General features: G+C 38.2%; 1 protein-coding gene across 1 annotated transcript; it reads left to right on the forward strand.

The window, feature by feature from the left end:
- Positions 1-16968: 16968 nt before the first annotated feature.
- PCDH20 (protocadherin 20) lies at positions 16969-22908 on the forward strand. The gene is made up of 2 exons (XM_070799974.1): positions 16969-17405; positions 18421-22908. The coding sequence occupies exons 1-2, from the start codon at positions 17274-17276 to the stop codon at positions 21142-21144; spliced, it is 2856 nt and encodes a 951-aa protein (XP_070656075.1). The 5' UTR covers positions 16969-17273; the 3' UTR covers positions 21145-22908.
- The last annotated feature ends 49181 nt before the right edge of the window (positions 22909-72089 follow it).

Here is a 72089-nt window from a genome sequence, read left to right on the forward strand (position 1 = left end):
AGACAAGCAATGACAAACTTAGATAACAAATTAAAAAGCCTAGACATTACTTTGCCTACAAAGATCTGTATAGTCAAAACTATGATTTTTCCAGTAGTCATGTACAGATGTGAGAGCTGGACAGTAAAAAAGACTGAGAGATGAATAACTGATGCATTGAATTGTGGTGCTGGAGAGGACTCTTGAGAGTCCCTTGGATAGCAGAGATCGAAGTAGTCAATCCTAAAGGAAATCAACCCTGAATATTCATTGGAAGGGCTGATGCTGAAGCTGAAACTCCAATACTTTGGCCACCTTACTTGAAGAGCTGAGTCATTGGGAAAGACCCTGATGCTGGGAAAGATTGAAGTTAGGAGGAGAACGAGTCACCAGAGGATGAGGTGGTTGGATGGCATCACTGACTCAATAGACATGAGTTTAAGCAAACTCTGGAAAATGGTTAAGGACAGGGAAGCATGGCTTGCCATAGTCCATGAGATTGCAGAGTCAGACAAGACTAAGATCCTGAACAAAACAACATACTAGTATTAAGGCTGATATATTTCATGGGCTTCCCTGGGGCTTCAGTGGTAAAGAATCCACCTGCAATGCAGGACATGCTGGTTCGATTCCTGGGTCAGGATGATCCCCTAGAGAATGAAATGGCAAGTCACTTTAATATTCTTGCCTGGGAAATCCCATGGACAAAGGAACCTGTCTGGCTACAGTCCATGGAGATGCAAAATGTCAGACATAACTTAATGACTAAATAGCAGCAAGTTATATTTCATACTAGGAAATATTAAATTTTTCCATCCCATTTTTCAAAAGTGTTTTTTTTTTTTTTTTTAAATGTGGATCACTTTTAAAGTCTGTTGAATTTGTTACAATATTGCTTCTGTTTCATGTTTTGACTTTTTGGCCATGAGGCATGTGGGATGTTAGTTCCACACCCAGGGATTGAGCAGTATGAAAAGGCAGGAGGAGAAGGGAGGAGAGAGGATGAGATGGTTGAATGGCATCACCGACTCGATGAACTTGAGTTTGAGCAAGCTCTGGGAGTTGGTGATGGACAGGGATACCTGGTGTACTTCACTCCATGGGGTCAAAAAGAGTCAGACATGACTGAACTGAACCCTTGCATTGGAAGTGTGGAGTTTTAACCACTGGACCAGGCAGGAAGTTTCCTGTACCCTATTTTAAATACATATTCAATGTTTAATAACTTCTACTAAATAATCATGAAAATTTACAAAGATGTGGATAAAGGAAGCTTCATTGAACATGTATATATGAAATATTGAAATACTTAAAATGTTTATATCCACCAGAAAAATTGTGTGAGTGAATTCTGTCTTGTCCGAAAATTATACAGGACAATAAGTAAAGATATACAATATACTCATAAAGCATTATAAAATATAAATAAAATGATTTGAAAAATCTAGTAGCAATCTGCACATCCAGGTCAAGAAGCAACCATTCTAACTGGACATGGAACAGCAGACTGGTTCCAAATTGGAAAAGGAGAATGTCAAGGCTGTATATTGTCACCCTGTTTATTTAACTTATATGCAGTGTACCTCATGTGAAATACAGGGCTGGATGAAGCACAAGCTGGAATCAAGATTGCAAGAAGAAATATCAATAACCACAGATATGCAGATGATACCATCCTTATGGAGAAAGTAAAGAAATTAAAGAGCCTCTTGATGAAAGTAAAAGAAGAGAGTGAAAAACCTGGTTTAAAAGTGAACATTCAAAAAACTAAGAGCATGGCATCTGGTCCCATCACTTCATGGCAAATAGATGGGGAAACAATAGAAACAGTGACCGACTTGATTTTCTTGGGCTCCAAAATCACTGCAGATGGTAACTGCAGCCATGAAATTAAAAGATGCTTGGTCCTTGGAAAAAAGCTATGACCAACCTAGACAGCATATTTAAAAGCATAGATATTATGTTGTCAACAAAGGTCTGTCTAGTCAAAGCTACAGTTTTTCCAGTACTCAGGTATGGATATGAGAATTGGACTATAAAGAAAACTGAGCACAGAAAAATTGATGCTTTTGAATTGTGATGTTGGAGAAGACTCTTGAGAGTCCCTTGGACTGCAAGGAGATTCAACCAGTCCATCCTAAAGGAAGTCATCCCTGAATATTAATTGGAAGGAGTGATGCTGAAGCTGAAACTCCAGTACTTTGGCCACCTGATGTGAAGAACTGACTCACTGGAAAAGACCTGATAATGGGAAAGATTGAAGGCAGGATGAGAAAGGGATGACAGAGGATGAGATGGTTGGATAGCATCACTGACTTGATGGACATGAGTTTGAGCAAGCTAGCGGAGTTGGTGATGGACAGGGAGGTCTACTGTGCTGCAGTCCACGGGGTTGCAAAGAGTTGGACACAACTGAGCTACTGAACCTAACTGAACTGAATTCAGTAAAACCCATAGGAATAAAAACTGATATAGATAAAAGTGCCAAAAAGATGGAATACATTAAACACTGGACTGTGAAGGATAAGCATGTTGTGGAAAACTTAGTAGAAAATATAGGAATTTTTAATTACAGAAAAGTGTATTTTGAAAAAGCAATAATTATGCAGTATGCTGGAAACAAAAACAGCTATGGGGTTTATGGGGTAACAGCTAGTAGCTGTTACTATTTTTGTTACCACTCTAATTAGCTCTCAGAGGACTTTTGAAAGGTAGGTAGCTGATTTCTCAAGCAACAGTGTTCAGTAATGCTATGTGATTTCTTCAAACTTTACCTCTGCTCTGATCCAGGAGTAGTTAGCCTTCTATATGTTAAAATGAAAACAAAGCTCTGTGCCTCAGTTCTGCCTTTCTCCAAAAAATGCCAACAGTAGTTATTGGCTTCATAATGTACATGGACTGCCTTTTATTTGTGACTACAAGTATGGATATTTCTGTTTTATGCTAGATGCATTGTCATATGTTAGATCTAAAACAGACCATTTTTAAGAAAGAACAAGTATTCATAGAAGGGAACTTTCACCCAGGAGAAAGGCATACTCAGGTCCAGATAACTTCTCCTTATTGTGGTTGTTCAGTTGCTCAGTCATGTCTGACTCTTTGCAACCTCATAGATTGCAGCACACCACACCAGGCTTCCCTGTCCTTCACCATCTCCCCGAGTTTGCTCAAACCCGTGTTCATTGAATCAATTATACCATCCAACCATCTCATCTTCTGTTGACCACTTCTCCTCCTGCCTTCAATCTTTCCCAGCATTAGGGTCTTTTCCAATGAGTTGGCTCTTCCCATCAAGTGGCCAAAGCATTGGAGCTTCAGTTTCAGCATCAGTCCTTCCAATTAATATTCAGGACTGATTGCCTTTAGGGTTGACTGGCTTGATCTCCTTGCTGTCCAAAGGACTCTCAAGAGTCTTCTCTAGAACCACAGGTTGAAAGCATCAATTCTTCAGCACGAAGCCTTATTTATGGTCCACCTCTCACATCCAGTAGTACATGACCACTGGAATAACTGTAGCTTTGACTTATACGGGCCTTTTTTGGCAAAGTGATGTCTCTGCTTTTTAATCTGCTGTCTAGGTTTGTCATAGCTTTTCTTCCAAGGAGCAACTGTCTTTTAATTTCATGGCTGTATTCACTGTCCTCAGTGATTTTGGAGCCCAATAAAATAAAGTTTGTCACTCTTTACATTTATTTCCCCATTTATGAAGTGATGGGACTAGATCTTCCTTTCTCATGATCTTCCTTTTTTGAATGCTGTTATGTTTTGTTTTTAATTGAAGGATAATTGCTTTTACAGAATTTTGTTGCTTTCTGTCAAACCTCAATATGAATCAGCCATAGGTATACAGATATCCCAGAGAAGGCAATGGCAACCCACTCCAGTACTCTTGCCTCTAAAATCCCATGGGCGGAGGAATCTGGTAGGCTGCAGCCCATGGGGTCATGAAGGCACTTACTGAGCGACTTCATTTTCACTTTCATGTATTGGAGAAGGAAATGGCAACCCACTCCAGTGTTCTTGCCTGGAGAATCCCAGGGATGGCGGAGCCTGGTGGGCTGCCATCTATGGGGTCGCACAGAGTCGGACATGACTGAAATGACTTAGCAGCAGCAGCAGCATACATATATCCCCTCCCTTTAGAACTTCCCTCCCATCTCCCTCCCCATCTAGGTTTATACAGAGCCCCTGTTTGAGTTTCCTTAGCTGTACAGCAAATTCCCACTGGATATTTTACATATGGTAATGTAAGTTTCCATGTTACTCTTTCCTTATATCTCACCCTCTCCTTCCATTTCCCCGTGTCGACAAGTCTATTATCTATGTCTGTTTCTCCATCACTGCCCTGTAAGTAAATTATTCAGTACCATTTGCCTAGATTCTATATATATGCATTAGAATATGATATTTATCTTCCTCTTTTTGACTTACTTCACTCTGTATTATAGCTTCTAGGTTATTCACCTCAGTAGAAATGACTCAAAGGCATTCCTTTTCATGGATTAGTAATATTCTATTGTGTATATGTACCACAACTTCTTTATCCATTCATCTGTCAATGGACATCTAGGTTGCCTCCATGTTCTAGGTATTGTAAATAGTGCTGCAATGAACAATGGCATACATGTGTCTTTTTCAATTTTGGTTTCCTCAGGGTATATGCCTAGGAGTGCGATTGCTGTGTCATACAGTTTTAAGCCAGCTTTTTCACTCTCCTCTCTCAACTTCATCAAGAGACTCTTTAGTTTCTCTTTACTTTCTGCCATTAAGGTAGTGTCATCTGCATATCTGAGGTTATTGATTTATCTCTCTACAATCTTAATCCTACCTTGTGCTTCATTGAGCCTGGCATTTGGCATGATCTAATCTAAGAATAGCAAGGAGAGATAAGAAAGCTTTCCTCAGTGATCAATGCAAAGAAATAGAGAGAAACAACAGAATGGGAAAGACTAGAGATCTCTTCAAGAAAACTAGAGATAACAAGGGAATATTTCATGCAAAGATGGGCTCAATAAAGGACAAAAATGGTATGGTCCTAACAGAAGCAGAATATATTAATAAGAGGTGGCAAGAATACACAGAAGAACTGTACAAAAAAGATGTTCATGACCAAGATAATCACGATGGTGTGACCACTCATCTAGAGCCAGATACCTTGGAATGTGAAGTCAAGTGGGCCTTAGAAAGCATCACTATGAACAAAGCTAGTGGAGGTGATGGAATTCCAGTTGAGCTATTTCAAATCCTGAAAGATGATGCTGTGAAAGTGCTGCACTCAATATGCCAGCAAATTTGGAAAACTCAGCAGTGGCCAGGGCTGGAAAAGGTCAGTTTTCATTTCAATCTCAAAGAAAGGCAATCCCAAAGAAAGCTCAAAGTACCACACAATTGCACTCATCTCACACGCTAGTAAAGTAATGCTCAAAATTCTCCAAGCCAGGCTTCAGCAATACGTGAACCGTGAACTTCCAGGATGTTCAAGCTGATTTCAGAAGAGGCAGAGGAACCAGAGATCAAATTCCCAACATCCACTGGATCATGGGAAAAGCAAGAGAGATCCAAAAAAAAACACATCTATTTCTGCTTTATTGACTCTGCCAAAGCCTTTGACTGTGTGGATCACAATAAACTGTGGGAAATTCTGACAGAGATGGAAATACCAGGCCACTTGACCTGCCTCTTAAGAAACCTATATGCAGGTTAGGAAGCAACAGTTTGAACTGGACATAGAACAACAGACTGCTTCCAAATAGGAAAAGGAGTACGTCAAGGCTGTGATATTTTCACCCTACTTATTTAACTTCTATGCAGAGTATATCATGAGAAATGCTGGGCTGGAAGAAGCACAGGCTGGAATCAAGATTGCCAGGAGAAATATCAAGAACCTCAGATATGCAGATGACACCACCCTTATGGAAGAAAGTGAAGAGGAACTAAAAAGCCTCTTGATGAAAGTGAAAGAGGAGAGTGACAAAGTTGGCTTAAAGCGCAACATTCATAAAACGAAGATCATGGTATCTGGTCCCATCACTTCATGGGAAATAGATAGGGAAACAGTGGGAACAGTGTCAGACTTTGTTTTTGGGGGCTCCAAAATCACGGCAGATGGTGACTGCAGCCGTGAAATTAAAAGATGCTTACTCCTTGGAAGGAAAGTTATGACCAACCTAGATAGCACATTAAAAAGCAGAGACATTACTTTGCCAGCAAAGGTCCATGTAGTCAAGGCTATGGTTTTTCCACTGGTCATGTATGGATGTGAGAATTGGACTGTGAAGAAAGCTGAGCGCCGAAGAATTGATGCTTTTGAACTGTGATGTTGGAGAAGACTCTTGAGAGTTCCTTAGACTGCAAGGAGATCCAACCCATCCATTCTAAAAGAGATCAGTCCTGGGTGTTCATTGGAAGGACTAATGCTAAAGCTGAAACTCCAATACTTTGGCCACCTCATGCGAAGAGTTGACTCATTGGAAAAGACCCAGATTCTGGGAGGGATTGGGGGCAGGAGGAGAAGGGAACGACAGAAGATGAGATGGCTGGACGGCATCACTGACTAGATGGACATGTGTTTGAGTGAAATCCGGGAGTTGGTGATGGACAGAGAGGACTGGCATGCTGTGATTCATGGGGTTGCAAAGAGTCAGACATGACTAAGCGACTGAACTGAACTGAATCTGCATATAAGTTAAATAAGCAGAGTGACAATAAACAGCCTTGACATATTCCTTTCCCAGTTTGGAACCAGGCCATTGTTCCATGTTCAGTTCTAACTGTAGCTTCTTGACTTGCATACAGGTTTCTCATGAGGCAGGTAAGATGACCTGGTGTTCTCAACTCTAAGAATTTTCTATGGATTGCTGTGATCCACACAGGAAATTATTTAGCATAGTCAAGGAAGCAGAACTTCTCCTAATAGCAGAAAATGTCTGTGTTTGTAGAACAGGGTTAAATGGGTGAATAGAATCATAAGGAAAGGGCTCCCCAGTGAGTGATTGGAAGGAAACAAAAGACCTTTGGAGGAACCTGTGTTAAAAAGTTAGAAGAGAAAATTCGGCAAAGACAAAATAGGCTCGGAATAAAAGGTTGAAAATACATTTCAGTTTGGGGCATCCCAGATGGCACAGTGGTCAAAAATCCACCTGTCAATGTATCATATAAAAGAGAAGCAAATTGAGTCTGATTTGGGAAGAAGCCCTGGAGTAGGCAATGTCAATCCACTCCAGTATTTTTGCCTGGAAGACTCCATGGACAGAGGACCCTCGCAGGCTGGTTGTGACTGAAAACTCATGCACATTTCAGTTTCACAGAATCAGGGAAAGTGTAAAATGAATGTGTAAAGTCAGGAAAAGTAGACCATAATTATGTGACAGCAACACAAAAATAAAAGTCTGGCACCTTCTATGTTGTTTCTGCCATCATTCTGTGCCTGGTAATTTGTAAGGAATATATTGTTTACTTGCCAAAACATATTGGAGGAGAAATATAAAGGTGGTTCAAGATTTGTAATATTTTTTGATTAATGGTGTGTGATAAGTGTAAACATGTCCTTTTGTTAAAAAATGTCACTGCTGCTTCAATTATGGTACTAAGGAGGTTAACTGTAGCCTTTGCTGTAAGACCTTGGAGAGCCTTGACATTAATGTTGATTCAAAGGACCCATATTTAGTCTACAAAAGCTGCTTGTAGTTATTACATAAATATGTAGAGATGGCACCTGGAATCAATCTTGATCCAGAAATCTCACAGAAATGCTAAAATATTCACACAGGTATCAAGGGTACCTGAGATTTCTCAGCTTTGTGACTAGCGGATATTGTGTGTAAAATGTCTTTTACGATCATTATTAAATAGTTTAACAAGCTCTAGCAGGACTTTAGCAGACTCAGGGCTTTTGAAAAAGAGGTTTTGGAATATGGAAGTAGCGCTAACTGTGTTTAATGCTTTTTTTCCCCCCAATAAAGCATATCATATATATGCACATTTAGAATGAGGAAAATTGCTCCTACAGAAAATATATATCATGCTTATGATACACTTAGAAAATTCTTAATGCTTTTATTTAGAGGCTTCCCAGGTGGCACAGTGGTAAAGAATCTGCTTGCCAGTGCGCAGGACGCAGGAGGCTTGGGTTTGATCCCTGGGTGGGGAAGTTCCCCTGGAGAAGAAAATGGCAGCAAACTTCAGTATTCTTGCCTTGAGAACCCCATGGACAGAGGAGCCTGGTGGGCTACAGTCCATGGGGTCACAAAGAGTCGGACACGACTGAAGCAACTGAGTATGAGTATAATAAAACTCTGTGGGAGAGGGAGAGGGTGGGAAGATTTGGGAGAATGGCATTGAAACATGTAAAATATCATGTATGAAACGAGATGCCAGTCCAGGTTCAATGCACGATACTGGATGCTTGGGGCTGGTGCACTGGGATGACCTGGAGGGATGGTATGGGGAGGGAGGAGGGAGGAGGGTTCAGGAGGGGGAGCACATGTATACCTGTGATGGATTCATTTTGATGTTTGGCAAAACTAATACAATTATGTAAAGTTTAAAAATAAAATAAAATTTAAAAAAAAGTGCTTCTCAAGTGAATTTCTCAGTTTCTAGCATTCTTTCTTATTCTGTCTATATAGGGGTTAAATTGCTCAAAGTCTAAATTATGGGTAATAAAAATATTATTCCATTCATTTTAACTCATTTGCATTTCTTTGAGTTATTTTAAATTCTAAAAAATCATATAAATATTTAAAATAAAGTTGGTAATGCAATTTTGTCACTAAAAGCCAGTTACTCTTAGTGATGTTCTACTTTAATCTAGTTAATGAAGAAATTATTTATCCATAAAGAGGAGCAATCCACAAAAAACTATAATTATTATTATTGATTCTATATAAAGTTGATACCAACTTGATCAGTTTTAAATATTATTTATGATTAAGAATTGGTGGGCCTTTAAGATGTTTATAATATTTTTTTTTTTCTCTCAAGAAGCACACTACTTTCACTAAATAAATGTTTTGGTGCCATATAATTCCAAGCCATTAATGAAAGTTTATTTACAAAATGTTTCTTTTCTTGATAGTCTAAATAAGAAAATAAAAAATATTTGTTATTTCATAAATTGGACTTATATATTTTTTTATTGAAGTTCATAATTATGCAATTTTTTCACAAGTTTTGTATTTTGGGAGTGATTCTGTTCCTGTCAGATTCTGCCCATTGTTGATAACACTCACATATTCAACACACAACATACGTGCTTACCTTAGTGAATATTAGATTAACACCAATATACAGAAAGAAGATTTATGAAATTAAAATAAAATACCAAATTTTCCTTATTTAATTTTAACTTGGCCTAATTCCTGGCTATATGACCTTAAGCAACCTACTACCCTCTGAGAATTTCAGATTTCTTCTCTTAAAAATGGGATTATTAACTTTCAGTTTTCTTGTGAAGATTAGAGATTTTCTTCTCTTAAAAATGGGATTATTAACTTTCAGTTTTCTTGTGAAGATTAGAGATAATGTTCACCATGCACCTGCAAAACTTAGGTGCTCAATGATTGGTACCTGTCAGCAGTAAATGAAATTGAGATCAGCAGCTATACCTTCCTCCTACAAAGATACCCAGGAGGAAGCTAGTGGTTGTAGGGATACTACTATGAACATGTTGACTTTTTACATCATTGACAGAAACTTTGATTAATCCTACAGCACTAATTCAGTGTATGCCAAGATCAGAACAGTTATGCAGTTTTTAGCAATCCCACCTTAAATTCAAAGACTCAGATAAAAAAGAAATTTTCAAAAGCCAGGCAGAAGATCTGTCAATCTGTGTAAAATATTACAGGAGGACAAGTTTTCATTAAGCTTTTCCCAATGTAACACTTCAATCTGTGAGAGTGAAGAGAAGGTACCTGAAGGATATAGGACACAAGATCAGCGTCCTAAAATGAAATTTCAAATGATTTCTCTCCTTCAATAGATTTGTTTTGTCCTTGACCTAATTTCTATGCTAATTTATAGGGTTTAAAATTGCTTCATTCTTGGCAAAGCCCATACTTCTCCCTTCTTTCAACTCTCCCAGGGGCTGACTCTAGGGAACAAGGCTAGATGATACACATACATCATCAGTAAACTGCATTTAGTTAACTGTTCATTATTCAGCAACTGCTGATCCACTTTGTGGATTTTGCATGTCCTTCATTTAGTCTTCTCCTCAATCCTGCTACCTTTCTTTTGATGATTTCACTGCTCATTATCACCTCTACCAGAAGCAAGAAGGAAGAATGTGAAATTTAAATGAATCGAAAATGACTTTGAAATTTATTTTAAGGATAAGGAGAGAAAGTTGAGAATGTGATCTAAAATTAGATCTGGAGTTTTCTGATGACTTCATCCAGCTATACTTATCCCTTTTAAAGTGCTCCTAATGGAGTTCTGGAAATAAAAAGACAGTTCAATTCTACTACATTCCTTCCTCTTGGAAAACAGAGGAAAAGAAGAGATATGTGAAATCTACTTATACAAAGTTTCTAAAACAAAAAGGAAAGTACTATTCAGAATCAGTTCAGTTCAAGTCAGTTCAGTCACTCTGTCATGTCCAACTCTTTGCAATCCCATGGATCACAGCACGCCAGGCCTCCCTGTCCATCACCAACTATTCAGAATAGACCAATGCTTAACAAAAGTCACCTTTATAAGTTGCACAGTACAGTGGTAAATGTTTTAGAATACAATTTTGTATTACAGTAAATTAGCTTATGTGTGCCCCTTTCATACAAATAATGCAAGATAAATACATATTTATTTCCTAACTATCCAGTTTTCTTAGCTGAAGAACCAATGTGTTTACTTTCTATTAGCCTTACAATTAATTCTTAGTTGTGTAGGGAAAAACACAACAGGATTTTTTCAAAGTTTGCTTTACTTGAACAATAATTTACTGAAATTAGTGATGATGATTATTTAGACGGTAAGTCCATGTCTGACTCTTGCGACTTCATGGACTGTAGCCCACTGGGCTTCTCTGTCCATGGAATCCTCCAGGCAAGAATACTGGATATGGGTTGCCATTTCCTTCTTCAGGGGATCTTCCCGACCCAGGAATCGAACCTGGGTCCCCTGCACTACAGGCAGATTCTTTACCGACTGAGCTATGAGAGAAGCTATTATTGTTTCTTTAAAATGTTTGTAAAATTTTAAAATTAATAAAATATAAAACAAAATAACCAGTTCTTATGGCAATGTTTAACAGTAGGATTTGGGAAATAATAGATAGTAAAAAAAAAAAAAAAAGTAAAGGTCTTTTACTAAGCTATCCTCTAATATTGGGGAGATAATCCTGAGGCCAAAATCTACTACTATTTTAAGAAATAGTGTTTTGAGGATTCTCATTAGCTAGGGACCATCTTTCTTGCTCTCAACTAATACATAAAATGAGGACTAACTAGGAGATTCATAGTTATTCAGACCCTCTCAAGTATACACATGCTTTCAAGTATACACATATTCATCAGTAAAAAAAAAAAAATCATAATATATGTTGTTTACAAGTTGTGAGAAGATCTAAGCTAGCACCCCACTCCAGCACTCTTACCTGGAAAATCCCATGGACAGAGGAGCCTGGTAGGCTGCAGTCCATGGGGTCGCTAAGAGTCGGACACGACTGAGTGACTTCACTTTCACTTTTCACTTTCATGCATTGGAGAAGGAAATGGCAACTCACTCCAGTGTTCTTGCCTGGAGAATCCCAGGGACGGGCGAGCCTGGTGGGCTGCTGTCTATGGGGTCACACAGAGTCGGACATGACTGAAGCGACTTAGCAGCAGCAGCAGCCAAACACTGAGAAGTTCGTGTGTGTGTGTGTGTGTGTGTGTGTGTGTGTGTGTGCGTGCGCGTGCTCATGCATGCTCAGTCGTGTCTGATTCTTTGCAAACCCATGCCAGGCTGCAGCCCATCAGACTCCTCTGTCTGTGGAGTTTTTCCAGCCAAGAATGCTGGAGTGGGTTGCCATTTCCAACTCCAGGTATCTTCCCAACCCAGGGACTGAACCTATATCTCTTGCATCTCCTGCATTGGCTGGTAGATTCTTTACCACAACACCACCTGGGAAGCACATGTACATGTTTAGGAAACAATATTTGACTAAAGAGGTTTTTACTTCAGAAAGGTCTCAGATAGAAAATCTATGTCTACAATAGTGTTTTTCTCATTGTTGATGAGTGATAAATGCTTGTTGACTCAGCCCCAGGGATCGAACTGATGTCTCCTTCATTAGCAGGCAGATGTTTACTACTGAGCCACCAGGAAAGAATGCTGGAGTGGGTGAGCATGCCCTTCTCTAAGGGATCTTCCTGACTTGGAGATTGAACCCAGGTCTTCTGTATTGCAGGGAGATTCTTTACCATATATTTACAATGATTATATAATATATTTACATGTTATTAAATGTCCCACATATACTGTAATATTCACATTTATTACATATCTACGTGAACATTATACATATACAACATATTTTAAGACATCTAAAGTGACTGCTAAAATCTGTATACGAGACAGCAAAAGAGGCACAGATGTATAGAACAGTCTTTTGGACTCTATGGGAGAGGGAAGGGGGGATGATTTGGGAGAAAGGAATTGAAACATGTATAATATCATGTAAGAAACAAATCACCAGTCCAGGTTTGATGCAGGATACAGGAAGCTTGGGGCTGATGCACTGGGATGACCCAGAGGGATGGTATGGGGAGGGAGGTGGGAGGGGGGTTCAGGATTGGGAACACGTGTACACCTGTGGTGGATTCATGTTGATATATGGCAAAACCAACACAATATTGTAAAGTAATTAGCCTCTAATTAAAATAAACAAATTTAAATTTAAAAAAATAAAAAATAAAATCATATATTAACACACAAAAAACAAAATAATCTTTTTTTTCTTTTTTATTGAAGTATAGTTGATTTACAATGTTGTGTTAGTTTCTGGTATAAGTGATTCAGTTACACACACACACACATATATATACATATTCTTTTCATATTCTTTTCCATATTGATTTATTACAGGATATTGGATATAGTTCCCTGTCCTATACAATAAGACCTTATTGTTTGTCCGTTCTCTACATAATAGTTTGCATCTGCTAGTCCCAAACTCCCAATCCAACCCTTCGCAGAACTCCGTACTCCTTGGCAACCCCAAGTCTCTTCTCTGTGCCTGTGAGTCTGTTTCTGTTTGGTAAGTTAATTTCTGTTGCATTTTAGATTCCACATATAAGTGATATCATTTAGTATCTGTCTTTCTGACTTACTTCACTTAGCATGATAATCTTTCGGTCCATCCATGTAGCTGCAAAGGACATAATTTCTTACTTTTTGTGGCTTAGTAATATTCCATGTCTTCTTTATTCAGTCATCTGTCAATGGATATTTAGGTTGTTTCCTTGTCTTCACTTCTGTGAACAGTGCTTCTATAAATATAAGGGTGCTTGTGTCTTTTCAAATCACAGTTTGGATATATGCCCAAAAGTGGGATTGCTGGATTATACAGCAACTCTGTTTTTAGTGTTTTGAAACCTCCATATAGTTCTTCACAGTAATTATACCAATTTGCATTCCCACCACAGTGGAGGTGAATTCCATTTTCTTCAAGAATATTATTACTTATTTGTACATTTTTAAATAATTATCATCCTGAATAGTGTGAGTTGGTACCTCAATGTAGTCTTTATTTGCATAAAGTAGTCTTCAAATAAGGTCATATGCCTAATTTGTATTTATTTATAATCTTGAATAACCAGAATGTGGTTCAAAATAAGTTTAATTGTCTGTATATGCATTAATCACATGAAATGTTATGGATAGCATACTGTCATTTAAATACTTTAAATGATATTATCAGAGTTAACTGAAAAATACAAACAAAAACTACCTGGAAAACATAACACTTCACAATTTTAGGAGTTTTAGGGTATGTTTGTTAAATGTACGAAGTTTTATAGACACTTGCAAGGTCACAGAAAATAAAGAGATGAAACCTCAAGGAGAGAATGCTTGCAATAAATGAAAATTATTATTAACCTTCTGCATTATGCTGTGATAAAATAAAGATCAAACTAACCTATGTATCATTATGTAATTTCTATCAAAGACATATATCTGGTAAGCTAGTTCTATCATATATGTGTATGTAGTGTGTATGGGTATTTTTATATGAAATTGAAGCAGAGAGATCTGATGGCTTGCCTAAAGTCACACAGTAACTTCATAACAACCTAGAGAAGGTATCCAAATCCCCTGGTCAGCTCAGTGTCATCTATTTCATCAAGTTGTTTTCTTTGTCTATAGAAAAAATAAGCTTGGGAGGCTTATAATCTAGCTGTTCTTCTAAACTGATTTTTACAGAACACCTGGGAAGCAGGCCCAGAGCAAATGAGACATCTGAGAAGTTCATAAGTATTATTTTCAAGGGGTTAATAGCATAGAAGCTCTCTAAGTCTTCCTTAGAAAGAAATATGTGACACCAGATACCAGGTCACAGAGCTGGCTCATAAGGAACAGGAGTTTGGGGACACTTTCACAGTGCCAAGTTAAGAAGATACAAGAGAAGAAAAAAAGGAATTTGCTCTTTTCTTTTTATTTCTAAGCTCGTTTACAGTTTAAACCTGCATGAAATCTCTACTTAGATCTTCAGAGGAAAGATAATAAGTAGCTCAGTTAATAGTTTGGGATGTGTCATGTAAGATGCTACCCCAAATTGTGCTGGCCTTGATGACAAACTTCCATGAAGAAACTTTGCAATAATCACAACAACTTAAAGCAAAGGTGGTTATTACTGTCTCAGACATTATCTCCAGAATGTTTAATTTCTGTGTTTTGACTTATAATTTATATGGTCATGCTTTATAGAAACACTAGAGAAAATTATTGTTGATTGTAGTGTCCTTCTAGACAAAGGATAAACTAAAGAAAACAAATCCCAAATTTTCACCAAAATAGAAGGTCTTAACCTGTTGGGGAGGGGATAACCTGTAAGGAAATATAGTCTACCACTGTTGCTATCTGTACAGATGTAGAATTAATTCAGATTGTATGTCTAAGCTGTATGTATCCTGACTTTGGATGGATTGCCTAATTCTGGTCATGTGCCTCAAACTTCCAGAAGCTGTGAGTATTGTGTGATGACATAAATTAAACACATTTCAGAAGCAGCTTTCTTCTGATTTTTGAAGTTGGTTATGTTTCAACTTCAGATTCCAAAGTAATTATTTACCAATCATGTGGTAAAAGTTCAGCTGTAGGGCAGAACAAGCAGCTCAGGAAGCAAGGAGAGGCAAAGCATACTTCTCTGACTGTTTTGTTTACCAACTGTGTGATGGCCTTGCACCTACCTGTACATGTTCATGTGTGTTTACCACTTCATCAGCATTACAATTTCACTTCAAAGAGCTTAAAGGAGCTAATTTTATAAGCCAGACTTGTATTATAAGAAGTTTTGTTTGTGAACTCCATGTATAGCTACACTAACGCAATAAGAAGCTGTTACACACACCAGGTTTTCTGATGTAGTGTGGCATCAATATTTAGGACTTTTGTGTCTCTAGGATTGGTAGAGATGAGGAGAAAATAGGAGGTGTTAGAAGCAAAACAATTAGCTCTGCTAAGCAATTTATATTCTATTCAGCATACAGTAGAAGAAGAAAAAAATTAAAGTGGACCCTATGGAAAACATAGGATGTCAGATCTTTCTCCAAACCAAGAGAAAGACTTTTCTATTCCAGGCTCAGTGGTTAGTTACTCATCGGGAGGGCTTTATGTTTAAGACAGTACGCAGGATATATGAAAACCTAGTGGTGAAGTGAAATGTCTACTCTGGGAAAGGCCAATGGTCTTTCCCATTAGGCACCCTGCAGATCAAAGAGTGTTTCACAGATTTAATACACTGTGGTTTCTCAGTGTATTAAGATACATACAGCCCTGATTGTATAAATTAGAATTTTGTCATATGTCTAGTGCCAGAGTCAAAGGGGCTATCCAGGCATTTTGCACCACACTCCTGCAGTATTCCTTTCCCAGTAAGCATTCCAAGAAAAAAAAAAAAAAAAAACCAATAACCTGAAGTAGCCTTTATTTCTAAAAAGCCTAGACTTCAGTAAAGAAAAGGAAGAAAGATAGTCATGTCCAACTCTTGCGACGACCTTATAGACTATAGCCTGACAGGCTCCTCTGTCCACAGGATTCTCCAGGCAAGAATACTGGAGTGGGTTGCCATTTCCTCCTCTAGGGGATATTCCCAACCTAGGAATCGAACCCAGATTTCCAGCATTGCAGGCAGATTCTTTACCAACTGAGCTATGCGGGAAGCCCCAGGCTTCAGTAAGTGCGCTGTAAAAAAACAAAAAACAAACAAACAACAACAACAAAAAAACACCTCTTTTCCTTAGAGAAATATGGTAAAATTGCTTGCAGGTAGAACCACTTGTGCTACCAAGCAATAGTTTCCACCCTCCTCTTTGGCTCTTTACCTCAGCCAGAAGCCGCGACTCTCTTAAAAACCACAAGGCAGATACCCAAGGACGCTTGCGCCTACGACATGGAAAGTGCCGCCACCAACAGCGAAGCTTCAAAATTAAAGCATATTGAAATGTTCACCGAGTTCCCACATTTGCTTCTTAGCTTGAGACCGCCTTACAAAGAGCTTGAAATCCCTTCCCTCCGCAGAGAAAGTGGGGTTTCTTCCTCCTTGCAAATATTGCTGAATCCAAGTCTCCGATGAACTGGTGGCAAAGCTGGCATTTGGGGATCGCGCCTATGGTTGCTTTGTAGCGCGGACTTGCTATTCGGATATAAATGCATACTTATTCTCCATTCGGATATGAATGCATACTTATTTACTCGCTATGCTCTATTCGGATATAAATGCAGAGTTATTTATTTAATCTAATTTTCTCTCTCACATTTTCAACCTGTGGACTTGGGTCCTGACTGGTGCTGTGAGGAGAGAGGCCGGGGCCATGCTCCTGGAGCCGGACCAGGTAGAGCCTAGCCGCGGTCTTCCGAGGCAAGTCCCAGCTCCGGCTCCTCAGGCCGGGTCTGGACGTGCCCACGTGCGGAGCAGGAAATCAGGACCGTGCCCCAGCGCCCCCACGACTTTCTGGCCTCCAGGAACTGCTGTCCTTGATTGACAAGCCGGGGACTATTGGCTGAAGTTCCCCCCGCGATTTGCATGCCCAGAGAGGGAGTGTCCTCTGCCGCCCTCCTGCGCCACCGCGCAGCCCGCAGCCTCCCGGGGAATGCGCGGCGGCGGGGATGCGTGCGGCTCACAGGCCGGGGCAGTAAGCTGGAGTCGGGCGACCTGGCGCCCGCGCCCGGATATGGGGAGTCTCAGTCGTCCTAGCAGCAGCGCCAGCCACGGAAACCTGCCGGTAAGGGTTGAGATCCAGGAGTCCCGCGGCCCTGACAGGGTGCAGCACCGTGGTGCCGTTCCTACTCCTTTACGTTTTTCAAATCTTTTTACCTTATTCCAAACTTCACGGGAAGGTTGAGGGGAGGGAAAGGGAGTTTGGGATAATGTCTCTTCATGTTAGCAAGGAATAGGCAAGTCCTTGGGTAATAAGAAGTTTCTGAAGCACGAATGGAAGAAGACGAGGTGAAAGGGGTTAGGGTGTGCTCATATGGCTTTAAGATAGAGGGGTTTCTTTGGCCGGCATCTGGCTTTGACTGTCTACTGCAACTGACGAATTGTTTTTGCATTTCGTTTTCCGCGTTTGCTACTCTTTACCTAGGAAGGAGGATTAGTGAGAGCTTATCATTGGGTGGAAATTCAGATCTTTTCGATTTGATTTTAGGTACGTGTTAAAACGAAGATCAATTCTTCAGACCTAAAGGGTTTATTTAGTGGAGTAGGGAGTCCGAGGGGCTAGAGTGTCTATGTTTTTATTGTTGTGGTTGTTGTTGTTATCGGTCTCATAGCAAGGGATGTAAGACATTTCGCGTTCCTGGGACCTTAGCTGTAGAAACATTTCAGTGGGAAAAAATAAAGAGCCCACTTCTCGGTCCTCTCCACTACCAGCCCCCTCCCTCCCCGTGACCTACCCTGCCGCGCGGTGCAGTCCCTCCACCATACTGCCCGGGGCGCTTGATGGTTTGGGATTCTGAACCTTTACTGAGTGAGGGTGATGGGGAACCGGGCGAGAGCCGGGGTGGGTGGGGTGCGGTGCAGAAAGTAAACAGAAAATAAGTTTTGGAGACAGCGTTGCCGCGCAGATCTCTCCCTTGCAGCAAGTTTCCTCTTAACCCTGTTTTGACTGGAGCCTTTGCCTTTGAGAATGGGGATGGAGCCGGAAGAAGCCCGGGGCACGCGTTCTGACTCCAATTCCGCGTGTATGTAACAAGCCTTCTCTCCCCCCACTCCCTCGCCCCCCACCCCGCCCCATTCAGCATCTGCTTCTGTTCTTCCTCTTCGTGGGACCGTTCAACTGTCTGGCGAGTTACAGCCGGGCCACAGAGATTCTGTACAGCCTGAACGAGGGGCTGCCGGCAGGGGTGCTCATCGGCAGCCTGGCGGAGGACCTGCGGCTGCTGCCCGGCGCAGGGGGGCAGGACCTGCTGTCTCAGTCGCCTCAGCACAGCGTCGCCGAGAGGAACCCTCCTCTCTCCTTCAGCCTGGCCTCCCAGGGGCTGAGTGGCCAGTACGTGACCCTAGACAACCGCTCAGGGGAGCTCCACACTTCTGCCCAGGAGATCGACCGGGAGGCCTTGTGTCTTGAAGGAGGCGGAGGGATTGCCTGGGGGGGCAGCATTTCCATCTCCTCTTCGCCTTCTGCTGACTCTTGTCTTTTGCTTCTGGATGTCCTAGTCCTGCCTCAGGAATACTTTAGGTTTGTGAAGGTAAAAATCGCTATCCGGGACATCAATGACAATGCCCCGCGGTTCCCTATTTCCCAAATATCAGTTTGGGTCCCAGAAAATGCACCTGTAAACACCCGGCTGGCCATAGAGCATCCCGCAGTGGACCCAGATATGGGCACTAATGGTGTTCAGACCTACCGGTTGCTGGACTACCATCGTATGTTCACCCTGGACGTGGAGGAGAATGAGAATGGGGAGCGCACCCCCTATCTAATTGTCATGGGACTGTTGGACAGAGAGACCCAGGACCAGTATGTGAGCATCATCATAGCTGAGGATGGTGGGTCTCCACCACTGATAGGCAGTGCCACCCTCACCATTGGAATAAGTGACATTAATGACAATTGCCCACTCTTCACAGACTCACAAATCAACATCACTGTGTATGGGAATGCTACTGTGGGCACACCAATTGCAGCTGTTCAGGCTGTGGACAGAGACTTGGGAAACAATGCTCAGATCACCTACTCTTACAGTCAGAAAGTTCCACAAGCATCCAAGGATTTATTCCATTTGAATGAAAACACCGGGGTCATTAAACTTTTCAGTAAGATTGGAGGAAGTGTTCTGCAAACACACAAGCTCACCATCCTTGCTAATGGGCCAGGCTGCATCCCTGCTGTGATCACTGCCCTGGTGACTATTATCAAAGTCATTTTCAGGCCACCTGAAATCGTCCCTCGTTATATAGCAAATCAAATAGATGGTATTATTTACCTGAAAGAATTGGAACCTGTTAACACTCCAATTGCATTCTTTACCATAAGAGATCCAGAAGGTAAATACAAGGTCAACTGCTATCTGGATGGTGAAGGACCATTTAGGTTATTGCCCTACAAACCATACAGTAATGAGTATCTTCTAGAAACGACAAAACCTATGGATTATGAGCTACAGCAATTCTATGAAATAGCCATAGTGGCTTGGAACTCTGAGGGATTTCAAGTCAAAAAAATGATTAAAGTGCAACTTTTAGATGACAATGATAATGCTCCTGTTTTCCTTCAACCCTTGGTAGAACTAACCATTGAAGAAAATAATGCACCCAATGCCTTTTTGACTAAGCTAGATGCTACAGATGCTGACAGTGGAGAGAGGGGCCAAGTTTCATATTTTCTGGGACCTGATGCTCCATCATATTTTTCCTTAGACAGTGTCACAGGAATTCTGACAGTTTCTACTCAGCTGGATCGAGAGGAGAAAGAAAAGTATAGGTACACAGTCAGAGCTGTTGACTCTGGGAAGCCACCCCAAGAATCAGTAGCTACTGTGGTTATCACAGTGTTGGATAAAAATGACAACAGCCCTAGGTTCATCAACAAGGACTTCAGCTTCTTTGTGCCAGAAAATTTTCCAGGATACGGTGAAATTGGAGTAATTAGTGTCACAGATGCCGATACTGGGCAAAACGGATGGGTTGCTCTCTCCGTGGTGAACCAGAGTGATATTTTTGTCATAGACACTGGAAAGGGCCTGCTGAGAGCTAAAGTCTCTTTGGACAGAGAGCAGCAAAGCTCCTACACTTTGTGGGTTGAAGCCGTTGATGGGGGTACGCCTCCCCTCTCCTCTACTGCAAAAATCACAATTCTCCTTCTAGACATTAACGACAACCCGCCTCTTGTTTTATTTCCTCAGTCTAACATGTCTTACTTGTTGGTGTTGCCTTCTACTCTCCCTGGCTCACTAGTTACAGAGGTCTATGCAGTTGACAAAGACACAGGCATGAATGCTGTCATAGCCTATAGCATCATAGGGAGAAGAGGGCCTAGGCCCGAATCCTTTAGAATTGACCCTAAAACTGGCAACATTACTTTGGAAGAGGCATTGCTGCAGACAGATTATGGGCTCCATCGTTTATTGGTGAAAGTGAGTGATCATGGTTATCCAGAACCTCTCCATTCCACAGTTATGGTGAATCTATTTGTCAATGACACTGTCAGTAATGAAAGCTACATTGAGAATCTTCTAAGAAAGGAACCAGAAATTAGCATAGAGGAGAAAGAACCACAGATTTCAATAGAACCAACTCATAGGAAAGCTGAATCCGTGTCCTGTATGCCCACATTAGTAGCTCTATCTGTAATAAGCTTGAGTTCTATCACATTCTTAACAGGGATGGGCATATATATCTGTTTAAGGAGAGAGAAGAAACACCATAGGGAGGATGAAAATTTGGAAGTACAAACTCCATTAAAAGGAAAAATTGACTTGCATATGAGAGAGAGGAAACCAATGGATATTTCTAATATTTGATTTTTTTTTTTTTTCCTGTGGAATAGAAGAGATATTTCAACTGATTTCGGGGATTTCTCACCACCAAAACAAGAATGTGGATGGCAGTTCGAATGAAGGACATCTAATTTATAACTTGTACTATATTGTAAATAGCTGTTTACAGGTTTTTAAATTCAAAATCAGAAGTTATAATATGTGTACAGAAATTTTTAAATGAAATTGGTACTAACAGCTATGGAGCTGTTATTTAGAAAATCTTGGACATGATTTGCAGCTTTCATACACCAAGCAGATGATTGTTAAAACCTAGGAATAAGGTAAGAAAATGTACATTGCATTTTTTGTCTAAAAAGTCCTTTAACCACAAGAGGGCTTCAACTGCTCCTTTGCAGGGAACTATTTTAAGGTATTGTACATGACAGTTGTACATGAAATTAATGAAAGAGTCTATTTTAAATATATTGTTTTTAACATTAAACAAAGATGAGATTAAATGGGATTTCACCCTACTTAAATATATGATTAAAAAGAAAATAAATGCATTTGTAAACAGAATGTTTATTACTTCACAAATGCATCATGTATAATTTGAAATAGAAGGCATCTTTAATTTGAAAAAGAAGGCATCTGTGAAGAAGCACAGTTCTTTTTTAGCAAGGATAAATATTTTGCCATGTGTTAAAGATCTGATGTGCTGAAGAATAATCCACTTTCTGTGTACTCTCGTGGCTTTCTATTTGCTTTACCACTGCATTTACTGTTAATACAGGAAATTCTTTCTTAAAGAAAATGTAACTAGAAGCTATGTCCAAGAAAAACAACCAGAAACAAAGATATGTTTCAATCCTTAGTTGCTTAATAGGTATTTATGACATTTTGATGCTTTCACAACTCGTCAGTAGTACTTTATATTTGGGCTTTGTGTTAGATCTTATATACTTAAATTCATGTGTTACATAAAAAAAAAACAAACCTTATTAAAATTATTCTAGAGCTGGTGGACGCTATCTGTTGTTTTAGCAGGACCTTTTCTATGAAAGTTATACTTATCATTTTATTGTTGTTTAGGTTTGTTGGCTACCATTTCTGGCTTCCTTTCTTTGGCTTTGGATTAGTTCCAAGAGTTTATTTGTAAGCCCAGCAGCAGACCTCTTTGATAATTTAGCTTTTACTGAATGCTTTGCAGTGAAGCAAGCTGGTTTATCAGTGATTGATCACCCTCACTTTATTGTGTGAGCTGGAAATTTTATTTTATATGAGAGCTATAGCAAAATTATCTGTGTAAACAAAGAATTTATTAGCTTAAATTGGATCATTCTACTTTTTGGCATCATGTGTCTGTACTGTACCAAAAGTGTTTATATATCTGCAAATTAAAGGTATATATTTTCATAATTTTCTCATTTTTACTATTTTATATTTGAACATGGGTTTGTTGTTTTACTGAAGTGCCCATTAATAGAATTCATCTGCTTTTAAAGATAAATATGAGTAAATTTTAAATATTATGTTATGCTAAAATTTACATTATACTAATTTATTACTTAAATAAACATTGGGTAAATTATTAAACATATGTGTAATTATAGACATATATATATGTCTGTGTGTGTGTGTGTATCATAGACAAAGACTATGGTTATGTACTTGATAGTTCATATGAAAATTTATAGCCATGCATGTGTACATGCATATTTATTTACTATGACTTAGAAACAAGTATAAACACTCATTTTAATTTCAAATTCTCTATTAACTCTGTTATAAACTTCAATTTTAAAATAAAAACACGTTGCAAAAAAATTAAATACAAAAATTAAGATCTTTTGAATATGTATTAATTCATTTTCTTATTTTCAATTTGACAATTTAAATAAGTATGATAATAAGATATGAAACAGTAGTGCTTGCTACAAAAGGGAAATATACTTTTATTGGAAATTCCTTTCGTTTGAGACCCAACTGAGCTAAGAAACTAAGATTATTTAGCTCCCCAAACTTTTCATTCATAATTGATATAGCCCTCCAAACTTCATTTGTAATTAATATAGGGTAATGGAGGAAATCATTCTCCACCTGTTATTTTTATATCTATTTCTATTTTTTATACAAAGGAACTACATGTGAAACAAGTAGCACCATTAAAAGAAAAAAAAAAAAAAACAACAGCCCTCCATAATTGCAATGATTTAATTATCAGTATAAATAGCAGAATACTTTACTCACTTCTGAATTTGAAGAGGTTCATGTGTTTGGGGATACAGATTTCATCTCTAGCATTAAAAAATGCCTTTAACATTAATAAAAGGACATATTTTGATAACTTCTTGTGCCAGGATTTCCTTTACAAAAACATCTCATTCACACTAAAAACATTTATAACAAGGGAAATTAAAGTAAATTAAGCTCAAAGATAAAAGCCCCTTTTTACTAACACCTTGTGCTAGAATGGCTGCCAAAATGTATGCTAATCATGTCAATGTTGCTAGTTGAGCTGGCACAAAAATAAATGTTCCATTCATTAAAAGCCCTAATATCCATTTAACAGTTTGAGGACCAGTGCGTCTTCTTTGCCCAATTTAATGAAGAGGATTGCTCTGATCTTTGCACTGCCAAATCCATTCTTATACTACAGAGAAAATTGTTCATTAATTTGGATTGGGAAATTTAAAGTAACAAAGCAATTTCAGCTACAAGTGAGGAAACAGTTTGCATTACTTGACTGTTTAGATGCCTTGACCCTATTAAAAGAAAAAAAAAAAAAAAGGTTCTCTTGGAAGTTATGCTATCAATGGTAGTTAAAAGGAAAAGGAAAAAGAAATTCTTCTTTTAAAACAATTGTGTAGAATACATGTATTAAAAATCCAAAGCCTTTGTCTTTTTGAGTGCTTTACATGTGTTTTATGTAGACACCAGGCATAATCTTGCCTATAAAGTAGCATCACTGAAGCAATATTGTGTGTGCTAAGTCATTTCAGTCAAGTCCAACTCTGTGTGACCCCATGGACTGTAGCCAGACTCCTCTGTCCATGGGATTTCTCAGGCATGAATACTGGATTGGGTATCCTGGTTCCTTCTCCAGAGGATATTCTCAACCTAGGGATGGAACCCATATCTCTCATGTCTCCTGCATTAGCAGACATGTTCTTTACTAATAGCACCATCTGGGAAGCAATACTAGGGACAGTGCATAAAGTGGACTTGACTGCAATAATACCTATCTTGAGGATTCTAATTTATACTTCTAGAACATCTCAATTGACAATTGCAAAAAAGGGAAAATACAATCCTCTCCTGAGCTTATGGAGACTCCAGTTCTAATCTATCTCAGCACAGAGAACTGGGGTGCTGACCTGTGGCAGAAAAAAGAAAAGAGTAATGAAAGGACAGTGTTGAGCATATGGAGCTCTTCAACTCATTGGACAGTCTCAGCTCACAGACAAGGGACACAGATACCTGAACATTGTCCTCACTTTAAGGAAAATTTGCTCACTGTAAGAAAGCAGTCAGTGCTACCAAATATCATTTTGCTGATTTTTACAAACTCTGCCCAGCAATGTGACTTTAGAGTGTGAGTAGTCAACAAATATTTATTGAAAGGAAGAGGATTGACAGTTATGCAAATAGAAACAAAAAAGAAAAAATCTATCAGTTAAAAATAAAAGTAATTCGTGGGCAAAATACCCACTGTAATTTTTTCTAATTATTTATAATTCTGATAAGAAAAGTTCATGAATAATTTTCAGATAATATATATGTGAACACCTACAGTCTATAATCATTTTTTAAATGTCAGTTATTGTTGGTAATTGTTCTTAAAATACTAGTACTTTTTCCTCTGATAAAATTCTAAACTGGAAATGTATTCCATTAAGGATATAAAACAAAACTGAATGAACTTTAAGGCTTAGCCCACTGGTGTCAAGAAGTAGGAAGACTGCAATGACTAAAAAAATAATCAGTCATTCATATCATATATATTTATTTCGGTACTCTAAATATTATGGGCTTAACTGAGAACAAGACAGAGTCCCTTGATGACTTTAGATAATGGCATGAAAGGCTAACAAGAAAAACTTCAATCTGAAAACAAAAGCATTGTATGGGATAAATGCCTGTTCCCAGAATATCAAGTGAACAGGATCTAACTCAATCTTGGGAAGTCTCTGAGAAAGATTCCCGAAGGAGGTTATTTCTAAAGTGGACACTCTCAGGAAGATGATATCTAATCTGAGTATTAAAAGGAGAAGTTAGCCAGGGGAAACTGGGCAGAAGAGAGAAGGGTATTTGAGGAAGAAGAAATAATGTGAAAATCACACATGTCCTAGTGAGCACATTATGACTTTTTGTTGGTGTTGTTCAGTCACTAAGTCGTGTCCAAATCTTTGCAACCTCATGAACTGCAATATGCCAGACTTACTTGCCCTTCACTATCTCTCAGAGTTTGCTCAAATTCATGTCCACTGAGTCAGTGACATCATCCAACCACCTCATGCTCTGTCGCCTCCTTCTCCTCTTGCCCTCAATCTTTCCCAACATCAGTGTCTCTCCAGTGCATCAGCTCTTCGTATCAGGTGGCCAAAGTATTAGAGCTTCAGCGTCAGCATCAATCCTTCCAAAGAATATTCAGAATTGATTTCCTTCAGGGTTGATCTCCTTGCTTTCCAAAGGACTCTCAAGAGTCTTCTCCAGCACCACAGTTTGAAAGCACCAGTTCTTCGGTGTTCAGTCTTCTTTATAGTCCAATTCCCATATCCATACATGCCTACTGGAAAAATCATAGCTTTGACTATATGGACCTTTGTCGGCAAAGTGATGTCTCTGCTTTTTAATACACTCTCTAGGTTTGTCATAGCCATTTTTCCAAGGAGTAAGAGTTTTTTGTTTTTGTTTTTAATTTCACGGCTGCAGTAATGACCTGCATAGATTTTGGAGACCAAGAAAATGAAATCTGACACTGTTTCTACATTTTCTCCGTCTATTTGCCATAGGGTGATAGGACCTGATGCCATGATCTTCATTTTTTGAATGTTGAGTTTTAATGATCTTCATTTTTTGAATGTTGAGTTTTAAGCCAGCTTTTTAACTCTCCTCTCTCACCTCTTCACTTTCTCCCATTAAAGTTGTATCATTTGCACATCTGAGTTTGTTGATATTTTTCCTGGAAATCTTGCCTCCACCTTGTGATTCACCCAGTCCATCATATCACATGATATACATTGCATATAAGTTAAATTAGCAGAGTGACAATATACAGCCTTTCATACTCTTTTCCCAATTTTGAACCAGCCCGTTTTTCCATGTCAAGTGCTAACTGTTGCTTCATGCCTTTTTTGGGGGGATTGGAATGGAAACTGATCTTTTTTAGTCTTGTGGCCAATGCTGAGTTTTTCAAATTTGCTGGTGTAATGAGTGCAGCATTTTAACAGTGTCATCTTTAGGGATTTGAAATAGCTCAGCTGGAATTCTATCACCTCCACTAAATTTGTTCATAGTAATGCTTCCTAAGGCTTCCCTGGTGGTTCAGAGGGCAAAGCATCTGCCTGCAGTGCAGGAGACCCAGGTTCAATTCCTGGGTCAGGAAGATCCCCTAAGGCCTACTTAACTTCACACTCCAGGATGGCTACCTCTAGGTGAGTGACCACATCATCGTGGTTATCTGGGTCCTTAAGAACTGGTCATACAGTTCTTCTGTTTATCATTGCCACCTTTTCTTAACCTCTCATGCTTCTGTTAGGTCCTTGCAGTTTTTATTCTTCATTGTGTCCATCTTTGCATGAAACATTCCCTTGGCATCTTCAATTTTCTTTTAAAAAGTCTCTAGTTTTTCCCATTCTATTTTATTCCTCTATTTCTTTGAATTGTTCACTTGAAAAGGCTTTCTTATCTTTCCTTGCTATTCTTTGGAACTCTGCATTCAGTTGAGAATATCTTTTCCTTTCGACTTTGCCTTTTGCTTCTCTTCCTTTCTCAGCTATTTTAACCCCTCCTTAGACAACTGCTTTGCCTTCTTTCATTTCCTTTTATTGGACATGGTTTTAGTCACCACCTTCTGTACAATGGTATGAACCTCTGTCCATAGTTCTTCAGGTACTCTGTCTATCAGTTCTCATCCCTTGAATCAATTTGTCACCTCTACTGTATAATCTTAAGGGATTTGATTTATGGCATACCTGGTGACCTAGTGGTTTTCCCTACTTTCTTCAATTTGAGCCTGAATTTTGCAATACAGAGCTGAAAAAGGAGCTTAATTTTGCAATAATGATTTGAACCACAGTCAGCTTCAGTTCTTGTTTTTGCTGACTGTATCAAGTTTCTTCATCTTCAGCTGCAAAGAATATGCTGCTGCTTCTACTGCTGCTAAGTTGCTTCAGTTGTGTCTGACTCTGTGCAACCCCATAGACGGCAGCCCACCAGGTTCCCCATCCCTGGGATTCTCTAGGCAAGAACACTGGAGTGGGTTGCCATTTCCTTCTCCAATGCATGAAAGTGAAAAGTGAAAGTGAAGTCAGTCAGTCATGTCTGACTCTTCGTGACCCGATGGACTGCCGCCTACCAGGCTTCTCTGTCCATGGGATTTTCCAGGCAAAAGTACTGGAGTGAGGTGCCATCTAATGCATCTAATTTCAGTATTGACCATCTGTTGATGTCCTTGTGTAGAGCCGTCTCTTGTGTTGTTGGAAGAGAGTGTTTGCTATGAACAGTGCATTCTATTGGCAAAACTCTGTTAGCGTTTGTCCTGCTTCATTTTGTATTCCAAGGCCAAATTTGCTCATTATTCTAGGTATCTCTTGATTTCCCACTTTTCATTCCAGTGCTCTATGACAGAAAGGACATCTTTTTAGTTCTAGGAGGTCTTGTAGATATTCATAGAATTTTTCAACTTGAGTTTCTTTGCCATTAGTGGTTGAAGCATAGACTTGGATTGCTGTGATATTGAATGATTTACCTTAGAAACGAACAGAGATCATTCTGTCATTTTTGAGACTGCAACCAAGTACTGCATTTCAGACTCTTTTGTTGACCACAATGGCTATTCCATTCCTTCTAAAGGATTCTGCCCACAGTAGTATTTATAATGGTCATCTGAATTAAATCCACCTATTCCAATCCATTTTAGTTCACTGTTTCCTAAAATGTCAGTGTTTACTCTTGCCATCTCCTGTCTGACCACATCCAATTTACTTCGATTCATGGACTTACCATTCCATGCTCCTATGCAATATTGTTCTTTCTATCATCAGACTTTACTTTCACCAACAGATACAACCACAGCTGGGTGTTGTTTCCACTTTGGCTCAGCCTCTTCATTCTTTCTGTACCTATTTCTCCACTCTTTCTCAGAAGTATATTGGACATCCACCGACCTGGGGGGTAGGAGGTCATCTTTCAGTGTTAAATCTTTTTGCCTTTTCATACTCTTCATGGGGTCCTCAAGGCAAAAATACTGAAGTGTTTGTCATTCCCTTCTTAAGTGGACCAAGTTTTTGTCCGGCCCTAACTAGCAGTGACTATGCTATGCTATGCTAAGTCACTTCAGTCGTGTCCGACTCTATGTGACCCCATAGACGTCAGCCTACCAGGCTCCCCTGTCCCTGGGATTCTCCAGGCAAGAACACTGGAGTGGGTTGCCATTTTCTTCTCCAATGCATGAAAGTGAAAAGTGAAAGTGAAGTCACTCAGTCGTGTCCGACTCTTAGCGACCCCATGGACTGCAGCCTACCAGGCTCCTCCGTCCATGGGATTTTCCAGGCAAGAGTACTGGAGTGGGGTGCCATTGCTTTCTCTGAACAGTGACTAAAGAGGAGCAAATATTACTGTTATCAGTTGAAAGGATGAAGAGATTAAAAGATACTATTAACAATTAATTTAGAAGTGTACAAGTCCAAGAAACCCAGAGAGTCCCAAACAGGATAAACCCAAGGCAAAACACCCCAAGACACATATTAATCAAATTAACAAAGATCAAACACAAAGAACAAATATTAAAAGCAGCAAGGGAAAAACAACAAATAACACACAAGGGAATTCCCATAAGGATAACAGCTGATCCTTCAATAGAAACTCTTCAGGCCAGGACGGAAGGCAGAACATACTTAAAGTGATGAAAGAAAAGAACCTACAGCCCAGATTACTGTACCCAGCAAGGATCTCATTCAAATATGAAGGAGAAATCAAAATCTTTACAGACAAGCAAAAGCTGAGAGAATTCAGCACCACCAAACCAACAAATGCTAAAGAATCTTCTCTAGACAGGAAACATAAAAAGGGTGTATAAACTCAAACCCAGAATTCAGCACCACCAATCCAACAAATGCTAAAGAATCTTCTCTAGACAGAAAATACAAAAAGGGTGTATAAACTCAAACCCAAAACAATAAAGTAAATGGCAACGGGATCATACTTATCAATAATTATCTTAAATATAAATGGGTTGAATGCCCCAATGAAAAGAAAAAGACTGGCTGAATGGATAAAAAAACAAGACCCCTATATATGTTGTCTACAAAAGACCCACCTCAAAACAAGGGACACATACAGATTGAAAGTGAAGGGCTGGAAAAAGATATTCCATGCAAATAGAGACCAAAAGAAAGCAGAAGTAGCAATACTCATATCAGATAAAATAAACTTTCACAGTCAAACAAAGGCTGTGAAAGAGACAAAGAAGGACACTACATAATAATCAATGGATCAATCCAAAAGGAAGATATAACAATTATAAATATATATGCACCCAACATAGAAGCACCACAATATGTAAGACAAATGCTAATAAGTATGAAAGGGGAAATTAACAATAACACAATAATAATGGGAGACTTTAAGACCCCATTACACCTATGGATAGATCAACTAAACAGAAAATTAACAAGGAAACACAAACTTTAAATGAAACAATAGACTACTTAGATCTAATTGATATCTATAGGATATTTCACCCCAAAACAATGAATTTCACCTTTTTCTCAAGTGCACACAGAATCTTCTCCAGGATAGATTCATATTCTGGGCCATAAATCTAGCCTTGGTAGATTCAAAACAATTGAAATCTTTCCAAGCATCTTTTCTGACCACAATGCAGTAAGATTGGATCTCAATCACAGGAGAAAAACTATTTAAAATTCCAATATATGGAGGCTGAACAACATGCTACTGAATAACCAACAAATCACAGAAGAAATCAAAAAAGAAATCAAAATATGCATAGAAACGAATGAAAATGAAAACACAACAACCCAAAACCTGTCGGACACTGTAAAAGCAGTGCTAAGGGGAAAGTTCATAGCAATACAGGCATTCCTCAAGAAAAAAGTCAAATAAATAACCTAACTCTACACCTAAAGCAACTAGAAAAGGAAGAAATGAAGAACCCCAGGATTAGTACAAGGAAAGAAATCTAAAAAATTAGGGCAGAAATAAATGCAAAGGAAACAAAAGAGACCATAGCAAAAATCAACAAAGCCAAAAGCTGATTCTTTGAGAGGATAAATAAAATTGGCAAACCATTAGCCAAACTCATCAAGAAACAAAAGGAGAAAAATCAAATCAATAAAATTAGAAATGAAAATGAAGATATCACAACAGACAACACAGAAATACAAAGGATCATAAGAGACTACTATAGGCAATTATATGCCAATAAAATGGACAGCTTGGAAGAAATGGACAAATTCTTAGAAAAGTACAACTTTCCAAAATTGGACCAGGAAGAAATAGAAAATCTTAACAGACCCTTCACAAGCAGGGAAATTGAAACTGTAATCAGAAATCTTCCAGCAAACAAAAGCCCAGGTCTAGACAGCCTCACAGCTGAATTCTACCAAATATTTAGAGAAGATCTAACACCTATCCTACTCAAACTCTTCTAGAAAATTTCAGAGGAAGGTAAACATCCAAACTCATTCTATGAGGCCTCCATCACCCTAATACCAAAACCTGACAAAGAGGCCACAAAAAAAAAAAAAATAAAATTACAGGCTAATATCATTGATGAATATAGATCCAAAATCCTTAACAAAATTCTAGCAATCAGAACCCAACAACACATTAAAAAGATCATACATCATGACCAAGTGGGCTGTATCCCAGGGATGCAAGGATTCTTCAATATCCGCAAATCAATCAATGTAATACACTACATTAACAAATTGAAAAATAAAACCCATATGATTATCTCAATATGTGCAGAGAAAGCCTTTGACAAAATTCAACATCCATTTATAATAAAAATCTCCAGAAAGCAGGAATAGAAGGAACATACCTCAATATAATAAAAGCTATATATGACAAACCCACAGCAAACATTATCCTTAATGGTGAAAAACTGAAAGCATTTCCCTTAAAGTCAGGAACAAGACAAGGGTGCTCACTTTCACCACTACTATTCAACATGGTTTTGGAAGTTTTGGCCACAACAATCAGAGTAGAAAAAGAAATAAAAGGAATCAAAATTGGAAAAGAAGAAGTAAAACCCTCACTGTTTGCAGATGACATGATCCTCTACATAGAAAACCCTAAAGACTCCGGTAGAAAACTACTAGAGCTAATTAATGAATAGCGTAAAGTTGAAAAATACAAAATCAACACACAGAAATCCCTTGCATTCCTATAAACTAATAATGAGAAAATAGAAATAAATTAAGGAAAAAATTCCATTCACCATTGCAACAAAAAGAACAAAATACTTAGGAATATATCTACCTAAAGAAACAACAGACCTATATATAGAAAACTATAAAACACTGGTGAAAGAAATCAAAGAGAACACTAATAGGTAGAGAAATATACTGTGTTCATGGATTGGAAGAATCAATATAGTGAAAATGAGTATAGTACCCAAAGCAATCTATAGATTTAATGCAATCCCTAACAAGCTACCAACGGTATTTTTCACAGAGCTAGAACAAATAATTGCACAGTTTGTATGGAAATACAAAAAACCTCGAAATAGCCAAAGCAATCTTGAGAAAGAAGAATGGAACTGAAAGAATCAACTTGCCTGACTTCAGGCTCTACTACAAAGCCACAGTCATCAAGACAGTATGGTACTGGCACAAAGACAGGAATATAGATCAATGGAACAAAATAGAAAGCCCAGAGATAAATTCATGCACCTATGGACACCTTATCTTTGACAAAGGAAGCAAGAATATACAATGGATTAAAGACAATCTCTTTAACAAGTGGTGCTGGGAAAACTGGTCAACCACTTGTAAAAGAATGAAACTAGAACACTTTCTAACACCATACACAAAAATAAACTCAAAATGGATTAAGGATCTAAACAAGACCAGAAACTATAAAACTCCTAGAGGAGAACATAGGCAAAACACTCTCCGACATACATCACAGCAGGATCCTCCATGACCCATCTCTGAGAATATTGGAAATAAAAGCAAAAATAAACAAATGGGACCTAATTAAACTTAAAAGCTTCTGCACAACAAAGGAAACTATAAGCAAGGTGAAAAGACAGCCTTCAGAATGGGAGAAAATAATAGCAAATGAAGCAACTGACAAAGGATTAAGCTCAAGGATATACAATCAACTCCTGCAGCTTAATTCCAGAAATATAAACGACCCAATCAAAAAATGGGTCAAAGAACTAAACAGACATTTTTTCAAAGAAGACATACAGAAGGCTAACAAACACATGAAAAGGTGCTAAACATCACTCATTATCAGAGAAATGCAAATCAAAACCACTATGAGGTACCATTTCACGCCAGTCAGAATGGCTGCGATCCAAAAGTCTACAAGCAATAAATGCTGGAGAGGGTGTGGAGAAAAGGGAACCCTCTTACACTGTTGGTGGGAATGCAAACTAGTTCAGCCACTACAGAGAACAGTGTGGAGATTCCTTTAAAAGCTGGAAATAGAACTGCCTTATAACCCAGCAATCCCACTACTGGGCATACACACCGAGGAAACCAGAACTGAAGGAGACACATGTATCCCAATGTTCATCACAGCAGTGTTTATAATAGCCAGGGCATGGAAGAAACCTAGATGTCCATCAGCAGACGAATGGATAAGAAAGCTGTGGTACATATACACAATGGAGTATTACTCAGCCATAAAAAAGAATACATTTGAATCAGTTCTAATGAGGTGGATGAAACTGGAGCCTATTATGCAGAGTGAAGTAAGTCAGAAATAAAAACACCCATACAGTATACTAACGCATATATATGGAATTTAGAAAGATGGTAACAATAACCCTGTCTGCGAGACAGCAAAAGAGACACAGATGTATAGGACTCAGTGGGAGAGGGCAAGGGTGGGATGATTTGGGAGAATGTCATTGAAACATGTATAATATCATATGTGAAACGAATTGCCAGTCCAGGTTCGATGCATGATACAGGATACTCAGGGCTGGTGCACTAGGATGACCCAGAGGAATGGTATGGGGAGGAAGGTGGGAGGGGGGTTCAGGATGGGGAACACATGTACACCCATGGCAGATTCATGTCGATGTATGGCAAAACCAATACAGTATTGTAAAGTAATTAGCCTCCAATTAAAATAAATATTTATATTAAAAAAAGGAAGTGTACAGTACTGCAAATAATAAAGAGACTTGTGCCATATCTGGAGGTTGATATTTTCCCCTAGGTGTAATGAGGAATTTAAGGATTTGACCAAGGAATGTGTGCTTTTATTTTTTATTTAACTTTACAATATTGTATTGGTTTTGCCATATATCAACATGAATCTGCCACAGGTATACACGTATTCCCCATCCTGAACCCTCCTCCCTCCTCCCTCCCCGTACCATCCCTCTGGGTCATCCCAGTGCACCAGCCTCAAGCATCCAGTATCATGCATTGAACCTGGATTGGCGACTCGTTTCATATATGATATTATACATGTTTCAATGCCATTCTCCCAAATCATCCCACCCTCTCCCTCTCCTACAGAGTCCAAAAGACTGTTCTAGACATCAATGTCTCTTTTGCTGTCTCGCATACAGGGTTATTGTTACCATCTTTCTAAATTCCATATATATGCATTAGTATACTGTATTGGTGTTTTTCTTTCTGGCTTACTTCACTCTGTATAATAGGCTCCAGTTTCATCCACCTCATTAGAACTGATTCAAATGTATTCTTTTTAATGGCTGAGTAATACTCCATTGTGTATATGTACCACAGCTTTCTTATCCATTCATCTGCTGATGGACATCTAGGTTGCTTCCATGTCCTGGTTATTATAAACAGTGCTGCAATGAACATTCAGGTACACGTGTCTCTTTCCCTTCTGGTTTCCTCAGTGTGTATGCCCAGCAGTGGGATTGCTGGATCATAAGGCAGTTCTATTTCCAGTTTTTTAAGGAATCTCCACACTGTTCTCCATAGTGGCTGTACTAGTTTGCATTCCCACCAACAGTGTAAGAGGGTTCCCTTTTCTCCACACCCTCTCCAGCATTTATTGCTTGTAGACTTTTGGATCGCAGCCATTCTGACTGGCGTGAAATGGTACCTCATAGTGGTTTTGGTTTGCATTTCTCTGATAATGAGTGACATTGAGCATCTTTTCATGTGTTTGTTAGCCATCTGTATGTCTTCTTTGGAGAAATGTCTGTTTAGGTCTTTTACCCATTTCTTGATTGGGTCATTTATTTTTCTGGAATAGAACTGTAGGAGTTGCTTGTGTATTTTTGAGATTAGTTGTTTGTCCTTTGCTTCATTTGCTATTATTTTCTCCCATTCTGAAGGCTGTCTTTTCACCTTGCTTATAGTTTCCTTTGTTGTGCAGAAGCTTTTAAGTTTAATTAGGTCCCATTTGTTTATTTTTGCTTTTATTTCCAATATTCTCAGAGGTGAGTCATATAGGATCCTCCTGTGATGTATGTTGGAGAGTGTTTAGCCTATGTTCTCCTCTAGGAGTTTTATAGTTTCTGGTTTTACATTTAGATCTTTAATCTATTTTGAGTTTATTTTTGTGTATGGTGTTAGAAAGTGCTCTAGTTTCATTCTTTTACAAGTGGTTGACCAGTTTTCCCAGCACCACTTGTTAAAGAGATTGTCTTTAATCCATTGTGTATTCTTGCTTCCTTTGTCAAAGATAAGGTGTCCATAGGTGCATGGATTTATCTCTGGGCTTTCTATTTTGTTCCATTGATCTATATTCCTGTCTTTGTGCCAGTACCATACTGTCTTGATGACTGTGGCTTTGTAGTAGAGCCTGAAGTCAGGCAAGTTGATTCCTCCAGTTCCATTCTTCTTTCTGAAGATTGCTTTGGCTATTCGAGGTTTTTTGTATTTCTATACAAATTGTGAGATTATTTGTTCTAGCTCTGTGAAAAGACCACATTGCCCATGTGTGGAGCTTGTATTGAAGAAGACTCTGGAAACTGGCTAGAAGGAGTAGTGACAAGTTAAAGACATGGCCTTAACTAGGCAATATAAAAAGGATATACAACATACTGCTGCTGCTAAGTCACTACATTCGTGTCCGACTCTGTGTGACCCCATAGACGGAAGCCCACCAGGCTCCCCCGTCCCTGGGATTCTCAAGGCAAGAATACTGGAGTGGGTTGCCATTTCCTTCTCCAATGTTTGAAAGTGAAAAGTGAAAGTGAAGTCGCTCAGTCCTGTCCGACTCTTTGTGACCCCTCGGACTGCAGCCTACCAGGCTCCTCCGTCCATGGGATTTTCCAGGCAAGAGTACTGGAGTGGGGTGCCATTGCCTTCTCTGATATACAACATAGTAGATAGTAATTTATAACTGATAAACTGTGGTACTAATAAGAATTAATGCACATGTAATATATAATAAAGTTTATAATTTTCATAATTTACTTTCAAGCCTATTTTACAAATAGAGAGCCTGTATACTAAACATTAAATCAACAATGAAAGCACTGTAGCCATAACTCCCATTCTAATATTGGGTTTTGTGATGCAGATGGAATTATAAAGAAACTAATTCACTAAGTTTATTTCATACTCATAACTCTCCGTTCTATTCAATTGTACAAATAGTACTGTGTGCCCATGTAGTAGATATTCCAACATGAGGTTGACTTCATCAAGAATATTTTATGCAAGACATTTACAATATTGTGCTCATAGTTGCTTCAAAAATCTCCACTTGAGGACTTCCCTAGTGGTCAAGTGGTTGAGAATCCTCCTGCCAATGCAGGAGACATGGGCTCAATCTCTTGTCCAAGAAGATCCTACATGCCACAGGGCATCTGAGCCGGTGTACCACAACTACTGAACCCATGCACCCTAGAGCCTGTACTTCACCATGAGAGATGTCACCATAATGAGAAGCTCATGCACCACAACCAGAAAGTAGCCCCACTTACTGCAACTAGAGAAAGCTCGTGCACAGTGGCAAAGACCCAGCACAGCCAAAAATAAAAATACATAAATATTTATCTCCACATGCATAAGAATCATGTTGGAAATTTAAGAAAAAGGCAATGAGATGTCAAGTGGACAATGTAAGATGTAAGTATAATTTCAAGTGTTGTGGAAGTATCAAGAAAAAATGCTATATCTATGGCAGGAAATTCTAAATAAATCCAGGAAATACAAGCAGGTGAAAGAGGTAGTTGGGGTCAGAAATATAGATCTTCAAGTTTAACATCGTTTTTGGATGAAAGAAGTCATTTAACATATTTTATGCTTCAGTTTATCTTGTGTAACTGAAGAATTAAGTAGTATCTAGTACCCACTGGTGGAAATTTCAAACCCAGTCTAAATAAATCTATATAATAGACGGGGGTGGGGAACAGTATTGTATGGAGTCCTAGCTTCAAGAAAAGCCATTTGCCCTCTCCAAATTTGCCCCCTTAGGGCTTATCTGTGTGGAAATTATTAACTTATTCTACTTCATAGTGTAATTTTGAAAATCAAATAAATTAATTTATGCAAAATATTTCACACAAATGAAATGTCCCTCAAATATTAGCTATCATTATTGCTATTTGTATTAAAAAGTGTGCTATAAGGTTGTCTTAGCAGTTTTTCACTCATTCTTCTTTCAAATTCATTCAATCCTTATTTTTATTACACAGGAAAATAACCCATAAATTTGATAGTGTTTTAGATTGAAGGCCTGTGTGCTCAATATCCTCTAATATGTTCATCCTAATTATCCGTTTCACAGGCCCATGGACTTTGTTTCCACAGTGACTTTGTATGTCCTTTTTCATTTGGAAATCTCATGAGGGCCAGAAACATGATATAAATTATCAGAACATGGAATTTTACATGATAATTTAGTGCAACCCCATCATTTTACAGTTGAAGAAACTAAGACAGAATATCAAGAAAAAAACTCACAATTGAGGGGATTAGAATAGAAAACAACAATCATGAATGTAAAAAAATACAAAATCTTACTGAAAACAGCAGTTACTTTTCCTTCAAATCTTTCCTTAAAACACACATTTTTACATTTTCTAGAAAGTTAACCAAAATGTGATACTTAAAAAGACAATATGCAAAATATTTAAAAAAAATATTATGAGATAAAACTGCATTTAAAAATGAAGTCAATTAAAACTAATCATTAAAATGAATTAATAAGAATTGTATATCTTTCCTGCATACACTTGTAGAAAAAATATAGATAAAATTTAAACATAAAATTACTTCCCTGGTGGCTCAGCTGGTAAAGAATTCGCCTGAAATGTGGGAGACCTGGGTTCAATTCCTTGGTTGGGAAGATTCCCTGTAGAAGGGAACTACCCACTCCAGAATTCTTGCCTGGAGAATTCCATGGACTGTATAGTTCATGGGGTTGCAAAGAACTGGACTTGACTGAGCGACTTTCCCTTTCCCTTTCCCTGGTGGCTCAGTGGTAAAGAATCTGCCTGCAAGGCAGGAAATGAAGCATGAAGCTATGAATCCCTGGGTTGGGAAGATATCCTGGAGGAGGAAATGGCAACCCACTCCAATATTCTTCCCTAGGAAATTTCATGGACAGAGGAGCCTGGTGTGCTACAGTCCAAGGGGTCATGAATGAGTCAGATATGCCTTAGGATTAAATAACAAGAATAAAAATGCCTCATAAAGAGAAAAATACTAAAAAGATTACAAAATTGTTTATTTGATGAATATAATAATAATTGCAGGAAAATAGTGGGGAAACAAACTTGAGGAGACGAGAGAATAAGTGAGAATAATCAAGGAAAATTGTGTGAGCCTTACAGAAAAATGAAGAAACTTGATTTATAAAATGGGAATAAATATTCACTTATGCAAAATTTATACACACACACACACACACACACACATATATATATATATAAAATATGGAAGATACCATTAATTTGAAAATGAAGATGACCAGGCTTTTATACAGTAAGGTAAATGAAGGTAAACCCAGAATGACTGAATGTAGAAACTAACTAAATCACAAACTTGACAACCTCAAAAGAAGTTTGGATTATTGTCCTTCTCCTTAAGGTTTTGGGTACAATATCCTAACACATTACCAAAGATAAAAACTATTATCAACTATTTATTTACTTAACATATTCACTATTAGCCAATACCTCTGATAAGCAAGACACAAGGATCGAACCCGGGTCTTCAATCCCTGGGTCGGGAAGATCTCCTGAAGAAGGAAATGGCAACCCACTCCAGTACTCTTGCCTGGAAAATCCCATGGACGGAGAAGCCTGGTAGGTTACAGTCCATGGGGTTGCAAAGAGTCGAACACGACTGAGCGACTTTACCTTCACTTTCACTTTCATGATATTCATTGACTACATATGTACATATGTAGCCTGTAGTAATTGTGCCACTATATTTCAAAGATAGCTGATTTCTGTTTTGCAAATATACTTATATATCATTTCAAATTCATGCTGCTAAGTCTGCTAAGTCGCTTCAGTCGTGTCCGACTCTTTGCGACCCCATAGATGGCAGCCCACCAGGCTCTGCCATCCCTGGGATTCTCCAGGCAAGAACACTGGAGTGGGTTGCCATTTCCTTCTCCAATGCATGAAAGTGAAAAGTGAAAGTGAAGTCGCTCTGTCGTGTCCAAATCTTTGCGACCCCATGGACTGAAGCCTACCAGGCTCCTCCATCCACAGGATTTTCCAGGCAAGAGTACTGGAGTGGGGTGCTATTGCCTTCTCCGTTAAGTTCATAGTTTTGAGCTAATAAGCTTTCTTAAGGTACTTCCTTGGCAATGTGAGGTTTTGATTTAATGGAGTGTAAAGTGTACTTTGGGAATTGTTATGCAAATCTTTCAAATAATAACATGCAACGGTATTTTTCAAAGTTATGGGATCTGGTGTAACGTGCAATGGGAGGATATTTTAACATTAATATAAAAAAAAAAAATTCAGTTCAGTTCAGTTCAGTTCAGTCACTCAGTCATGTCCGACTCTTTGCGATCCCATGAATCGCAGCACACCAAGCCTCCCTGTTCATCACCAACTCCCAGAGTTCACTCAAACTCATGTCCATCAAGTCAGTGATGCCATCCAGCCATCTCATTCTCTGTCGTCCCCTTCTCCTCCTGCCCCCAATCCCTCCCAGCATCTGAGTCTTTTCCAGTGAGTCAACTCTTTGCATGAGGTGGCTAAAGTACTGTAGTTTCAGCTTTAGCATCATTCCTTCCAAAGAAATCCCAGGGCTGATCTCCTTTAGAATTGGCGTATTGGATCTCCTTGCAGTCCAAGGGACTCTCAAGAGTCTTCTCCAACACCACAGTTCAAAAGCATCAATTAATTACTGCATGTATATTCTGAATCCTCCATCTCATTATGAAAAAAAAATATATACTCCAGAGAACTTAATTCTAGAAGATCCATAGAAAAAAAGGTGTTGTACTTTAGAGTGAAATGGGCAAATACTATTTTTTAAAATCTAAAAACTTAATTTTTTTTTTCCTTTCAAAAAACCTCATCTACCCAATTTTCTTCCTCACCCCACTGTCTTATTAAATTTGGAACCTAATTTCCTTCACATTTTTCTAGTTAAATTATAAAATCACAAAAATTTTCAGTCAGATGAATGAGGGCAATGCTAATTATAAAGTAGGTGCACAAATCACTATTGGTTTATATTGGGACAAATTTCCATTTATGATTTTTTCAATTATTATTTCACTGTAAAAAGTTGCATTTGATTTACAGATTTTCATGTAAGTAGCAGCAGTTAATGCTCACTGCAAGGAGAAAAGTTACAATAACAGGTATTTAGTTTATCCTTAAAATACTAACATTGAATTATTTAAGTATTCAAGTTTAACACAGCCAACTATCCTGTATATGTTCGATTTCCCAGTGTATTCCTACAAAGAATTTTTTCCTACAAAAAGCAATATAGAACATATAATTTTCCCAATCTCATTTACATATGTATTTAGCAATTGAATCAGATTTCTGTGAAGAATAACTGAGTATAAGTTGTCTTATAAGATTCTCTGAAACGGGAGATTTAATGTAACTTCAGTAAATCAAATCGATTCCTTTTTTGTGTTTTATGCTTGACTCAGGATGTACTGCTTGACATGCTATGACAAATCAGCATCAAACCATTTGGTGGGGAATGTCAACTCACACAATTAGAGATGATTTCTAAAAGACCTTACTAGTGAATGTACATATCAGGAAAGAAAGATAAAATATCTATGAAAATTTACAAAATGTCTGTCTCATGGAGTCAGGAGGAATATTAAAACATCAAGTTTCTCTTATTTTCCTTACTCTATCATCCTACTGATCTTTAACAAGGAAAGTTCAATATTATCAGAATCCAGTGATTAATCTGTCTATGGTATCAAGATTGCTGGGAAAAATAACAACAAACTCAGATATGCTGATGATACTACCCTAATGGCAGAAAGCAAAGAGGAACTAAAGAGCCTCTTGATAAGGGTGAGAGAGGAGAGGGGAAAAGCTCACTTAAAACACAACATTAAGAAAACTAAGATCATAGCATCCAGTCCCAACACTTCATGACAAATAGAAGGGGGAAATGTGGAAGCAGTGACAAGTTTTCTCTTCTTGGGCTCCAAAATCACTGTGGATGGTGACTGCCATCATATTAGATGTTGACTTCTTGGAAGGAAGGCTTTGGCAACCTAGATAGAGTACTGAAAAGCAAAAGTATCACTTTTCCAACAAAGGTACATATAGTCAAAGCTATGGACTTTCCAGTAGTCCTGTAAGGATATGAGTGGTGAACTATAAAGAAGGCTGAGTGCTGAAGAATTCATGATTTAAAACTGTGGTGCCAGAGAAGACTCTTGAGAGTCCCTTGCACAACAAGATCAAACCAGTAAATCCTAAAGGAAACAAACCCTGTATATTCATTGGAAGGGCCGGTGAGGAAACTCCAATATTTTGCCCACCTGATGTGAAAAGCCAACTCAATGAAAAGACCCTGATGCTGGGAAAGATTGAAGGCAAAAGGAGAAGAGAGTGGCAGAGGATGAGATGGTTTGGTAGCCATATCTGATTCAGTGGACATGACCTTGGGCAAACTCTGGGAGATAGTGAGGGATACGGATGCCTGGAGTGCTACAGTCCATGGAGTTGCAAAGAGTTGGACACGACTTGGTGACTGAACAACAATGGTAGGCAAAATGGCCCCCCAAAGTTATACACACCTTCATGCAAGGAACCTATGAGCACATTATATTATGTGGCAAAAAGGATCTTACAAATGTAATTGATGTTATGGACTTTAAAACAGAGAAATATCCAGCCTGATAGTCAGCAAGGAATGAGCTTATAAGTGGATTCACTCACAGAGCTTCCAGAAAGCAAAACAGACCTACTGATACCTTGATTTCTGCATTTCAAAGCACCAAGCAGGGAACCAGCTGAGTCACTCTGTACCTTGACATCTGGCTGCAAGAACTTAATAAATGGGTTTATTTTAAACTTCTAATTTTATGACAGTTTGTTAAAGCAATGCTAAAATACTATCACAGTATCCTGAAAAATAATTTACACATCTATTAAAGGTGGAATTTAGTTGACCTATTATAACAAAATATTTGTTTTATTTTGGGTAACTTTCCCAATAATTTAATTTTTCTTTACAAAGCATGTGGGCTAAGTATACATTTAATGATAACTTGCTAAATGAACTAAAATCAAATCTGTATAATAATATATATATATATATGAAAAGAAAATATATATGAAAATACATATTATAGAAAACAATTTACACTGGCAAAATTATATTATTTTGCAATAATAGTCAATGTTTTGGATTTATATTAGAACTTGTGTGACTGAAAAGCTAAAATACCATCATTTTCCCCTCATTTTGCAAAAAAAAAAATTTATTTCTCAAATATGTACGTATCTCTTTCACTTTGTATGTCAATCATTTTCAATAAGTATAGGGTTTTGTACAAGTTCTAATCAAAGTAAATAATGATACTTATTTAAATAAATTCAGAATAATGGAAATAAAATCAAGCATATTCCAAGAATTATTTTTTCATGTATTTAATAAAGAAATGGGGTGGACAGACAGGAAATTATAAGTGATAATTTAGAACAGATTTTAGAAAAAAATTGGGATTATCATTCATGGAGCTAGATATCTCACTTCTAAATATTGTTGACTATACTTTCACAAAAAGAACATCTTTCCCATCATTTGTCTAATCACTCACCATGTTGTGGAATAATTTCTATTCAAGTTATTCACCTATGAAACACATTAGAATATGGAGAAGCTACAAAACTGGAATTTCACATGGAAGTGATAAGTCTGGCTCCCTCTTATCTTCCTAGAGGTTTGGTTGTGATTAAATATATGTCTAGGGCTTCCCAAGTGATGCTAGTGGTAAAGAACCTGGAGGTTCAATCCCTGAGTCAGGAAGATCCCCTGGAGGAGAACATGGCAACCTACTCCAGTATGCTTCCTGGGAGACTCCCATGGACAGAGGAGACTGGTGGGCTACAGTCCATACAGTCCCAAAGAGTCAGACACAAACATAATGTATTTCCCAAAATCAGCATTTCCAGGTGCACATCTTAGAAGTCCTTCTCATACTTGGGTTGAGATGGGAGTTCTCCCAAAGTTGTGAGAGAAACGTATGGCATTAAAGAGTCTCTTCTCTATGTTTAGGTGGTCCTTGTTGATGTGGAACATGGTGCCTCCACTATCCTTGATGAGCTAGATAACTGCCAATCAGAAAAGGACAGGCAGCTAGCTGCAGAGCCTTTACATGCCTGATAAGGTGATGTGTTGTTGCCTTTCTATATTCACTAGGTAGCATACAGTTTAACAGCAGAAGCTGTAGCAGTTTCTGGTTGCTTGTTGGACATGAAGAATCTAGGGCCTATCCCTGATCCATTGAACTAGAATATGTGTTTAATAAAATTCTTAATTGATTTGCCTATACATTAAAGATTGATAAAAAGGATATTGGATAATTGACTATTGAGTTTGTCTACATGTTGAAATAATCTAGGGAGTTTTAAAATAACAACTGATCATTTCTTAACTTAATTGGTACAGGGCATATGGGCTTCCCTGGTGGCTCAGTGGTAAAGAATCCTCCGGCCAATGCAGAAGATGCAGGGGACTCAGGTTTGATCACTGGATCAGGAAGATTCCCTGAAGGAGGAAATGGAAACCGACTGCAGTATTCTTGCCTGCAGAATTCTATGGACATAGAAGTCTGGCAGGCTTCAGTCCATGGAGTTTGAAAGACTCAGACACAACTGAGCACACATGCCCACACAGGGTATAGGGTGAAGGAGGGCTTCCCTGGTGGCTCAGATGGAAAAAAATCTGCCTGCAGTGTGGGAGACCCTGATTCTATTCCTAGGTGGGGAAGAGCCCCTGGAGAAGGAAATGGCTACCCACTCCAGTATTCTTGCCTGGAGAATTCTATGGACAGAGGAATCTGGCAAGATACAGTCCATGGGATCACAAAAAGTCAGACGTGATAGAAAAAGTAACACTTTCATTTTCATAGGATGGGGGTTAGTATTTTTTAAAAGGTTCCCTAGCAGTTTTTTAATGTGCAGTAAAGATTGAAAATTACTAAGTTCAGTTCAGTTCAGTTCAGTTCAGTTCAGTCGCTCAGTCGTGTCCGACTCTTTGCGACCTCATGAATTGCAGCACCCCAGGCCTCCCTGTCCATCACCAACTCAGGAACCTCACTGAGACCCACATCCATCGAGTCAGTGATGCCATCCAGCCATCTCATCCTCTGTCGTCCCCTTCTCCTCCTGCCCCCAATCCCTCCCAGCATCAGAGTCTTTTCCAATGAGTCAACTCTTCGCATGAGGTGGCCAAAGTACTGGAGTTTCAGCTTTAGCATCATTCCTTCCAATGAACACCCAGGACTGATCTCCTTTAGAATGGACTGGTTGGATCTCCTTGCAGTCCAAGGTGCTCTCAAGAGACTTTTCCAACACCACAGTTCAAAGGAATCAATTCTTTGGCGCTCAACTTTTTCATAGTCCAACTCTCACATTCATACATGACCAGTCGAAAAACCATAGCCTTGATTAGATACACCTTTGTTGGCAAAGTAATATCTCTGCTTTTGAATATGCTATCTAGGTTGGTCATAACTTTCCTTCCAAGGAGTCAGCGTCTTTTAATTTTATGGCTGCAGTCACCATCTGCAGTGATTTTGGAGCCCAGAAAAATAAAGTCTGACACTGTTCCCACTGTTTCCCCATGTATTTCCCATGAAGTGATGGGACCAGATGCCATGATCTTCGTTTTCTGAATGTTGAGCTTTAAGCCAAGTTTTTCACTCTCCTCTTTCACTTTTATCAAGAGGCTTTTTAGTTCCTCTTCACTTTCTGCCATAAGGGTGGCAGATATGCAGATAATGTCATCTGCATATCTGAGGTTCTTGATATTTCTCCCAGCAATCTTGATTCCAGCTTGTGCTTCTTCCAGTCCAGCGTTTCTCATGATGTACTCTGCATAGAAGTTAAATGAGCAGGGTGACAATATACAGCCTTGACGTACTCCTTTTCCTATTTGGACCAGTCTGTTGTTCCATGTCCAGTTCTAACTGTTACTTCCTGACCTGCATATAGATTTCTCAAGAGGCAGGTCAGGTGGCCTGGTATTCCCATCTCTTCCAGAATTTCCCACAATTTATTGTGATCCACACAGTCAAAGGCTTTGGCAAAGTCAATAAAGCAGAAATAGATGTTTTTCTGGATCTCTCTTGCTTTTTCCATGATCCGGAGGATGTTGGCAATTTGATCTCTGGTTTCTCTGCCTCTTCTGAAATCAGCTTGAACATCTGGAAGTTCATGGTTCACGTATTGCTGAAGCCTGTCTTGGAGAATTTTGAGCATTACTTTACTAGCGTGTGAGATGAGTGCAATTGTGCAGTAGTTTGAGCATTCTTTGGCATTGCCTTTCTTTGGGATTGGAATGAAAACTAACCTTTTCCAGTCCTGTGGCTACTGCCGAGTTTTCCAAATTTGCTGGCATATTGAGTGCAGCACTTTCACAGCATCATCTTTCAGGATTTGAAAGAGCTCAACTGGATTTGCATCACCTTCTCTAGCTTTGTTCATAGTGATGCTTTCTAAGGCCCACTTGACTTTACATTCCAGGATGTCGGGCTCTAGGTGAGTGATCACACCGTTGTAATTATCTTGGTCGTGAACATCTTTTTTGTACAGTTCTTCTGTTTATTCTTGCCACCTATTCTTAATATCTTCTTCTTCTGTGAGGTACCTACCATTTCTGTCCTTTATCGAGCCCATCTTTGCATGAAATGTTCCCTTGGTATCTCTAATTATCTTGAAGTGATCTCTAGTCTTTCCCGTTCTATTATTTTCCTCTGTTTCTTTGCATCGATCGCCAAGGAAGACTTTCTTATCTCTTCTAGCTGTTGTTTGAAACTCTGCATTCAGATGCTTATATCTTTCCTTTTCTCCTTTGCTTTTCACTTCTATTGTTTTCACAGCTATTTGTAAGGCTTCCCCAGACAGCCACTTTGCTTTTTTGCATTTCTTTTCCATGGGGATGATCTTGATCCCTGTCTCCTGTACAGTGTCACGGACCTTTATCCATAGTTCCTCAGGCACTTTATCAGATCTAGTCCCTTAAATCTATTTCTCACTTCCACTGTATAAATCATAAGGGATTTGATTTAAGTCATACCTGAATGACCTAGTGGTTTTCCCTAGTTTCTTCAATTTAAGTCTGAATTTGGCAATAAGGAGTTCATAAACTGAGCCACAGTCAGCTCCTGGTCTTGTTTTTGCTGACTGTATAGAGCTTCTCCATCTTTGAGTGCAAAGAATACAATCAATCCTATTTCGGGATTGACCATCTGGTGATGTCCACGTGTAGAGTCTTCTCTTGTGTTGTTGGAAGAGGGTGTTTGCCATGACCCGTGGGTTCTTTTGGCAAAACTCTATTCGCCTTTCCCCTCTTCATTCCGTATTTAAGGCCAAATTTGCTGGTTACTCCAAGTGTTTCTTGAATTCCTACTTTTGCATTCCAGTCCTGTATAATGAAAAGGACATCTTTTTTGGGGTGTTAGCTCTAAAAGGTCTTGTAGGTCTTCATAGAACCATTCAACTTCAGCTTCTTCAGCGTTACTGGTTGGGGCATAGGCTTGGATCACCGTGATATTGAATGGTTTGCCTTGGAAACTAACAGAGATCATTCTGTCATTTTTGAGATTGCATCCAAGTACTGCATTTTGGACTCTTTTGCCTATAATGCAGGAGACCCGGATTCAATCCCTGGGTCAGGAAGATCTCTTGGAGAAGGAAATGGCAACCCATTCCAGTATTTTTGCCCCCTCCCCAAATAAAAGTGACTCAAAGAAATATTTTTCTTCCCTGGTGGCTTAGATGGTAAAGCGTCTACCTACAATGTGGGAGAAAATTTAGTCTAGAAAAATTCCTGGGATATAGCCTGATGAGCACAGCGACTTTTTTTTTTTTTTTTTTTAAGTGTAGTTCTAGAACCTAGGAAAATATTTGGTACATAATAGAGCATTCATAAAAAGTATCTGGGGAATGAATGAATGCATGAACAGCAGGTATTCCTAATACATAGATTAGTATATTTATGTACTTCCAGGCTTCCCAGGTGGAGATACAGGAGATGTGGATTCAATGAGTTGGGAAGATCCCCTAGAGTAGAAAATGATAATCCACTCTAGTATTCTTGCCTGGAAAGTTCTATAAGCAAAGGAGTCTGACAGGCAACAGTCCATGGGGTCTTGAAGAGTTGGACACAACTGAATGACAGAGTACACATATACTTTAGAAAAACAAATAAACAAACAAAAAAACCCAGCAACACTATATTTTGACTTTAAAAGACAATATAAAAAACTATATTCAATATTTCATAATAATATATAAGGGAAATTATTTATTTATCTATGTAACTGAATCACCTTGCTTTACAACTGAAACTAGCAAAATATTGTAAATCTACTCTATTTCAATTAAAAAAAATAAATAAAATAACTTAAAGGAGACAATGTGGCAGTCTTGAAACAGAGTTGTGCTTTGAGAAAGAATTGCAATTAGAACAGCTATGATCTTCCCCATCATCTTACATACCCTTAGTGTTCTGGTTCTTGTTTGGGAGGGGAAAATAAGGAAGTGGGTAGCAGAAATATCATGTATTGGCCATTGAGACAAGAGATGTAATTATTTAGGAGGTTCTCTTTTCTAGGTGCTATAAAAGCTATTTCAATTATCAATATGTGAGGTACCTACTAAAGCAAAATAATAGTGGAAAAGAACAGAAAAGTATATTCTAGGTGTGAAAGTCTGAAATAAACAAAAATGAAATTACTAGCAATTTCTATTGTTAGGAATGAAAGATGTGCTGATGAGAATTTCAGTACTTATCCTTCCATTTTATAAGATTGAAAACAAACAGAGAAATCCTATCTAGCTTGATTAGAAGTGAAATAAAACTGGCAAACCTGGAGAAGGAAATGGCAATCCACTCCAGTATTCTTGCCTGGATAATTCCATGGACAGAGGAGCCTGGCAGGCTACAGTCCACAGGACCGCAAGAGTTGGACACTACTTAGTGACTAAACCACTACCACCACTAAAACTGGCAAAATCCAACAAGGTAAAGGAAACATGTATTTAAATCCTTCATCTTCTGACTACTGGTATTAAAAACTAGGGAAATCTTCATGAATATCCAGCTACCTTTTCTCCAAATGCACCCAGGATTTGACCTGGTTTTGTTATGGGTCTAGAAATAATGCATGTAATGTGACCTCACTCTGTCTTGAATGTGGGAGTCAATAATTCAAATATTATTTCCATCTCAGTTCCTGTTTGCCTGCTCACCTTATTTAAAGAATGACACACCAAAGGCATAGATATCTTCAGTGTCAACTTTTCTTCAAATCTAGCACTAAATGCTTGTTCAACGTACAAATAATAAAGGTGGCTAGTATCATTTTAGGCTTCGATTGCTTTTAATGTGGGTTGGGGAAAAACAAACTAAGATGCAAAAATTGATTCTTAATTTATTAAAAGTATCATTAAGCTTCCAGTATGTAGAATGTACAGAGATATTTTAAAATGTGCAACTGGAAGTATTTTTGCCACACAGAGTTTATCTAAGGGCACTGAAATAAAACTGCAGTTTAATGGGATAAATTTCTCATTAGGGGATGAATAAGGCCAAGGGAATCAATTCAAGCATTTGGTTTACAGTATTTTTCTATGCAACTGGTTTCAATTCAAAAATTATTAATAGTCTCAAGGCTGAGAACATTTCATTGAGTGTCCACATATATTGTTATAGCAGAACAAGCAGGAAAGGCAGGCTGAAAGATTTGAAGATTTTGGGCTAGAGGCATTACCCATCTGTTCCTTAGTTTTTCTTCCTTTTCTCTCTCCTGCTTTGTTATTACATCCAAATGGCTTTCTCCTTTGTTTTTTGGCCCTTCCATCTGAGACATGGAAGTAGCACATGCCATCTTCATCTGACTCCTTTCTTTTTAATTTATACTGTTAAAGATATAGGATTTGTCAATTCTCTCTTACACTTGACTTTATCTTTGAATTAGATATACATGGATATCTTTTATGATTAGAAATTCAGTCACAAGATAGTAAATGTGCTGACCAACTCTCTTTGCCACCCTTTAGCAACCAAACCATAAAAAGACCCAGAAGACAGCTTTAAATGTATCTTACTTTGCAAAAATACACACAAAGAAATTATCTTCCAATGAAATTGCACTATTATATTGACAGTTACAAAGATACATAAGTTCAGGGGGTCTATTCTGTGAGAAAATTAATACAAATAGATTGCTGATGAAAGTGAAAGCTAGGGTATTTTTTCTTAAGGCTAATTATTGGCTGATATGTATGATATGTATACATTTATAAATACACATTATTTTTTTCCTTGCATTCCAGCTTCTAAAACTACAAACAAAATAGCTTCCACAAGCGTACTTACTGTAGAGCTTAATAGCAATGGGGAAAATGTTACATTTACATTAATACATAGTTGCCTAAATAAATTTGTTAAATTAATTATGATATAAATATAGTAAAGATAATATGTTTCAATTATCACAAATGCCTCAGAATTTTTTTGTTTCCTGTATTATCCCTCTAGTTACTAGAGTTACCTTGTTTTTCTCACATTAATTCACTGCATTTCTGACAAAGGCTCACCACTTCTCTATATCAGTTTCTTAACCTGATATGTAAATGACAGAAATATGGGTAAAAAAAAATAGAAAATAAAATGGGACAGGGTAGTAGGGGACATATTATCAGGAAATTTCATGGGAGATTAGTCATAAAATGAATACACACTTTGTGATCCAGGATGATCTTAGTTCAGCACTTCTGGTGGTGATTTTGATTTCTCTGTAGTAAGAGCCTGTTTGAGGATAAGAGTAACTCAGAAGCCAAAAGAAAAAAGGAAGGCAGAAAGAAAGAAAGAAATGGATGGAAAGAATGAGAAGGGAAAAAATGAAACAGAGAACTGATGGCATCTTTTAAATCTTCCCATCCATCTGTGCTTGAAAAGAGCCTATGAAGATTTTCCATTGTTTGAACAATAAATTCACTCTGCTGTTTTTGTTCCTCCAAACTATTTTGAATTGTCATCCTGGTAATTTTATTCTTTAAAGTCTTGACTTCATTGGAACAACTGATTGTAGTTCTCTGTACACACCATGATATTTATGTCTCTGTATTTTGCACATCTGATACTCCCCTCCCTCATCCACCTGGAGAGTATCTACAGTCATTAAATCTTAGCTCAAGGGTCCTTTCTTCTGGAAGCCTGCCCTTGAGGGCTTATCTTCTTCTGCTCCCAGGGCACTTAATTATACCATAGCAATAAACTAGAAATTCTTGTGTATTTTAATTATTCTTCTGCATAATTTTATTATTAACAAAATATAAGTTCCTCAATGAAAAGAGATACTTTTTAAGGAAAAGAAAAAAAAAAAAAAAGGAGAATTGTTTCCCAATCAAATTAGAGATACATCAGAGATCTATCATTCAATACTTGGCTTTAAAAAAAAAAAAAAAAAACTTGGCTTTTTAGGTCAATCAAGCCAGTTACTAACAACAAGTGAGATTTTAAATCTTTCAGTGTTCCCTTTTGTACTTTTGAGTCAATTTATATTACTTAGAAGGAATAGTCTGTTTCTAACATATTTAGTGCCCTTATTTTTACTAGATAATTCATGAGGCAAAACTTTCCTCATTAGTTTCCATGTTCCCCAGAAATATTTGGATCACACTGTTACTAAAAACTTCAGATGTTTTGGCCTGTGTTATCAATGTAGGCCATGAAAATCTGCAATATTAAGTAAAAAATAAATTGTAAATATCCACAAAATAATGAATATGAGGGTATAATTGATTCATCTTATTTTAATGTAGCAAAATATAGGTTCCTAAGTCAGAAGCCCTCAATTCAAGATCAATCTTTGCCACTTATAGCTACAGGCTTGTCATCTTGACCTAATTAACTTTTAGAATATAAATTTCTTTCTCAGAAAATATGGATAATACTACAGGGTTGAAATAACACTAAAAGATCCAAAGGTAAGTAGAAATGATTTGTTTATTCTGAAAATGCCTGATAATTCTAGCAGCACCAAAATTACAATGGTCTTGACCAGAGGAGTTTTATTGGAGTAGTGAGTGTGAAAGTAAAAATGCAATTGAATTTGGAGTTAATTGAAAGTGGATAAAGAGAGAGAATTCCTACCAAAAGAAATTTGGCTTTGAGAGAGAGGACAGATATGGGACAAATTTGAAGAGCCATGTCTGGTCAGGGGAGGTTTTCTTTTCTCCTGCCTCCAGTAAAAAATACTGGATGTGGTGGAATAGATAGAAAAGAAGATTTGAGGGGAGAAAATAGAGAAAATCAATGTCTCAAGTCAAAGATAAGCCAATAAGGCATGTTATCCAAAAAAGTGTAGATTAGAGACTAGAGGCAGGATGAAATATGTATTTCATTGTATTGAGAAAGGCACCAAAGATGCAATCATAGATAGGTGAAATTGTAGAGCTCTTTGGAGGAATTTAAGGAATTATCTATTCCCTTTGTGAAATAGAAAGAAGTAGAAAGGTGAAATCATCTGTTGAAAATTAAAAGAAGATGGGAGAATAGAAATTTGTGGACAGTGGAAGATGTTTGAATTAATTGCTTTCAAGGAAAGAGAATAGGAATCATTTATAGAAAGTGAAACTCGCTCAGTCATGTCCGACTCTTTGTAACCCCATGGACTATATAGTCCATGGAATTCTCCAGGCCAGAATACTGAAATGGTAGCCTTTCCCTTCTCCATGGGATCTTCCCAACCCAAGGATCAAGCCCAGGTCTCCCGCAGTGCAGGCGGATTCTTTACTAGCTGAGCCACAAGGGAAGCCTAAGAATACTGGAGTGGGTAGCCTATCCCTTGTCCAATGGATCTTCCCAACCCAGGAATTGAACCAGGGTTTCCTGCATTGTAGACAGATTCTTTACCAACTGAGCTATCAGGGAAGGCTTCATTAATGGAAAGGATAACATGAATTGGGATGATTGTGTGACCTGATCTAAATCACTGCTCAGATGCATAGATGAACTTGACATGGAGAAACTGAGATACAAGTGGTGAAAACAGTGCAAAAGAGATAAAGATACCAGAAAGAGGGTGGTTGAAATGGTTAATACTCAGGGAGATGTTTAAAAAAAAAAAAAAATTCTGATGAAACAGAGCTGCCATGGAGAAATTAGAGCTGCCATGGAGAAATTAGAGGATTCTATTGATTAAAATATAGAATAAGGTGGCATAATTGATTTATTTTAATTAAAAGAGAGTGTTAAAAGTTTATGACCAGACAAAATGATGTATTTTAGAATTTGAGTAGCTTTGGTTGGCCACAAAGTCAACCATTGATCAAAAGTGATCAATGGGGAAGGGAGGTTTAACAGTGGCGATGGAAGAGAACTTGACAGAAGGTAATAGATTACTAGAGTATTGTCAGTATTAACTATGTGGACCATAAAGTAACTTGTAAAGTGGCTGCTACTGCTGCTGCTGCTGCTAAGTTGCTTCAGTCATGTTCGACTCTGTGCGACCCCATAGACGGCAGCCCCCATCTCTGGGATTCTCCAGGTAAAAACACTGGAGTGGGTTGCCATTTCCCTCTCCAATGCATGAAAGTGAAAAGTGAAAGTGCAGTTGGGCAGTCGTGTCTGACTCTTCGCGACCCCATGGACTGCAGCCTACCAGGCTCTTCCATCCATAGGATTTTCCAGGCAAGAGTACTGGAGTGGGAATTAGGGAAGACTATGAGGAATATTCCATATCCTCAATGAATAAGCAGAAAGGATGAGGAACTTTGACAGTGACAAAGAATAGTATACCAGAATGTAAACATTTCAATCTCAAACACTGTGGTATGTAACATAAAACTTTGTTTTTATTTCCCACTGTTTCTTAACATGTATTAATTTACTCGCTGTTACCAAACAAGAAATCACATGGGCCTCACAAATTCTCTAGTTAGCTTTAAATTAAAATAAAAATTAAAATTTTAAATTAAAAAAAAAAAACTCTTTATCAACTCTAAAATTCAAAACACTGTTTCAAACCAAAATCCTTTTTCATTAATCTTCTCAGTCTCAACTATTCTACATTATTAAAATGAATGGACATTAAAAGTCATACAACTTGTTTATTCTGAATTGTTGAGAATTCCCACTTTTGTTACCACAGTTTAAAAAGTGATACCAATTTCATCTCATTGAACTACTGTCAACTTTAAATCTGTATTGTATGAATGCACTGTATCTTTAGGTAGTAGGGTTTTCACACCAGATTGGAGATATGATAGCAGTTTCCAGCACTGTGAGGTAAAAGAATATTCTTGCATTTCTTGACCTTGAGTCAAATGACATATGGGAAAATGGAGAATTTGGTGGTCTTTAGGACAGCAGTAATCCAACCAGTCTATCCTAAAGGAGATCAGTCCTGGGTGTTCATTGAAAGAACTGATGCTGAAGCTGAAACTCCAATACTTTGGCCACCTCACACAAAGAGTTGACTCTTTGGAAAAGACTCTGATGCTGGGAGGGATTGGGGGCAGGAGGAGAAGGGGACAACAGAGGATGAGATGGCTGGATGGCATCACCGACTCGATGGACATGAGTTTGGGTAAACTCTGGGAGTTGCTGATGGACAGGGAGGCCTGGCGTGCTGTGATTCATGGGGTTGCAAAGAGTCAAACATGGCTGAGCGACTGAACTGAACTGTACTGAACTGAATCTCTGGAAAAAGCCATGTTTCTGCTTAGTTCAGAAAATGAAATAAAGTGTCAAAGAAAAAGTGTGAAGATATTAACTGAGTATGGCAGAATAAGAATCTGAGACATTAATGTGGAATATTTTTTTTTTTCTCTTACTCCATGATCACTGAAATTCACAGTGTAGGACCCGAGATTGTCATTCACTTTAGAGGAAAATGTCAGATGAAAAGCCAGGGAGAAAAGAAACATTTGCCATTTCTAAATGCAACAGCTGAGGTTCCAGATGTGAGATGAAAAGTCCACATATCCTGGCCAAAGAAGTTCTTCCTTGAAATTTGTGAACTAGAAAACACTTGAAAGAAAGGACAAAAAGACGGGAATTTGGAAAAGGAAAGCTAATGTGTTCGAAATAATTTGTGTGTGTGGTGGGAGACAGTGGCATGTTAATTCACTGACTCCATCTCTCTGCCCAGAATCCACCTTCAAGTTTGGAAGACAAAAGTAGGGGTAAGCTGTGCTTCTACACAGGAGATCAAAGTGGCAGAAACAGAAGACTGGTGCTGAAAACTAGAAATCTCATTATGGATATGTGTGACACTTGCAGGCTTGTAATGCCTGGAGATCATCCATGTTGTCTGAGTCCATGGATTAAAGTAGTATCTGAAAGCTTTTCTTATTTCCAACTAAGGTTAGCTGAGAAAAAGCTATTGGGCCTGCTAAGAGATGGCTTGACAACTACACCTGGACCACCCTCACTGGAAAGTGTGTGAAGATAAGTCTCAAGTATTAGTGGGTTGTTAGCACCAAAAGGCAAAATAGAAATATAATAATATGCTTCAACTCCATTCACCTTGCCATGCCTTTGCCCATGCACGTGGTTTCAGATGTTTGATATTCTGAAGAATGTAGAGATTATTGTCTTTATAGTAACCCTCCAGCAACAGATGTGACTGGTAGAACTTACATTTAAAGTAACTTCATTATGGAAAGGCAAGGAGAAAACCTCAGAAGTACACTTATATCTTGGTGGTGGTGGCTTAGTCTCTCATTTGTGTCTGCTTATTGCAACCCCGTGGACTGTAGCCTGCCGGCTCCTCTGTCCATGGGATTTTCAGGCAAGAACACTGGAGTGGATTGCCATATCCTTCTTCAGAGGATTTTCCTGACCCAGGAACAAAACCTACATATCCTGCATTGCAAGCAGATTCTTTATGTCTGAGTCATCAGGGTAGTCTACATTTTTATCATAATATTATTAAATTTAAGCACACATTAAAAAATAATGACAGATTTGACTGTTTACTTTGAATTGACATGATTAAGCTTTCCATTACAGAATGAAATGAGGTTTAAAATAAAACTTAAATTGGATTTTATGAAAATACTGTTACATCTTTTCACATTTGAGTACATAAACAGTAAAGTGCTTACCTACTGCAAACAGAATAGAGTTTGAATCAGGCATGTTCAAAAACTAGGAGAGAAATGAGTGAGAAATGGATTCAAAAGAAAGGACAATATGGGTTGGAAAGATGATTGTGAAAGCATACATCTTAAATGTAAACCAGGAAAATAGAGGGGTGGTTTTAAGGCTAATCAGAATAACTTCTGATAGTCCCAGACTGGTAAGGATTTGGAAAAAGAAGATACTACTCAAGACACTCAGGATTTACTTGTAGGTTAAGTTATACAAGGAATTCAGGTCTATAAATACTTTTATTCCAGTCCCTGTGAACAACACTAATTATGGTTGGGCTGAATTCAAAAGCTTAAAGGAGGTGATAAGGACGCAAGATCACAGTTATTTAATTTTAAAGTTTCATGGAGGATCCAGGGGTTGAGTTTAGAGATGGTAATGCCATATTTCATGAATTCTAAGATGTGAAATTTTGCATGCATATTATCTCTGAAATAGAAATAGATTTTATACTTGGCACTGTTTTTGCTGTCTGAGTACTACATGCTATAATCAATGACGTCTGAGTTTCAGTAAAATGCAACATGTATTAAACAGATTTTGATATTTGGCAAAACTAATACAATTATGTAAAGTTTAAAAAAATAAAATAAAATTATTAAACAGATTTTCATGGAAGCAATCAGTTTCATATCTGGTTTCCTTTCTATTGAAGTACAAAATTGAAAAAAAAAAAAAAAAACCTTGACTCTTGTACTCAAATCATCAATAATCTACTGTTGAGACACAGTTGAACAGAATGTGTTTTCAAAAGTCTATATGTGGCTTGAGAGGCAGAGAAAATTAATGCTTGCACAAGGTCTTGATTGCCTTAAAATCCCATTTACAATAAATGCAATAATATATGCCTCAAACATAATTTTTTATTATGAGCACTATATTTCATGTAAAATGTTCTAGGATTTTAGAGGTTTTTTTTTTTAAGTTAGCATAAAATGACAAAATAATCTTATCTATTTGTACATATTACATTATAAACTCATATGAACTATAATGATGCATAATAAAATGTAATTGCTGCATTTATATTTTGAATTATCAATTGAATTATGATTTCAATTATTTTAAAAATCCAGCTTCATCTCCACTTTCAAAAGACTTTTAATTTTTCTTCTTTTTAACAGAAAACCATTTAGAATTTGTAGAAATTCTTCAGATAATGTTATGTGCTGGGAGAAGTAGTCTTTCAAAATTTAGGACTTTGATAAATCTGAGGTAAAGATTTTGCACCTTAAAGAGTCTCCAGAGAGCTTTTTTCTTTAATTAGAAAACTGAAATAATGTCTAATCCCTTTACATTTAAAACTTTAAAAACTCATCTTACTTCAGTTTTGACATTAATTTTACAAATATATATTTATAAACCTGTCAGTTTTAACAGTTGTTTCTAGAGGATCTTTGAAAAGATATGGCTTTCTTTTACAAACCTAGAAAAAAGACTTTAAATCCTACTACAGAGTGAGATAATTTTAATAATTTTTAACAGGTGTTGGCAGTGAGTTTGTTATGTTTATTAATTTAAATGTTTTATTATGGAAAAATCTCAAACATATTCAAAATAATAAATATAATAAAATGAACATTCATACATTCATCACATGGCAACTCTAGGCATCCTAGAATTTTTTTTTTTTTTTATGTTTCTAATTGGAGGGTAATCACTTTACAATATTGCGTTGCTTTCTGCCATACAACAAGGTGAATTAACCATGTATCACGAGCCTGCTTCTCACCTACCATCATCCCATTCCTCAAGGTCATTACAGAACACTGGACTGAGCTCCCTGTGTTACACAACCACTTCCCACTAGCTATTTATTTTGCACATGTTAATGTATATTATCCACAGGACTGGAAAAGGTCAGTTTTCATTCCAATCCCAAGAAAGGTAATGCCAAAGAATGCTCAAACTACCACACAATTGCACTCATCTCACATGCCAGTAAAGTAATGTTCAAAATTCTCCATGCCAGGCTTCAGCAATACATGAACCATGAACTTCCAGGTGTTCAAGCTGGTTTTAGAAAAGGCAGAGGAACCAGAGATCAAATTGCCAACATCTGCTGGATCATAGAAAAAGCAAGAGAGTTTCCAGAAAAACATCTGTTTCTGCTTTATTGACTATGCCAAAGCCTTTGACTGTGTGGATCACAATAAACTGTGGAAAATTCTGAAAGACAATACCAGGCCACCTGACCTGCTGCTTGAGAAATCTATATGCAGGTCAGGAAGCAACAGTTAGAACTGGACATGGAACAACAGTCTGGTTCCAAATAGGAAAAGGAGTACATCAAGGCTGTATATTGTCACCCTGCTTATTTAACTTCTATGCAGAGTACATCATGAGAAACTCTGGGCTGGAAGAAGCACAAGCTGGAATCAAGATTGCTGGGAGAAATATCAAGAACCTCAGATATGCAGATGACATCACCCTTATGGCAGAAAGTGAAGAGGAACTAAAAAGTCTCTTGATAAAAGTGAAAGAGGAGAGTGAAAAACTTGGCTTAAAGTTCAACATTCAGAAAACGAAGATCATGGCATCTGGTCCCATCACTTCATGGGAAATAGATGGGGAAACAGTGGAAACAGTGTCAGACTTTATTTTTGGGGGCTCCAAAATCACTGCAGATGGTGACTGCAGCCATAAAATTAAAAGACGCTGACTCCTTGGAAGAAAGTTATGATCAACCTAGATAGCATATTCAAAAGCAGAGATATTACTTTGCCAACAAAGGTGTATCTAGTCAAGGCTATGGTTTTTCAACTGGTCATGTATGAATGTGAGAGTTGGACTGTGAAAAAGTTGAGCGCCAAAGAATTGATTCCTTTGAACTGTGGTGTTGGAAAAGTCTCTTGAGAGCACCTTGGACTGCAAGGAGATCCAACCAGTCCATTCTAAAGGAGATCAGTCCTGGGTGTTCATTTGAAGGACTGATGCTGAAGCTGATACTCCAATACTTTTGCCACCTCATGAGAAGAGTTAACTCATTGGAAAAGACCCTGATGCTGGGAGGGATTGAGGGCAGGAGGAGAAGGGGACGACAGAGGATGAGATGGCTGGATGGCATCACTGACTTGATGGATTTGAGTCTGAGTGAACTCCAGGAGTTGGTGATGGACAGGGAGGCCTGGCGTGCTGTGATTCATCGGGTCACAAAGAGTCGGACATGGCTGAGTGACTGAACTGAACCGAACTGAACTGAATGCATGAGATCCTGGTTTGATTCCTGGGTTGGGAAATTCCCTTGAAGAAAGAATAGGCTACCAACTCCAGGATTCTTGGGCTTCCCTGGTGGCTCAGATGGCAAAGAATTCCCCTGTAATGTGGGAGACGTAGGTTCAATCCCTGGGTTGGGAAGATCCCATCGAGGACGGCATGGCAACCCACACCAGTATTCTTGCCTGGAGAATCCCCATAGACAGAGGAGCATGGCAGACTACAGTCCATGCAGTCACAGAGTCAGGCATGATCGAGACTAGGCACAGCACAGCAGCACAGAATTATAAACTCTTAGATAAAAACATAGAAATAGATCTCTGTGACCTTGGATTATGTAAAACATTCTTAGATATGACCCCAAATCACAAATGACCAAAGAAAGAGTAGATAAAATTTGAGCTTTATTCAAGTTAAGAACTTTTGTTTCAAAGGACACATCAAGAAAATAAAAAGAAAACAGGATGGTAGAAAATAACAAGCAACCAAATTAAAAGATGAGCAAAGTAGTTGAACAGAAATTTCTCCAAAGAAGATATACAGTTGGTTAATAGGCAGATAAAATGCTAATCAAAACCATGAGTACAAACAGAAGCAAAAAACAAAAAACAAAACAAAACAAAACAAAAAAAAAACATAAAAAATAGCAGGTATTGATGAGGATGCAGGAAAAAAAGTGTCTGGTAGTTTCTCAAAACATTAAACAGAGTTACCATATGATCTTTTAATTCTTCTAGGTGTATTACCAAGAGAAATGAAAGTGTATTGCTTTACAATGCTGTGTTGATTTCTGCCATACAGCAACGTGATACATATGTCCCCTCCCTTATGAACCTCCCTTCCAATCCCCACCCTATCCCATCCCTCTAGGTTGTCACAGAGTACCAGAATGAGCTCCCTTTGTTACAAGCCACTTTCCATTAGCTATCTATATTACATATGGTAATGTATATTCTTCAATAGTACTCTTTCAATTTGTCCAGTCCTCTTCTTCCCCCTGCTGTGTCCACAAGTTTGTTCTCTATGTTTATGTCTCTATTCCTGCCCTACAAATAGGTTCAATAGTACTATTTTTATGAATTCCTGTGTATCTGCTAAAGTTGCTGTTGTTCAGTCACACAGTCTTCTCCAACTTTTTGTGACCCTGGGGACTATAGCACACCAGACCTCACTGTCCCTCACCATCTCCTGAAGTTTGGCCAAGTTCAGTTCGTGTCCACTGCATCGGTGATGCCATCCAGCCATCTCATCCTCTGTTGCCCTCTTCTCCTTCTGTCCTCAATGTTTCCCAGCATCAGGGACTTTTCCAATGAGTTGTCTTTTTGCCTCAGGTGACAAAAATACTGGAGATTCAGCTTCAGAATCAGTGCTTCCAATGAGTTTTTAGGATTGATTTCCCTTAAGATTAACTTGCTTGATAGCCTTGCTTTCCAGGGGACTCTCAGGAGCCTTCTCCACCATTACAGTTTGAAGGCACCGATTCTTTTGTGCTCTCACAGCCATATGCAATAATATACAAAATTTCTTTTTCTTATAATAAAGAAATTTTATTTTCTTTATCAAATAAAGACATTTAATTTTCTTATTTCACTCTGTATAACAAGCCTATGTCCATCCACCTCTCTCTGATCTTGAAATATAGCTGCTTTCATTTATTACTTCTAACCTGTGAGAAATTTTTTAATTTTAATTTTTATTTACCAGGAAATATAATAGGATTACTGGACTCTATGCAGTACCTAGGTAAGATTTTAGAATCACATATTTAAAGATAAAAAAGTTAGCAAGGAAGAGTGATTTACTTGATTTGAGTTCAGTTGTCTATGTTGGAAGTATATAAAACTATGCTAAATATTTGATAGATGAAATGAACAATGAAAAGTATGAAAAAATGACTGAATACTATTTTTTAAAATATTTGATGATCTCAAAACCATAAATTATTTTTATAAAATGGTTTTCTCTGGTAACTACTTGTGCAACTTTATATAAATAGTAATTCAGGCCCCAATAAAATAATCATCTTATTTCTATGTTGAAAAATCCTTTAGAAAAAAACCCCAAATATTTATGACAAATTGAAAATATTTTAAAAAGTACTCACTTGTCAGGGGACATTCTGTAAGTATATATTTAATGAATAATGAATAAATTAATTTTGAATTTGTCAGGATAAATTAAGTAAACTTATACATGTATGTACTTAATGTTTGAATGACCTAATTAGGCATTATTCATTTAAAGCACCCCTCCCTGCCCTGGAGTTTTTTATTTAATTGATGAAGTAGGGTCTAATAGCAAGAATAGCAAGGAGAGATAAGAAAGCCTTCCTCAGTTATCAGTGCAAAGAAATTGAGGAACAAAATAGAATGAGAAAGACTAGGGACCTGTTGAGGAAAATTAGAGATACCATGGGAAAATTTCACACAAAGATGGGTACAATAAAGGGCAGCAATGATATGAAATTAATAGAAGCAGAAGAAATTAAGAAAAGTTGGCAAGAATACACAGAAGAACTATACAAAAAGGATATTTTTGACCCAGATAGCCACGATGTTGTGATCACTCACCTGGAGCCAGATATCCTGGAATGAGAAGAAAAGTGGGCCTTAGGAAGCATCACTACAGACGAAGCTAGTGGAGCTGATGGAATTCCAGTCGAACTATTTCAAACCCAAAAAGATGATGCTGTGAAAGTGCTGCAGTCAATACACCAACAAATTTGGAAAACTCAGCAGGGGCCACAGGACTAGAAAAGGTCAACTTTCATTCCAATCCCAAAGAAAGGCAATGCCAAACTACCACACAATTGCACTCACCTCACACTCTAGCAAAATAATGCTCAAAACTCTCCAAGCCAGGCTTCAACAGTATGTGAACCGTCAACTTCCAGATGTTCAGTTTTAAGCCAGCTTTTTCACTCTCCTCTTTCACCTTCATCAAGAGGCTCTTTAATTTCTCTTTGCTTTCTGCCATAAGGGTGGTGTCATCTCCATATATGATGTTATTGATATTTCTCCCAGCAATCTTGATTCCAGCTTTTGCTTCATCCAGTCTGACATTTCTCATGGTGTACTCTGCATATAAGTTAAAAAAGCAGGGTGACAATATACAGCCTTGATATACTCCTTCCCCAATTTGGAACCCGTGTGTTGTTCCATGTTCGGTTCTAACTGGTGCTTCTTGATGTGCGTACAGATTTAGCCAGAAGGAAAAACACCAATACAGTATACTAACGCATATATATGGAATTTAGAAAGATGGTAACGATAACCCTGTATACGAGACAGCAAAAGAGACACTGACGTATAGAACAGTCTTATGGACTTTGTGGGAGAGGGAGAGGGTGGGAAGATTTGGGAGAATGGCATTGAAACATGTAAAATATCATGTATGAAACGAGATGCCAGTCCAGGTTCAATGCACGATACTGGATGCTTGGGGCTAGTGCACTGGGACGACCCAGAAGGATGGTATGGGGAGGGAGGAGGGAGGAGGGTTCAGGATGGGGAACACATGTATACCTGTGGTGGATTCATTTTGATATTTGGCAAAACTAATACAATTATGTAAAGTTTAAAAATAAAATAAAATTAATTAAGACAAAAAAAAAAAAAAAAGAAAAAACTCCGGGAATTGGTGATGGACAGGGGAGGCCTGGGGTGCTGCAGTCCATGGGATCTCAAAGAATCGAACACAACTAAGCAACTGAACTGAACTGACATATGAATTTATTCATATTCATATATATATTTTAAAAATCAAGGCAAAAAGAATTGATTTCTTGAACTTTTTACAACTTTCAATCTCCATTCTGTTTGTCTTTTCAGACAAATCTGTCCTCTTTCTGATTTTGGAATAAGTATACATTTTATCATAGTTCAAATTTATTCTTTTTTCCCACTGACAAATAAAAACAAATATATATCTTTAAAAAAAAAAAAACTGAACATTCAAAAAACTAAGATCATCCCATCACTTCATGGCAAATAGATGGCGAAACAGTGGAAACAGTGAGAGACTATGTTGGGGGGGTCCAAAATCATGCAGATGGTGACTGCAGCCATGAAATTAAAAGACACTTGCTCCCTGCAAGAATAACTATGACCAACCTAGACAGCATAATAAAAAACAGAGACATTACTCTGCTTACAAAAGTCCTTCTAGTCAAGCTATGTTTTTTCCCGTGACTACTGGATGTATGAATGTTTAGAGTTGGGCTATAAAGAAAGCTGAGCACCAATGAATTGATGCTTTTGAAGTGGTGTTGGAGAATACTCTTGACAGTCCCTTGGGTTGCAATGAGATCAAACCAGTCAATCCAAAAGGATATCAGTCCTAAATATTCTTTGGAAGAACTGATGCTGAAGCTGAAGCTCCAATATTTTGGCCAGCTGATGCAAAGAACTGACACATTGGGAAAGACCCTGATGCTGGGAAAGATTGAAGGCCAGAGAAGAAGGGATGACAGAATCTGAGATAGTTGGATGGCATCACTGACTCAATGGACATGAGTTTGAGCAAGTTAAGGGTGCTGGTAATGGACAGGGAAGCCTGGCGTGCTACAGGTCATGGAGTCACAAAGTGTCAGACATGACTGAATGACTTAACTGAAATGAAGTGGGGTCTAAGCTGGAGTACTTTAAAAACTACCAGGGTGATTCTAATATGGAGCACATGTTGGGAACAAGAGATCATTTACTTCTATAGAATGCAATGATTTTGATTAAAGTATAATTAGTATTGTTATTAGAAGCTATTTTAGTCCAAAATAGTCCCTATGTTTAGCTACATACAACTATAACACTTATTCTGTGTGACAAACATGATATAATATCTGATGTGTAGAAGGAAATCCATGCATTGTATTTACCTAGAATTATTTTTATATTTTATGTGCTTTAATAATATGCATTTAAGTATTCTAATTACAGTACAGAGTGTTTTATGTGATAGTCAAAATCATTCTAAAATATTGCTCCTCTTCATACTCATTTCTTTCAAAATGTCATTTACTAACAGAAGGATCATATTCAAAAAGGACTGTCCATTTTGGAGAAGCAGAATTCCTTTGAGGAAGCAAAGAATTTGTAAGTTCAAAAAATTATGCCTATGGTTCCTAAAGTTCATCCATTTATGCATGCCTTCAAAATTTAAGAACACTATTTAAGGAAATATCTGGGAGAAATTGTAAGTCTATCATGAGGAAATAAGACCAAGATAATTACGATGGTGTGATCACTCACCTAGAGTCAGACATCCTGGAATGTAAAGTCAAGTGGGTCTTAGAAAGCATCATAATGAACAAAGCTAGTGAAGGTGATGGAATTCCAGTGGAGCTATTTCAAATCCTGGAAGATGATGCTGTGAAAGTGCTGCACTCAATACGCCAACAAATTTGGAAAACTCAACAGTGGCCACAGGACTGGAAAATGCCAGTTTTCATTCCAATTCCAAAGAAAGGCAATGCCAAAGAATGCTCAAACTACCACACAGTTGCACTCATCTCACACACTAGTAAAGTAATGCTCAAAATTCTCCAAGCAAGGCTTCAGTAATACATGAACCGTGAACTTCCAGGTGTTCAAGCTGGTTTTAGAAAAGGCAGAGGAACCAGAGATCAAATTGTGAACATCTGCTGGTCATGGAAAAAGCAAGAAAGTTCCAGAAAAACATCTATTTCTGCTTTATTAACTATGCCAAAGCCTTTGATTGTGTCGATCACAATAAACTGTGGAAAATTCTGAAAGAGATGGGAATACCAGACCACCTGACATTCCTCTTGAGAATCCTATACACAGGTCAGGAAGCAAGAGTTAGAACTGGACATGGAACAACAGACTGGTTCTAAATAGGAAAAGGAGTACATCAAGGCTGTATATTGTCACCCTGCTTATTTAACTTCTATGCAGAGTACATCATGAGAAACGCTGGGCTGGAAGAAGCACAAGCTGGAATCAAGATTGCTGGGAGAAATATCAAGAACCTCAGATATGCAGATGACACCACCCTTATGGCAGAAAGTGAAGAGGAACTAAAAAGCCTCTTGATGAAAGGGAAAGTGGAGAGTGAAAAAGTTTGGCTGAAAGCTCAACATTCAGAAAACTAAGATCATGGCATCTGGTCCCATCACTTCATGGGAAATATATGGGGAAACAGTGTCAGACTTTGTTTTTGGGGGGCTCTAAAATCACTGCAGATGGTGATTGCAGCCATGAAATTAAAAGACTCTTACTCCTTGGAAGGAAAGTTATGATCAACCTAGATAGCATATTCAAAAGCAGAGACATTACTTTGCCAACAAAGATGTGTCTAGTCAAGGCTATGCTTTTTCCAGTGGTCATGCATTGATGTGAAAGTTGGACTGTGAAGAAAGCTGAGCGCTGAATAATTAATGCTTTTGAACTGTGGAGTTGGAGAAGACTCTTGAGAGTCCCTTGGACTGCAAAGAGATCCAACCGGTCCATTCTAAAGAAGATCAGTCCTGGGTGTTCTTTGGAAGGACTGATGCTAAAGCTGAAACTCCAATACTTTTGCCACCTCATGCGAAGAGTTGACTCATTGGAAAAGACTCTGATGCTGGGAGGGATTGGGGGCAGGAGGAGAAGGGGACGACAGAGGATGAGATGGCTGGATGGCATCACTAACTCGACGGACAAGAGTTTGGGTGAATTCTGGGAATTTGTGATGGACAGGGCGTGGTGCAATTCATGGGTTTGCAAAGAGTTGGACACAATTGAGCGACTAAACTGAACTGAACTGAACTGAGAAAGTCCACATTCTAAGTTCTCAACATGTTGTAGGGGTAACGATATTTCTAGTGATATTGAATTTCAATTATAAAAGATATTTTATTTCATTACATTTCTTGGCAAAGTTCTAACCTAGGCAGTCAGGGTTAGATATAACTTTTCTCTTCAAAAAGGAGAGGGCAAATAAAAAATATTTGTGTCATGCCTGGGGCAGTCCAGATGTCTTTAAATTGCTGCCTCCCTCCCAGAAAAATCTCTAAAATACTGCCTTGGGAATCTAAAATGCAGAATGAACAGTAAAAGCCACCATTTATCAGATTATTCTGGAAAATCTCTATAAAATTTAGGAAATAAGTACTTTTAGAAGGTTCCTTTTGTGAATTATTGGTTAGTCACTAAACTGGAAATGTTATACATATTTTTTATACTACTTATACTATTTCTAGTTTTAGAAGAATTCTGCTCGATTGCCACATAAATGACCATTTCCTGGGTTGTCTTTGCATCTTTTCTATTTTTACAGGATCCAATATAAGTTAAAAACCCATGAACTATATAAAATCCTAAAATTGAACTGACATTTCTATAATTGCATATACAGGGAAGTAGTGATTACTATACGCCTTGCTTCATTCATACTATATAAATAGTGAGTTATTATATTGATATGTCCCTCCTGTTGGACTGTTTCTTTTACTTTTTATAATATCATTCTTAACAATACTGTGATATTCCATTTAAAGAAAGGGAGGACAGATTACAGAGAAACAAATGATAAGAGGACTTCTCATTTCTCCTACAGTGTTTCTGGACTAGTTTTATTATAGAATTTTGTCAAATTTAATATAATAGAGACACTAATGTGAACTGATGCCACCAATAACATTGCAAGTATTTTACAATGTCCTAAAATTCATGTAGTACTAGAACATGTATCTGTTTTTTTGTATGATTTTTATATCCAGTAAACTTCTAGTGGCCATCATTTTATATAATAGTTCCTATATTAATCTCTCTTCTTTTCACAGCTATTTGTTAGGCCTCCCCAGACAGCCATTTTGCTTTTTTGCATTTCTTTTCCATGGGGATGGTCTTGATCCCTGTCTCCTGTACAATGTCACGAACCTCATTCCATAGTTCATCAGGCACTCTATCTATCAGATCTAGGCCCTTAAATCTATTTCTCACTTCCACGGTATAATCATAAGGGATTTGATTTAGGTCATACCTGAATGGTCTAGTGGTTTTCCCTACTTTCTTCAATTTAAGTCTGAATTTGGCAATAAGGAGTTCATGGTCTAAGCCACGTCAACTCCTGGTCTTGTTTTTGTTAACTATATAGAGATTCTCCATCTTTGGCTGCAAAGAATATAATCAATCTGATTTCAATCTGTTGACCATCTGGTGATGTCCATGTATAGAGTCTTCTCTTGTGTTGTTGGAAGAGGGTGTTTATTATGACCAGTGCATTTTCTTGGCAAAACTCTATTATTCTTTGCCGTTCTTCATTCCGTATTCCAAGGCCAAATCTGCCTGTTACTCCAGGTGTTTCTTGACTTCCTACTTTTGCTTTCCACTCCCCTATAATGAAAAGGATATCTTTTGTTTTGGGTGTTAGTTCTAAAAGGTCCTGTAAGTCTTCATAGAACCATTCAACTTCAGCTTCTTCAGCATTACTGGTTGGGGCATAGACTTGGATTACTGTGATATTGAATGGTTTGTCTTGGAAATAAAGAGACATCATTCTGTCATTTTTGAGATTGCATCAAAGTACTGCATTTTGGACTCTTTTGTTGACCATGATGGCCACTCCAATTCTTCTGAAGGATTCCTGCCCACAGTAGTAGATATAATGGTCATCTGAGTTAAATTCACCCATTCCAGTCGATTTCAGTTCGCTGATTCCTAGAATGCTGACATTCACTCTTGCCATTTCTTGTTTGACCACTTCCAATTTGCCTTGATTCATGGACCTGACATTCCAGGTTCCTATGCAATATTGCTCTTTATAGCATTAGAGTCCTTACAAATAGCGTGAAAAGAAGAGAAGTGAAAAGCAAAGGAGAAAAGGAAAGATAGAAACATCTGAATGCAGAGTTCCAAAGAATAGCAAGAAGAGATAAGAAAGCCTTCTTCAGCGATCAATGCAAAGAAATAGAGGAAAACAACAGAATGGGAAAGACTGGGGATCTCTTCAAGAAAATCTGAGATACAAAAGGAACATTTCATGCAAAGATGAGCTCGATAAAGGACAGAAATGGTATGGACCTAACAGAAGCAGAAGATATTAAGAAGAGATGGCAAGAATACCCAGAAAAACTGTACAAAAAAGATCTTCACGACCCAGATAATCACGATGGTGTGATCACTGACCTAGAGCCAGACATCCTGGAATGTGAAGTCAAGTGGGCCTTAGAAAGCATCACTACAAACAAAGCGAGTGGAGGTAATGGAATTCCAGTTGAGCTATTCCGAATCCTGAAAGATGATGCTGTAAAAGCACTGCACTCAATATACCAACAAATTTGGAAAACTCAGCAGTGGCCACAGGATGGGAAAAGGTCAGTTTTCATTCCAATCCCAAAGAAAGGCAGTGCCGAAGAATGCTCAAACTACCACATAATTGCACTCATCTCACACGCTAGTAAAGTAATGCTCATAATTCTCTAAGCCAGGCTTCAGCAATATGTGAACCGTGAACTTCCTGATGTTCAAGCTGGTTTTAGAAAAGGCAGAGGAACCAGAGATCAAATTGCCAACATCCACTGGATCATGGAAAAAACAAGAGAGTTCCAGAAAAACATCTATTTCTGCTTCATTGACTCGGCCAAAGCCTTTGACTGTGTGGATCACAATAAACGGTGGAAAATTCCAAAAGAGATGGGAATACCAGACTACCTGATCTGCCTCTTGAGAAATTTGTATGCAGGTCAGGAAGCAACAGTTAGAACTGGACATGGAACAACAGACTGGTTCCAAATAGGAGAAGGAGTTCGTATATTGTCACCCTGTTTATTTAACTTATCTGCAGAGTACACCATGGGAAACGCTGGACTGGAAGAAACACAAGCTGGAATCAAGATTGCCAGGAGAAATATCAATAACCTCAGATATGCAGATGACACCACCCTTATGGCAGAAAGTGAAGAGGAACTAAAAAACCTCTTGATGAAAGGGAAAGAGGAGAGTGAAAAAGTTAGCTTAAAGCTCAACATTCAGATAACAAAGATCATGGCATCCAGTCCCACCATTTCATGGGAAATAGATGGGGAAACAGTGGGAACAGTGTCAGACTTTATTTTTCTGGGCTCCAAAATCACTACAGATGGTGACTGCAGCCATGAAATTAAAAGACACTTACTCCTTGGAAGGAAAGTTATGACCAGCCTAGATAGCATATTCAAAAGCAGGGACATTACTTTGCCAACAAAGGTTCATCTAGTCAAGGCTATGGTTTTTCCTGTGGTCATGTATGGATGTGAGAGTTGGACTGTGAAGAAGGCTGAGTGCTGAAGAATTGATGCTTTTGAACTGTGGTGTTGGCGAAGACTCTTGAGAGTCCCTTGGACTGCAAGGAGATGCAACCAGTCCATTCTGAAGGAGATCAGCCCTGGGATTTCTTTGGAAGGAATGATGCTAAAGCTGAAACTCCAGTACTTTGGCCACCTCATGCGAAGTGTTGACTCCTCAGAAAAGACTCTGATGCTGGGAGGGATTGGGGGAAGGAGGAAAGGGGGACGACAGAGGATGAGATGGCTGGGTGGCATCACTTACTCGATGGACGTGAGTCTGGGTGAACACCGGGAGTTGGTGATGGACAGGGAGGCCTAGCGTGCTGCAATTCATGGGGTCGCAAAGAGTCGGACATGACTGAGTGACTGATCTTATCTGATCTGATATTAATCTCATTATTACATGTTTTCATCTAATTTTTACCAAGCCTAGTGAATGATTAAATTTGCTGATTTTACAAAAACCCAGATTAGTGTGTAATATTTACTGATTTCTATGGTGCAAGTTTGCTGTGTCCTGTGCTTAGTCAGTCAGGTGTGTTGTACTCTTTGCAACTCCATGTAATTTAGCCCTCCAGGCTCTTCTGTCTCTGGGGATTCTCCAGGCAAGGGTACTGGAGTGGGTTGCCATGCCTTGCTCCAGGATAAATTCTCTAACCATGGATAATTTCAAGCTCCCAGGTAACTAACCTCCAGTTGGGAAAAGATGGGCACAGTAGTTCAGTAAAATCAGTTTGAGTTTTTCCATGCCACTTGATGTATTAGACTCAGTTCAGTTCAGTTCAGTTCAATCACTCAGTCGTGCCCGACTCTTTGCCACCCCATGAATTGCAGCAAGCCAGGCCTCCCTGTCCATCACCAACTCCCAGAGTTTACTCAAATTCATGTTCATCAAGTTGGTGATGCCACCCAGCCATCTCATCTTCTGCTGTCCCCTTCTCCTCCTGCCCCCAATCCCTCCCAGCACAGTCTTTTACAATGATTGAAGTCTTCACATTAGGTGGCCAAAGTATTGGAGTTTTAGCTTCACCATCAGTCCTTCCAATGAACACCCAGGACTGATTTCCTTTAGAATGCAGTCCAAGGGACTCTCAAGAGTCTTCTCCAACACCACAGTTCAAAAGCATCAGTTCTTCTGCTCTCAGCTTTCTTCACAGTCCAGCTCTCACATCCATCCATGACCACTGGAGAAACCATAGCCTTGACTAGAGGGACCTTTGTTGGCAAAGTATTAGACTAGACCATAAATATTAGCAAATTGACCTAATAAGTACATGCAGGCCATTGCTCCTACTACTAACTGCATTATTCCTCTTTCTACATTGGGAACTTTTGTTATAGTGATGGACTAATGCTTGGCAATAGAGCTGCAGAGATAATAAATAATAAAAAATATTTCTATTATCACAATTAAGATAGAAATGAATGAGAAAAGGGTGTTAGGAAATTATCAGATAACTCACTGGATTGGAAGAATCAATATAGTGAAAATGAGTATACTACCCAAAGCAATTTATAGATTCAATGCAATCCCTATCAAGCTACCAACGGTATTCTTCACAGAGCTAGAACAAATAATTGCACAGTTTGTATGGAAATACAAAAAACCTCGAAAAGCCAAAGCAATCTTGAGAAAGAAGATTGGAACTGGAGGAATCAACCTGCCTGACTTCAGGCTCTACTACAAAGCCACAGTCATCAAGACAGCATGGTACTGGCACAAAGACAGAAATATAGATCAATGGAACAAAATAGAAAGCCCAGAGATAAATCCATGCACCTACGGACACCTTATCTTTGACAAAGGAGGCAAGAATATACAATGGATTAAAGACAATCTCTTTAACAAGTGGTGCTGGGAAAACTGGTCAACCACTTGTAAAAGAATGAAACTAGAACACTTTCTAACACCATACACAAAAATAAACTCAAAATGGATTAAAGATCTAAACATAAGACCAGAAGCTATAAAACTCCTAGAGGAGAACATAGGCTAAACACTCTCCGATATACATCACAGTAAGATCCTCTATGACCCACCTCCAAGAATATTGGAAATAAAAGCAAAAATAAACAAATGGGACTTAATTAAACTTAAAAGCTTCTGCACAACAAAGGAAACTATAAGCAAGGTGAAAAGACAGCCTTCAGAATGGGAGAAAATAATAGCAAATGAAGCAACGGACAAACAACTAATCTCAAAAATACACAAGCAACTCCTACAGCTCTATTCCAGAAAAATAAATGACCCAATCAAAAAATGGGCCAAAAATCTAAATAGACATTTCTCCAAAGAAGACATACAGATGGCTAACAAACACATGAAAAGATGCTCAACATCACTCATTATCAGAGAAATGCAAATCAAAACCACTATGAGGTACCATTTCACGCCAGTCAGAATGGCTGCAATCCATAAGTCTACAAGCAATAAATGCTGGAGAGGGTGTGGAGAAAAGGGAACCCTCTTACACTGTTGGTGGGAATGCAAACTAGTACAGCCACTATGGAGAACAGTATGGAGATTCCTGAAAAAACTGGAAATAGAACTGCCTTATGGCCCAGCAATCTCACTGCTGGGCATACACACTGAGGAAACCAGAATTGAAAGAGACACATGTACCCCAATGTTCATCACAGCACTGTTTATAACAGCGAGGACATGGAAGCAACCTAGATGTCCATCAGCAGATAAATGGATAAGAAAGCTGTGGTACATATACACAATGGAGTATTACTCAGCCATTAAAAAGAATACATTTGAATCAGTTCTAATGAGGTGGATGAAACTGGAGCCTATTATACAGAGTGAAGTAAGCCAGAAAGAAAAACACCAATACAGTATACTAACGCATATATATGGAATTTAGAAAGATGGTAACAATAACCCTGTATACCAGACAGCAAAAGAGACACTGATGTCTAGAACAGTCTTTTGGACTCTGTGGGAGAGGGAGAGTGTGGGATGATTTGGGAGAATGGCATTGAAACATGTATAATATCATATATGAAACGAGTCGCCAGTCCAGGTTCAATGCACGATACTGGATGCTTGGGGCTGGTGCACTGGGACAACCCAGAGGGATGGTACACGGAGGGAGGATGGAGGAGAATACAGGATGAGGAACACGTGTATACCTGTGGCAGATTCATGTTGATATATGGCAAAACCAATACAATATTGTAAAGTTAAAAAAAAAAAAGCCTATGGGCCTCAAAAAAAAAAAATGAACAAAAAGTTGACATAAATTTTTAGATGTATTTTGAATGAATATTGAATGAATGAATTCATT

This window comes from Bos indicus, chromosome 12 (genome assembly GCF_029378745.1).
Source record: "Bos indicus isolate NIAB-ARS_2022 breed Sahiwal x Tharparkar chromosome 12, NIAB-ARS_B.indTharparkar_mat_pri_1.0, whole genome shotgun sequence".
NCBI classification, from domain to species: domain Eukaryota; kingdom Metazoa; phylum Chordata; class Mammalia; order Artiodactyla; family Bovidae; genus Bos; species Bos indicus.

Coding starts and splice junctions, on each gene's coding strand:
- PCDH20 (XM_070799974.1), top strand. CDS start 17,274: ATGCGCGGCGGCGGGGATGCGTGCGGCTCACAGGCCGGGGCAGTAAGC. Junction 17,406..18,420: donor CCAGCCACGGAAACCTGCCG/GTAAGGGTTGAG, acceptor CGCCCCATTCAG/CATCTGCTTCTGTTCTTCCT.